General features: G+C 37.5%; 4 protein-coding genes across 7 annotated transcripts; 2 read left to right on the forward strand and 2 right to left on the reverse strand.

Annotated features, from left to right (window-relative positions):
* Positions 1 to 10,776: 10,776 nt before the first annotated feature.
* Positions 10,777 to 11,797, reverse strand: LOC104235149 (uncharacterized). The gene is made up of 3 exons (XM_009788844.2): positions 11,630 to 11,797; positions 11,324 to 11,493; positions 10,777 to 11,242 (listed from the first exon to the last, which is right to left on the reverse strand). The coding sequence occupies exons 2-3, from the start codon at positions 11,326 to 11,328 to the stop codon at positions 10,846 to 10,848; spliced, it is 402 nt and encodes a 133-aa protein (XP_009787146.1). The 5' UTR covers positions 11,329 to 11,493; positions 11,630 to 11,797; the 3' UTR covers positions 10,777 to 10,845.
* A 1,921-nt stretch (positions 11,798 to 13,718) lies between these two features.
* Positions 13,719 to 18,874, forward strand: LOC104235148 (E3 ubiquitin-protein ligase AIRP2-like). The gene is made up of 5 exons (XM_009788843.2): positions 13,719 to 14,018; positions 15,633 to 15,783; positions 15,919 to 15,985; positions 16,093 to 16,327; positions 18,369 to 18,874. The coding sequence occupies exons 1-5, from the start codon at positions 13,927 to 13,929 to the stop codon at positions 18,577 to 18,579; spliced, it is 756 nt and encodes a 251-aa protein (XP_009787145.1). The 5' UTR covers positions 13,719 to 13,926; the 3' UTR covers positions 18,580 to 18,874.
* A 2,635-nt stretch (positions 18,875 to 21,509) lies between these two features.
* Positions 21,510 to 25,178, forward strand: LOC104235146 (sphingolipid delta(4)-desaturase DES1-like). 2 transcript variants are annotated; one of them, XM_070153046.1, is made up of 3 exons: positions 21,527 to 21,795; positions 22,755 to 22,823; positions 24,174 to 25,178. In XM_070153046.1, exons 1-3 carry the CDS (start codon positions 21,628 to 21,630, stop codon positions 25,002 to 25,004), a joined length of 1,068 nt encoding a protein of 355 aa, XP_070009147.1. In that variant the 5' UTR covers positions 21,527 to 21,627; the 3' UTR covers positions 25,005 to 25,178. The 2 variants fall into 2 exon arrangements, with proteins under 2 accessions (XP_009787143.1, XP_070009147.1); XM_009788841.2 differs by lacking the exon at positions 22,755 to 22,823 and having other exon boundaries at positions 21,510 to 21,795.
* Positions 25,179 to 26,816: 1,638 nt separating this feature from the next.
* On the reverse strand, positions 26,817 to 33,815 carry LOC104235145 (uncharacterized). 3 transcript variants are annotated; one of them, XM_009788839.2, is made up of 6 exons: positions 33,497 to 33,797; positions 30,997 to 31,050; positions 29,673 to 29,776; positions 28,497 to 28,601; positions 28,319 to 28,357; positions 26,817 to 27,341 (listed from the first exon to the last, which is right to left on the reverse strand). In XM_009788839.2, exons 1-6 carry the CDS (start codon positions 33,570 to 33,572, stop codon positions 27,189 to 27,191), a joined length of 531 nt encoding a protein of 176 aa, XP_009787141.1. In that variant the 5' UTR covers positions 33,573 to 33,797; the 3' UTR covers positions 26,817 to 27,188. The 3 variants fall into 3 exon arrangements, with proteins under 3 accessions (XP_009787141.1, XP_009787142.1, XP_070009238.1); XM_070153137.1 differs by lacking the exon at positions 26,817 to 27,341 and adding an exon at positions 27,735 to 27,992; XM_009788840.2 differs by lacking the exon at positions 28,497 to 28,601 and having other exon boundaries at positions 33,497 to 33,815.
* Positions 33,816 to 71,588: the final 37,773 nt, after the last annotated feature.

The following is a 71,588-nucleotide window of genomic DNA, read 5'->3' on the forward strand; positions in this document are numbered from 1 at the left end:
GCCCCAGTTTGATATCGGGAACATCTGTGAGTGTTAATCGAATCATAGTACCCAAAAGCTCTAAGAATTTAAAAGTTAAATCCCATTATCCAGGAGGGTCCTGAGAAACTTTTTAAAACTAAATCGCATTATCCAGGAGGGTCCTAATTTCAAGACAACTAAAGATTGATAATTTAAGAAAACTAAAATTGACCCCTTCGTTTTTTCTTTTTTTTTCAAATCCAGACTTCCCTTTTTTTGCAAATTATCCTAGGAGAAAATTCGTCAGACTAGGTTTTCTATCTTAGGAGAAAGATTCATTAGACTAAGACGTTTATCCTAGGAGAAAATTCATCAGACTAGGTCCTTTTTTCTCTTTTTTTTTTTGCTTTTGTTTTTGGTATCTTAGGAGAAAGATTCATCCGACTAAGACGTTTATCCTAGGAGAAAATTCATCAGACTAGGTTTTCTATCTTAGGAGAAAAATTCATCAGACTAGGTCCTTTTTTTGTTATCCTAGGAGAAAAATTCATCAGACTAAGATTTCTATCCTAGGAGAAAGTTCATCAGACTAGGTTTTCTATCTTAGGAGAAAAATTCATCAGAGTAAGATTTCTATCCTAGGAGAAAGTTCATCAGACTAGGTCTTCTATCTTAGGAGAAAAATTCATCAGACTAAGATTTTGATCCTAGGAGAAAGTTCATCAGACCAGGTCTCTTTTTTTTGTATCTTAGGAGAAAGATTCATCAAACTAAGATTTCTATCCTAGGAGAAAATTCATCAGACTAGGTTTTCTATCTTAGGAGAAAGATTCATCAGACTAAGATTTTGTTCTTAGGAGAAAGTTCATCGGACTATGTCTCTTTTCTATCCTAGGAGAAAGATTCATCAGACTAAGATTTCGATCCTAGGAGAAAGTTCATCAGACTAGGATTTGATCTTAGGAGAAAGATTCATCAGACTAAGTTTTCTAATCTTATGAGAAAGATTCATCAGACTAAGATTTTGATCCTAGGAGAAAATTCATCAGACTAGGTTTCTTATCTTAGGAGAAAAATTCATCAGACTAAGATTGTGATCCTAGGAGAAAGTTCATCAAACTAGGTTTTCCATCTTAGGAGAAAAATTCATCAGACTAAGATTTCAATCCTAGGATAAAGTTCATCAGACTAGGACTTTTTATCCTAGGAGGAAAAATGTGAAGATCAAATGACAAAATTTTATGTACATGAGCAAGATAGAAAAAGGCAAAAATTGGAGAAACTTCCCTTTGTCGGCTCTTCTCTTCTTTTCATTTTCATTTTTTTTCTTCTCTTTTTTTTTTTTCTTTTTTTTCTCTTTTCTTTTCCCTTCTTTTTTTTTCTTCTTTTTTTTGAACCACATTCCTTGCACTACTTTGTTTCTGTTTCATACAAAGAAAAATTTGTCAGTTTTGAAAATGGTGGTCTGTTTGTGGCCTTGAGTCTTGAGCAGCTTGGCTTTTGCTCGATCATCTTGAGTCGGTCTCAAGAAACTTTTGTTCTGCACCAACTCTGACTATTTCACACCCGGTACCATTTGTATTTCTGGCTCAATAGCATTATCCCAACTGGAGATCTTTTCTTAGATGACTTTTTCTGAGATCTTGAATGACTTCCTGCTTTGAGCAATTTGTCTGTCAGAGAGAATCACAAGTTATCTTTGTTTGCGCCAAGCAGGCTGACAAGAATCTTTTGGGGAAGCCTTTGTATGAATCCTCAAGGCATGTTGACATTAACAACTGAGTTTGCTGGCCAAATTTACTTTGTACAACTGAAAAGCTGGTAGCAGATTTTGAAATCTTTTCTTGCTCGTTTTGAGAAGGACTGACTCAGGGTGAAGGGCACAAATGATGCAAAGAAATAATATTAACAAGAAATGTCCCTGTCGAGAAGGATAGAAGGAAGGGTTTTTTTTCTCTTTTTTTCTAATAACTAGCCTTAATGAATCATGCCATGCATTTTGGACTTAATGGCCGATCTATCAAATTGACCTAATATTTCCTTTTACCATTCCTATGATCTTCAAAGTCAGGTTTGTTCATGCTAATCCTTTGCATTAGCTTCATGACTCACTTTCGACTAGTGGTGCCCCGAGGGGTTTTCACCAACAAGCCTCTCTCATTTATTTATCTCTGCTTACCGTCACCTTACAGTGCCCGTGAAGGTTTTCAGTTTTCACTAGTAAGACTCTCTTATTTTCTTTTTTTTTTCTTTTTCTTTTGCTCTCTTGTGTGAGCAACCTGACAGTGGTCTATGTCGCGTAACAACTGTTGCTCATTGCATGCATTTCTTGGCATTCTTGAAGATTGATCAGGAGGTCTTTATTTGGAAGGCTTTTGGATATGGGTAGGAAGAAAGGCCGGCATGAAGGCTCAAAACAGACTAAAGATGACGGGGTTGTATACTTACAACTTTTGGAATCGACTCTTTTGAAAATAAAATAAAATCTTTTCCCAGTTTCAGCTATTGGGGATTTTTTGGAAATTCTTTTTTCTTTTCTTTGAATTCTTATTTGGTTAGACCAAACTATGAGGCTGCCTACATATCCTTTAAAGGAATCAGGTCTAACGTAGTTCAAACATCTGACCTAACTATAATTTTCATCATTCTTTCTATTTTTTTTCTCTTTTTTTTTTCTTTTTTTTTTTGTTTTCAAAACAAGTTCTATTTTTTGGGGGCATGGACCTTTGCCAGTTCTTTTCTTCTTCATTTTTTTTTTCACTTGAACTTCCTAAGAATTGCCCCAGTTTGTACTCTTGGGACATAGACTCTCTCTCTTTCTCTCTCTTTTTTTTTCTTTTTTTTGTATATATATTTTTTGACTCTTGACTCTAAACTTGATTCCAAAAGAGGGTAGTCAAAGAAAATAACACATGCTCAAAAGGGGTAGCGAAGGATATAAAGTGTTTGAATAGCAGAAAGAGGGCCTCCCAGCCTCGAGAATGCCAAATATAGTATCTTTCGCGATCACAGCATTGACGAACATGTCTGTCCTCTTGGTGTGTCGTGGTCACAAGACACTTTCCATCCCTTAATTTCAAAATTTCTAACAAACTTCAATTGATTAAATATCCTCAAGCCCGATCTTCACAATGATTTGAAGGTGAATTTTACTCGACCTTAATTCCAAAGTATTTCAACTCTTTATTCATCCTCAAAAATGCCTTTTCCTCAATTGTCCAATTCAAACTTAAATCAATTTTCTAAGATCTGTCCAAAAATTCCGCATGCATGTCATGCCATTAAAACTAGTGGGAAAAGAACTAAGCATGGAATGACACAAAAGGACAAACTGTATTTCATTGAGTAAACAATAATACAAACAACCTAAAATCCGAGTTACAACCCTAAATAACCCGGCTAATGAAAATAGCAACAGAACAGAAAGACAAGACTCACACAAACAGAATGGAGGGATAGAAGGATTTGACTCAATAAAACAAATAAAATCTGGATCACAACCCTGAAATAACCCAGATAATAGGAAAAACATCAAAACAAACTACCAAGATTCCTTCCTAGTGAGGAGGGAATGACTTTTCAATTGCTAAGCTTGACATTTAGCCACAAATTTGCTCATCAAAATCAGCAGAGCCTTCTCCAATTTCAAAATCATTAACTTCAATTAGCAAATTCCCGAGAGGATTCTCATACTCCCTGTCACCATGCATCATCCCCACAAAGTGTGCATCATCATGTGCAGGTAAAGGATTCTGCGCGATATTCTGGGTGTCACTGTCATGGATCACAATCAGGTTTTCCTAGATCATCCTTTCTATTTCTCTTTTCAAATTCTGAAAGCTTTCAACATTGTGCCCCTGGGCATTGGAATGGTATTCACACCTTTTAGAAGGGTCAAAGATTCTTGCACGTGGGTCCACATGATTTGGAGGAATAGGTGCAATCATGCCATAATGCTTTAATTTCTCAAACAAGCTTGCATAGGACTCTCTTATTGGTGTAAAATTATATTTCAACCTTTGTTCCCCTCTATACCTCTGGCTTGGATGTGGGTTATAGGATACATGAAATATTTTAGAGGCTGGTGGAGATTTTGTGATGCTCGTGCTCGCCTTCTGGGGTGTTTTGGTGGCTGGACAACATACTGATGTGGAGCGACAGAGTCTTGTGGGTTCTGAGGTGGATAGCAATGCTCAGGGGAGTCATGGGAAACCTGATGAGGCTGCTCATACCTTCGAGGTGTTCTCCTGGGACCTCTTCTCGACCCTGTTGTCATCATGATTTCTCCATCCTTCTTATTCGTGTCACTGAAATTATCAGATTCAACCTGGACAGCATGAGTTGCGGCTTTAAGAATTGCTTGACTTATAATTTTGCCTGTCTTAAGACCATTCTCTACCATTTCTCCCATTTTGATTGCTTCCGAGAAGGATTTGCCCACTGAGGACATCATATTTTGAAAATAATCTGGCTCTTGAGCCTAAAGAAAGACAATGATTAGCTCGTGGTCATCCATGGGTGGCTTAACTCTAGCTGTCTGCTCTCTCCATTTAATGGCATATTCCCTGAAACTTTCAGATGGTTTCTTCTTCAGGTTTGAAAGGGAATTACAGTATGGGTGATATCGATATTGTATTGAAACTGTTTGACAAAGGCTCGTGCCATGTCATCCCAGACATACCATCGAGATGTGTCTTGATCTATAAACCATTCGGAGGCCACACCCGTAAGGCTTTCCCCAAAATAAGTCATCAGTAATTCTTCCTTTCCTCCTGCACCTCTTAATTGATTGCAATACCTTTTCAGGTGGGCTATGGGGTCTTCATGTCCACTATACTTTTTAAATTTGGGTATCTTGAAACCAAGTGGCAAATGAACATTGGGGAACATACATAGATCCTTGAAGGCAATACTCTTCTGACCTACCAACCCTTGCATGTTTTTCAACTATTGTTCTAAGCTTTTCACTCTTTGGGTCATTTCTTCCTGTGCCATCTTTCGGGCAGGCTTCTCAATGTTTGCAGGAAGATCAAAGAAGTACGAGTGGTACTCAGGAGAGTGGGATTGTTCTTGCTAGGTAGCAAACTGTGACTCATGAGTTTTCCTCTGCACCACTGTCGGCTGTGAGACGGGGAAGATAGGCATAACAGTAGTGGTTATTTGATTGGTTGTCAATAGAACACTTTGGAGGCGCGCAACAGAAGTTCCAACTGTAGCCGCACAATTGGGATAAAGACTGAACCCAGGTGGATGGGATTGTTCAGACAATGAGACCTGAGTGGTAGTAGTCGAGATGGGTGTGGACTCTAGGAAACCATGAGAAGAAAAGGGCGGTCCTTGGCCATTGGCACATGCTTGACACATTTCAGTCATTTGCTCTTTCAGTATTCTATTTTCCTCAACCATAGCATACTCTTGTTGAACCTCTGACCCTGAGTCTCTTTAGCATTTGTAACGGCTTCGATGTCAGTTGTCAATGATATTGTTCCCTTGGATCTTGTGTTGTCAACTTACCACAAACCGACCACCTCAATTTTCTTCACAATTCAAAACAAAAACATGTTAAAATGGATTCAGTCGGTCATTATTATTATCATTCTTCCACTCTCTTTTTTTTCCTTCTTTTCTTTCTTTTTTTTTCAAAATCATTTTATCGAACTTGATGAGGGTTGCCTACGTATCATATGGGAACATGAATCAGATCTTGTGTAGTTCGGGAAGATTGGGAATAAAGTAAATAAACTAACTCATTTTTTTTATTTTTTTTATTTTTTTTAATTTCCGAAAGAAAAACTTATAAAGAAGAAAGAAAATATTTTTGGATTTAGATTTGTTTGTGTTTTTTAAATAAAAAAATTTGAAAAGAAAGACGTCTAGAGAAGAGAAAAAATATTAAAAAAAATGCTGAATTTTAACTTCTTTTTCTTTTTTCTTTTTTCTTTTTTTTGGAAATTTAGAAATAAAAACTTCTAAATAAGAAAGGAAATATTTTGGGATTTTTTTGGACTTTTATTTTGGGATTTATGAAGGAAAGAGTTCTAAAGAGAAAACAAATTATTAAAGAAAAATATTTTTGGATTTTTTTAAAAAATTGGGGTCTAAAATAAAGACTTTTCTAAAGAAGGAAGTAAAGGAAAAAATTGTGGGCCGGAACCGATGAGGTTTGCCTACGTATCTCACATCCGGTGAGTATCAGACCCACATAGTTCGCCCGTCTTGACGGAACAGGGAAACATGACTTTTTGAAAACATTGCCTTATTTGTTTTCTCTTTTTTTCAAAATTTCGACAGAGTTTCAGATTTCAAATATCTATTTCTCACTCTTGTTTTTTTTTTTCATTTTCCTTTTCTCTTTTTTTTCTTTCCCTATTCTAGAAACTGGTCAACATACAAGCCGAAATAAACAGATACGCAAGTAGCATGTAAGATGCATCAGGATGGTCTTTTAATTCGGGTACACTTGTCCTAGACGGACCCAACCCCTGTGTTGAGTCCCCAAAGTCAAATGCATGTGATGCAAACAAACGTTCCTACTAGGGATCCGGTACGAGGCTATGTTATTCTAGGTTTAAAACCTGGGTGTATTGTTCTAGACCTGGCTATCGAGCTGACAGCTCGAGTTGGGGGGGGGGCAGCGTACCGGGAATACAAAAGCTTCACCAGCTTTGCAACTTGTCTGAACCTCGTTCTAAAATTAGGATATGACAGAAAAGAAGTCACACGAAGTGCACACTTCCCAGATAATTTAGAAGACTCATAGAGAAGAAGGGTTTTGTAACAATTTATATACAATCCAAGCAATATCAAAGCGGTAAAAAGCGACATTTAGCACATTAGGCTCAAACAGGTAAAAATCAGATAATAAATAAAGCCAACTATAACAACTATTCTAAGCTCGAATTCTAAACTCTGAACCAGAAGTTCTGGGTTCTTTTCTCCAGCAGAGTCGCCAGAGCTGTCACACCTCCTTTTTACCACCCCGGGAGGGATATAGGGAAGTTTTTTCCAATTAAAGTGACAATCGAAACGGGATTATCTATTTTAAATTTAGAGTCGCCACTTGGGATGATTTATGGTGTCCCAAGTCACCGATTTAAATCCTGAATCGAGGAAAGATTGACTCTGTTTTACAGTCCGCGAAACACAGAAATTCGAGTAAGGAATTCTGTTAACCCGGGAGAAGGTGTTAGTCATTCTTGAGTTCCGTGGTTTTAGCACGGTCGCTCAACTGCTATTATTGGCCTATTATCTGATTTTATTACAAGTTTTGAACCTATGTGCATTTTAACTTTAAGCCGCTTTTAATTCATTTCTAAGAAGATTTCAACGTTATACAAAATACGTATTTGGATCACGCCACATGAAATGCACCCGCAATCTGCGACATATTTTGTTTAACGTTGTTGAGATTTGGATTTGGGTCACATGAAATGCACACCCGAGTTCAGGAAAGTAATTTTTAAAATAGCGCGTTTAAAGCAACTACGCACTTTCAACTTTGCGAGGGCCATAGAAAATTCAACTAAATGGTACACCTCGATTTCTAAAGGATTGAAATTAATTAAGTGAGGGCCATGCGTTTGAGATTTTATTTGGCACGACACGCCTCAAATTAATTCAAAGGGTTTTATTATTCGAAGTTGTTATAATCGGGTTACATGAAGTGCACTCCCGAATTTGGGAATTAGGCATCTTGATTATGTCACCGGAACCGTACCCATAATTACGATGGTTTATTAATCGCGCCTAAAGCAGCTGACGCGAAATTACTTTCAAGAAAAGAATGGATTCCCTTATACATGAAAAGGCGGCGATTTGTTGTTTAGCAAAAATAAACCCACAAATCAATTTTAACTAAGATAAGTTCAAAGTAAATGAAACATTCATGTACAGTGAAAGCAGACATACATAGGCACAAAGGGAACAATTATTGAATTAGAACCAATCAACTTGTCCAAATAATTTTGAACAAAGGCAGCAATATATGTTTGGAAAACGTCAAAGGAATTAATTATATATGCTTCCAGTTATTTAAAACTAACCAAGAGTGAGTCAACAACCACATCATACTTTTACAAGATGAAAACAAATCAGACTTTCGTGTTGAAATGCAGCGAGCTCGATTTAAAATCCAAAATCACTGTGAACCATTATTATTCCAAGCTTGGTTCCAAAGGAAATCATTGTACAATTTACAAATTTCCAGTAATAGCTCAAACACTAGTCTAGAATGCTAAGTCAACCAAACTTAATTACTACGCCAATATCCAACTTCCAAATTTGTGTCAGTACATAAATCTATTTCAATTGTTGTATATCACTGTTACCCGTTTGAGCCATAGAAGGCAAAGCTCTGTTTTCACTTAATCAGTCAATAAATTAACTTTTCAAACAAGACAACCTAAATAAATTAATGGTGTCAGAGCAAATGAGTAAAGCGTGAACACGCCAGAACACTTCACGAAATAACTAGAGCATAAGAAAACGCATGAAAATTTGTTGAATTCTTTAGAGGCACCCAAACAAACCAATGTTCAAGCATGATTTCATATTAGGCCAAATCTAAAAAATACAAGTTCAAAGAAGACATACCTAATGGCGTGAGGATTTAAATATAAGCCAAACAAAGGCAAAGAAAACAACTGGTTGGAGCTGTGCAGCAATGAACAGCAAGACGCAAATTCAACTGCCGAATTTTACACCAAACTCGAACACCCCAGAAATGGCAGAGGTTGAATTTCGAAATTAATTTTTCTTTAACATTCTTTAAGAAATTTCAGCTCTTCTTTTGTTTATCAAACTTTGTGATTTTTCAGATCTTCACTTGGAATTTTCAGCTTTGTTTCAGCCGTTTGCGTTCAAATCGCGAGTGGGCGAGTCTTCGTCTTTGTGTGAGTGTGGTGGTGAGTGTATTCTCCTATGGAAAACGAAGGAGGGAAGTCGCAAAAAGAGAAGATGGAAGATGGAAGATGGAAGGGATGCTTGTTCTGGTTTTTTATTCAAGAGCGTCGCTGCTGGGTTTCTAAAGGGCTCCCTTCTTTTCTGATATTCTCGCTGGTTTTTAGGGTAAGGTCCAAGTGTTAATATCAAGGGGGATCCAATGTTTTATGTGATGGATCTGGGCCGGTTCGGTTTAGTGGGTTTGACCCATTTTCTTGGGCTGGGGCGATGAGCCATTGGGCTGGTCCGAATTGGGCACTGTTTGGGGATGATTTGGGAGATTAAAAAAATGGGTCCAATGTCAGAGAATTAATACTCTTATATTCCTCTTCTTTTATTTTCAATTCTATTTTTTTTCCTTTTCTTTTCTTTTTCCTTAATTAAAAATCCTAGAAATTAAAATCCCAGATTATCTAAAAAGTGTGAAATTAAACTAATTAACTAATTACAAAAATCATAAAAGCTACTAAATCCTAAATTAAAAGAGAAAAATCAATAACCTAAATATAAAAGGCAAAAGTGTAAAAATGAATCATTTTTTGTGGTTTTCAAATTTTTATAAAGCAAATAATTATTGGTTAATTCTAAAAATATAAAAACAAATCCTTAATGCAATGCATGATATTTTTGATATTTTTCATAATTAAAATAAAAATTAAACCTGCACAAAAATACAAACAATTAATAAAATCCTACAAAAATCCTATAAAATGATAGATAATTGGAAAAAATCTATTTTCTTGGATTTTATAGGAGCAATTCATATGGGGCAAAAATCATGTGCTCACAGTCATAAAGCTGCTGGAAGTAATATTGTTGCTACTTCAGCAAGTTCTGTGCCTGCAAGTGTTGGTAGTTCAAAGCCACCAAAGCAACGTACTGGAAGAGGAAGGGGTAGGCCAAAAGGTTCTAAAGAAAAGGTGAAGTTTTTCCCTTCAATGTCTTCTTTCTCTTTTTTAAATAATTACCAGATTTTTACTTTTGATTGTTTGATGTAAGATGTTGGTACTAGCACTTATGTAAGAACACAATATAAGAAACCAAGGATGGTTGGGATGGGAGTTTTACACACTCAAAGTAGCTTCAAAATTCAAAATGTAAGTCTAACACAACCTCTCATATTTAGGTGAATTCATTGTTTGATTTTCTGTTAGGTTTTGGCAGCTTGGAATGTCATCTACAAACTTTAAGAATGTGAGGTCTTCAGCAGAAGCAACTGGAGATCTAAGCCATCAACCAACACGAGGTGTTAAATGGAAAGGTAAAGAAGCTATGGCATCAAGGCAGCTTCAACAATTTAGAGGCAAGAAACTCATTCAAACAAGGTCTAGGGCTGCTAAGTTGAGCCAGGAAAGCACCACTGCAAATCAACCCAATTGATGAAGATATTATTTTGTTGATGACTGTATTGCAATAGACCGCATTTTGATATTATTCTGTATTTTGATAAGGATTTTTAGGTAGCTATAAACTGTATTTCTCATTTTGTTACATTTGGTGTCTGTTTTGCTGCTGCTACAATGACAAAAAACAGCTGTTTTGTTAACTCATTTTGTGACTTTTATGCAACAAATGCATATATGATGTTTTGGTGATCTATGTGTTGTACAGGTCAGAAATGTGATGGGATCACAAGGTTGATAGTATGTGTATTGGCCATGAAATGAAGTACTTTGGTTGGTGACAAGGAAACTTAGTACTGTTGTGTGTCTATTTTTGATTGCCAAGTTCTGAAGTTTATGCAGTTTACTTCACAATGTAAAAGCATCGCTTCTTTAGAAACAACAATTGATAAGCAATAACTACATACATATTGAGATGAGAAAACTACAAAATATTGAGATAACAAAACTACAAAAGGCTTATATTCAAATGAAAGGTCCATTGCAAACATACAAAATAAAACCTACACGCAACAACTACATACATATTGAGATGACAAAACTAGATTCGCAATGGCAACCTCATTGCATCTTCTTTCAATGAGATTCCTGGATACCCACAAGCAACAAGAATAATACACATCCCCAATATAATGAACCAAAGTACATTTTCCCTAGCCTTTGACTTAGCCAATTTACTCTTCCACTTCTTTTCCTTCTCTTTCATCTTCTCCATATCATCTTGCAATTTCACCAATTGAGCCTCAATCTTCTTCATCTTGTCCCCTTCTATGGTTTTTTCAACCTTTAAAGTTGTCCTTGGCTTGGCAAGATTTTCAAAGCCTTCTAATGCATTCTCAAGTTCACCCATTTTGTCAAGCAATTTTGGAATAACAAATTTGGACCTAGGATCAATTTCGGAATCCTTCCAAACCCAAAAATCACAAAGATCGTGGACCCTAAGATGAATAACAAAAGAAAATTAATCAATGATAATTTTTCACAACTTAATTAGTGAAAGAATTTTTACTATCGTTTACCCCATAGTATGGACAAACCCAATATCTTCTTCCTGGGTTTCGAGGGGTCCAAGCTGTTAACAAAGGCAGCACATAGCCATGGTTGCATCGAATGTCTCCACTTGACTCATTTTCTTCCTCTTCCGTGCAAAGCCTTGTCAAATTCAAGCCTTTTGAAGGTATTACAACAACTACAACACAAAAAGACAAAATCAAAGTCAGATAATTTACATTTGCTTTCAAAGATCAGATAATAGGATTTTAGGAGAAAGACATAACAATAATAAAAGAAAAAAATTAGGGTTCTTAAGAAGGAAAAAGATTAACCTTTGCCTTCAAAGATTAAAACTTCAAAGGGCAATTTGATGGAATTTCGGCAGAAATTAAAAGAAGAAGAAATTAGGGTTCTTCAATTGGGTTTGGTAAAATATTGGGGAAGAGGGGATTTTACCGTTGGTTGGGGGTTATATTAATGTTAAAAATTTCTTTCTTTCTTTTTTTGGGTGTTTTCAACGATTAAAAGAGAGAAAGAACGCGCTCAATTCGGTTGTCTAAGACGCGCAGCTGGCCAGGCCTTAGGAGGGAGTAAATAAATACAATTCTTTAAACAATAGTGGTGTGTTAGGATATCCGAAAAGTTTAAATGTGTAAATAATTTTCCAGGACAAATTAAATGGGGTCTTTATGCATTTTATCTAACAGAAAAGAAAGAAAAAAGGAGAATAGAGGGGAGATATTTATGGAAATAAAAAGAAAGCAGAAGACAAAACTATTTGAAGGTGACAGGTAGGCGGTAGCCATCATAGGTGCGTGGAGCTGAAGTACCGAAAGTACTAAGTAGAGAGAAAAGTGGCATACATTAAAAGAAATAAATAAAAAATGAAAAAAAGAAGAAGAAAATAGGCAAACAAAAAGAGAAGCGGAAAATGGAGAGAAACAAAAGAGCGGAAGAAAGACGGAGAGAAAGCGAGACTTAAAATTCAGGACACATTTTTTATTTAATTTAGTATACTAAGTAATAGATATTAGTTCGAGTCAGTTTGTGTACAATTTTATATTGTCTATCAAAATTTTAAAAAGATATACTTACATAAGTATTTTCTAAAATTTAAATTTGAAATTTCTAAATAGTTACTCTTGTACAATAAATAATAGGCCCTTACCTTAGAGATGATCTAACCGACATCAAATTCAGCGTATATTATTTAGTTTTTATTTTAAATGTCAATTATCGTAATAAATAAAAAATTGTATGTCAATTTTAAATAAATTAGAATCAGTTATAAATAACTCAATTTATTCGTTAAATATCCAAAACATTTATAGCAAATAATATTTAAGATTATATTATTTCTTACAAATAATTAGTGCGATTCCTAACAAGTTTCAACTTGCCAAAGCTACTCAAGTCAAAATCTTCTTCTCACAGTAGTTTAAAATTAAACACAACGTACTTTTAAGCTTTTGTGAAGGGAGCCATAAGTGTTAAAGTTGTTGTCATGTAATCAAGAACCCATGAAAATAGTCTCTTATAAAAATATAGGGTAAGACTGCGTATAATAGACCCTTATGCTTCGGCATTTTCCCGATCCCGCATATAACAGGAGTTTAGTACACCGAATTGCCCCGTATTTTTAAGCTTTTAATAGAATAAATTAGGCATGCCAATTTTTTTTTGTTAAACACAAAGTACTCTTAAGCTTTTCATAAAAGAAATTAGACATACCCAATCCCCTTGTTTTTGGCACCATATCTTGTTTACACCTAAAAGTGTGAGCTTTTAAAAAGCATATCACCACAACGTAACTATTAATCAATTTGAACTAGTATTAAATATAAATATTTTTATTATCAATTATGTTTGTAAAGTTCATTCCCATTTTACTCCTGAATTTTCTTATTACTTTCTCCCTTTCAGTTTGTTTGATACAATTTTTTTAATATGTCAAAAAGATACCTTTATATTTTTAAAAATATATATTAAATTTTAACCTTTTATTTTATCCTTATTTAGATGTTAGTATGACATACAAATATTTATGGTTTATTATAAAAATAAATTTTAATTTTTAAATTTTTGTTAATTTTTCTTTGAGTAAAAGGTTGTTTACATGTGATCTATATGTCACGAGTTTGAATCATAGATTATGTCATTAATGCCTGTATCATGTAAATTGCTTACATCATTTTCTTTAGGGGCAGGATCTTTTCCCAAACGCTAGGTGAGTGCAGGATAACTCGTGTGAGCTGCCCTTTTTTTATTTTATTTTAAATCTTCCTACCTAATTAATACTCCTATTGATTATGCTTGTAGTTTATTACCGTTTTACCCATGAAAAACATTGTTATTACATTTCAAGCCACTCGTGTGTGTGTGTCATAAGCTGAATACCACGTGTCCCACTGAAAACAACTCCTCCTCCCATTTTCTCTTTTTCCTCATTAGAGTATACAACAACATAGGACTGTTACAGCAGCAGAGTTTTATCTATCACTCATCAAAATTTGGTAAAATTCTTTCAAGATTTTCTTTAAATGAGAGTGAAAGAGGAAAAGGGTGACTAATGATTGTTTTATTCTGAGGAAAACTGAAGTAAAGAGTGTGTGTGTGTGTGTGAGGGGATATGTATACCGGAGGATTAGGAGGGCCAATGCGAAAATCATTCAAGGATTCTCTTAAAGTTCTTGAAGCTGATATTCAACATGCTAATACTCTGTAAGTCAACTTTTTTTTTTCTTTTTTTCTAATTATTTTTTGTTCTTAGCCAACAAAAAGTGTTTTTTTCCTTCATTTTGGTCTCTATTGATATCTGAAAAAATTATGGTGTTTTCTTAGAATTTTATTATGATTGGCTTTAAAATTTTCTGAAATTCTTAACCCCTTTAGGATGTTTTGTGGTTTCAACCTGTTTGAGTCCCTTTTATTTTATTTTTTTAAATATTTTGGTTCAGAATTTTTTTACTGATATTGGTTTTTGTTATATTTATGTTTTGAAGTTTTAATCTTTTTATTGATTATTCTGAAACCTTTTCACCTCTTTAGGTTGTTTGTGGTTTCAACCCTGTTTGAATCATTTTTTATTTTTCTATTTTTTTTTCCTGTTTTGGTTCAGAAATAATTTTTACTGATATGGGTTTTTGTTTTCTTGAATTTTGAAATTTTAATCTTTTTATTTTATTCTACCTTTTAAAAATTTTACCCTAAGGTGTTTTTCTAACAATAAAGTTAGAATCTTTTTTTTTTTTTCTTGAGGTAGTTAACTTATTGATTTATTTTTTTGGAGACTGTTTTGGCTACCAAAATGGGATTTTTGGAGTTACAGTTGCTAAGTAATTTGTGGCAGCGAGTATATATTTGATTATCAGTGTTAGTTCGAAGTTCACTTCCTAATTTGATTGCTTCAACTAGAGATAAAGGTAACATTTTCAATGCTAATTGATACTTAGCTTCTGAAGAGAGTTCTAATGTTCTTATTATGGAACTTTATATATAAACTATCAAGGCTTACCTTTTTTTTTTAATTTGCTTCTGTCATTGAATATTTGATTGTTGCAATCTGGTGTTAGAGCTGAAAATTTGACTCAAAAAAGTAAAATGTTAGTAGTTATTTAGTAGGTCATTTTTCTCTCCATTAGTGCTCTTCTGTTTTGCCTTTGGTTTTTTCTTTTATCCTTCTTTTTAGTATAGAACTGATGTCTTGAGCCAGCTTGCATGCCCCTCGGCTAATCCACCCGCTTGTCCACCTGTCCCTTGTGGACCCCTCTTTGCTTTCCTTTTCTAAGAGTACTTTTTTCTTTTTTGTTTGGGTTGTGTGGTGTGTGTGTGGGTGGGTGGGGCGGGGGGTGGGTGGATCGACCAGCAACCCAGTGCTGCCATCTGCTTAGTAAGGGACTTGGAGTTGGAGGCAACACTAGAATGAAATTTCATTTAACCGTCGAAACGTGGCATACAATTTAGTATCGAATAAACCAATTACCCACCTTTTGTCGACGGCATATCCATAAAATAGATCATTAAACACTAGGTGATTTCTTTCTATCTGCCTAACCCTTAGTGGGTAGAGTTACCCAGTACCTATGTTGCTGGGAGGTAGCAGGTACCCGGTGGAATAATCGAGGTGCACACAAGTTTGCCCGAACACCACCATCAATAAAAATAGATCATTAAGAAAATGTCCCGTCATCAAGACATAATGAATTGATGATTTGATTTTGGTGACAATCACTTGCTGTTTGTGGTGAATGTGTCTCCAAACCAGGTAATATAGTGTTTACCTCTGCCTTCTTGTTTGGTCCTTTGGCATCTGATGGGCGTAATATGGTTTTGCAGTGCATCTGACTTTTCCGGGGAGTATGATGGAGCTTGCTTACAGATGCGAATGTCCTACAGTCCTGCGGCACACGTCTTCCTTTTCTTAGTGCAATGGACTGATTGCCATCTCGCCGGTGCCCTTGGCTTGTTGAGAATTCTTATTTACAAGGTTTTGAATCGTTTTAATTCACGCATTACCAAAATTCTCTTCTTTTCTTTTCAAGCGCCAAATTCTTCCATTCAAACTTCTTCTCATTTTGCAATATCTAGGGTATTCAATTGAGTACCTTTTACCTTGCTGCAGGTATATGTCGATGGCACCACAACCATGTCAACTCATGAAAGGAAAGCAAGCATTAGGGAGTTCTATGGCGAGTTTCTATATTTTTCTTCTGTTGATCTAATGACAAATACTTCTGATAAATCATGTAAACTTAGATAATTGTCGCTTATAATCATGTTGATCTTCCTTGTCCAGCTGTTATTTATCCCTCTTTACTTCAACTTGAAAGAGGTGTGACGGACTCGGAAGACAAAAAGCAAAAAGCAGTTTGCCTGGAGAGATACAGGAGACGAGATGATGAGGATTACAGACAAGCTTATGATTTGGACATTGAAAGGGAAGATGAATGTGGAATCTGTATGGAAATGAACAACAAATTTGTCCTTCCCAACTGCAATCATGTCATGTGCTTGAAATGCTATCGCGAATGGTATGTTTCATAACTTTTTGATACACAATTGATAAACTTACATCATGAATTAAGTGAAAAGATCCTTACTCCAACCTTACTACCCCAACATAGAGAAAAAATACAAGGGTTTTCCTGGAGAAAAAGGACATGCTTATGCCATTGTTGTTTCTTGCTTCGGTTGTCTTTTTCTGGAAACAGTCAATTTGGAAACATCTGATGCATGTAAAATGCATCTGGCACAAGCGTGCTGCCACATATCTTGGGCATAGATTAAGGTAATGTATGTACAGAGTTCCACAGATATGACCTTTTTCTTCCTTCCATTTTTTTGTTTTTAAGGGAAGTAGCCAAAAGTATTTGTGATAGTCGAGCTCTGTCTTTTGACATGGTGTTTGTAATATGTGCATGATGAAGACGTTGCAGTTGTTAAAAAAAGTTACAGCGTTCTGCGACAAGGAAATTACTTGGGGGAATTTAGTAAATTTGAGAAACTTCTCTAGCAGTGATGAATCACTTCGTATTTCTTCTACGAGGCAGTGAGAGGCTCCCAGGGGATTTTGTCTAGTGGAAAGCACAGTGCATAATGTGTGGTTAGGCTCACGTCACGGGTTCGAACCCTGTTGCAGATATAAACCTGGTATTTAGGGTAGGGGAGGGGGGTGCATCCATTTCACATCGAGTTCCGAACCGTGAGCCACTTGTCATCAGATATTTCTCAGTCACCAATTTTTTTTTATATACACGGAGACAGGGAGTGATCATAAATGATCTTGGCATAAGCTTATGCTGGACTAATATGCGTGCTTAACACCTTTTTTCCTTAATCCTTAATGGTCAATCAGGTTAATGAGTAATAAAATGTTGTTTTTAAGTTGTTCTACATGAAATTATAGTTTTTTCATGCAAATTAAGTGGCATATAAGAAAAAAACTTGTTTCTTTTGTGTGATCCGATACTGCAGCTAGGATGTTTTATATTTTGGTTGCTGAGTAGTAATTATACAGGAGTTTTGTTCTGAAGCACGTCTATACTCTCTTTTTCCGCCCCGTATGTTAGGACTAACTTCTGGTAATTCTTCTTTGAACATGTTGCTCGAGACGGTTTTATTTCGTTGGAGTCCTGACTTGTTATCTATACCAATTTGCTAGTCCATGTAACTTCACTGCTCAGTTTAGGTATTTTCCCATTATGCAAAAATTTGTCTTCAGCCAACTTTTGCAATCACTACATAAATTCCAAGATAATTCATAATTCAAGAATAAGAACATATGAAGGTCAACTTCTCTATATGGAAGTATAAAAAACTATTCAGATGAAGACGTGATTTGCATAAGCAAACATTTTTCATTTTGAGGCTTAATGGCAATCTCTATTAATGATCATAATTGGTAAAAATTACTTATAGAATGTTGTCCTCTTTATGAGACCCCTTAGGAAAAAGGTAAGAAAACCGGTCTCCGTTGGTTCTCTAGATGCACAAGAGAAGGCATAATGTTACTGCCGGGAAATAAGTTGCTCCGCATCTAAACTATATTCTGGGTGTAGTAATTGTGATCTGGAAATGTCTCATTTACTCTCTGAGCTTGAGTAGTCAGCTCGCTCTTTTCTACTAGCTCTCTCCTTTTTGTTGCGTTAAGTGTAACTATGTTTCCTATTTCTTTTCTTTTTGAACACACACGAGAAGGAATCTCTTAGCGCCTCCCTAGTAATATATGATGAACATATCACTATCTATTTAGGGATGCTTTTTCGACTCTGAGGTTAAATAGTTATGTCATTTGCTCGAGGGTTGGGATCTCTCCTCTCTTTTTATTCTTTTTGTGGATTTTGCATTTCTTTTTGGAGAGATTACAAGTTGCTTATTGATGTAGGAAAATTGTAACCACTTGCAGTGAGAGCAATTTGTTAAGCATCAAATAGTATGTGGAAATTTGAGTTACAATCTAAAGGGAAAGATTTTTGGCCACTACTCTTTGTCTTCTCTCTTTGCTGCACGTGTCTGCTTCTTTCAATGTACCTATGATGCAAATTAACAAGGACCTTCGTTGATGTGTTACAGGCGTTCGAGGTCACAGTCATGCCCCTTTTGCCGCGACAGCCTGAAAAGGGTGAGCTCGGGGGATCTGTGGGTATATATGGACAGCAAAGATGCGGTGGACATGACAACAATTACGAGAGAGAATCTGAGAAGGCTGTTCATGTATATAGACAAGTTGCCATTGATGGTGCCGGATAATGTTTTTGACACATATGATACTCATCTAAGGTAGAGGAGCAATGTCCTATTGGTTATCTTGTTGAAATTGGTCAATGCTAGATTGGAAAAGGTTATGGTATTTGGATTTAGATATGAAGGTGGTTTCCTTTTCACTTTGTGATTAGAAGAAACCCAGCCTGTATTATCGAGGCGCGGGGGGTTGAAAAGGTAAGTTAGATTAAGCTAAAATGAGCTTTATAATTCTCTAATCTCCTAATTTGTACATGTCTGTACAGTTGCAAAGTTTGGTTCTTGACATTACTATTTCTTTTTGGTTGTTTGGTTTCTCATTTTCATGTCTGGCACAGAAGCCAACCTCATATATTGACTATTTATATACATTGCCAGTGTAAATAATCACTCTTTTTATTCAAGTAAATAATGTTTACACTATCAAGAATCTAGCTTTCACATCTTACTATTAAGGGGTTGTTTGGTTGGGAAACAAGTTATCCCGGGATTAGTTATCATTCCACCTTCCTATAAGGATAAAAAAAATTCTACCACGATTTTATTCCAACCAATATGGGATAAACTCATCTCAAATTTAATTTTGTGATTAATTATCACTTATACCTTGTACCAAACGAGCCCTTATAAGTTGGACTAAGCACGAGAGAATGGTTGTATTAAACCCAACTATTGAGAATGCACAGTGGAGATGAAGTTAAGGCTACCCATGTAAAGAGGTTATCTTATTTCAGTAGAAATAGCACCAGGTAGCCACTTTTAGATATTTAAACTATAGTTAGTTTTTAAAAGTTATTTAAAATCTAGCCAGATTTGGCAAAATTTTGAGTTCAGACCCTTCTTATTCGTGCTGTTTCTTCTTTTAAAGTTAGGTTTCGTCAATTCGAACTTAGATCCGACGTGCTGAACTTCTGAACTTTGGGCCTGCGATTGAACTGTCAGACTCGCGGTGCGAAGTTTTGATTCCAAAGGCGGTTAAATTTTAAATATTTTATAAATTTTAATTATTTTCTAAAGCGTAATACGGCTGTTTGTGCACTTTGTTTCAGCATAGAAAGAGCTCTTAAAAATAGCACGGTATAGCTAGTTTTAAGACTGGTCATTCAAAAATAGCCAGTATTTACGAAGTCAATGAAAAATAGCCATTATTTTGATGCAACAGAGACCGGTCCAGCATAATATACAGGAGTTCGGTGCACTTGTGTATGAACTCCAGCATATTATGTTGGGCCGGTATACTTTGCTGACTCCAGTATAATATACTGGAGACTGGAGCAACGGTGCTTCAAACTCCAGTATATTATACTGGAAAATTATACTTGCTGGAACTCCATCATATTATGCTGGACTTATCCTGGAACTCCAGTATAATATGCTGGAGTTCAAGCATACTTATGTTGGAACTCCAATATAATATACTGGCGTATTTTCCGGGTTTTGAACAGTGTTTTCGCTCAGATTTATCTTTATATGAAAAGTGGCTAAATTTCGATCACTTTTGAAACTGGGCTATTTTTGAACGACCAGTTGTAAATCTGACTATTTTTGAATTTCTCCCAAAGAGCTCTCTTTCGACAAATTTGGACATGATCAATTGGCTAGATAGAGAACTAGATGGCTACGGTTTACAAAAGTAAAAATAGCACGGGCTAGTTAGTTTTTCGATTAGTAATTGAAAAATAGTCGGCGGCTACAAAGTCATTGAAAAATACCTATTGTTTTGCTGAAACACGGAAAGTTTTAGCATAATATGCTAGATTATGGAGCTCCTGTGTATAAACTTTCAGCGTATTCTGTTGGAACTCCAGCACTTGGAAAGTTGCAGTATAATGTGTGGGATTATGCAGTTTCTACATATAAACTTCCAACATATTGTGATGGAACTCCAGCACATCATAAAATTTTAGCATTTTATGCTGGAAACTCATATATAAAAAACTTTAACTCCGGTATATTATGCTGAAATATTTTCGATTTTTTAAGAATGTTTTTGTTCAAATTTTATCTTTAAATGAAAAAGTTATTAATTGCTATTTTTCAATTATCAGGTACAAATATGGCTATTTCTTATTTTTGGCCACAATCTAATTCAAGTGGCCTATGTAAGAGACTACAATCATAATTCCAAGCTGTAATGCTGGTCTGCAACAGAATCAAAATGGTCCATATGTGATATGTACGTTTCTTTTGTGGGTCCTTTCCTAATTGCCATTATTTAATTCAACTCTTATTATATTATTGTTATTACTCCATCTGTTTCCGCTTACGTGAACCTATTTCATTTTTGGTCTGTTCCAAAAAGAATGACTCTTTTCTAAATTTGGTAACAATTTAGCTTAAACTTATATTTTTACCCTTAATAAGAAGCTTTTAGAACCACACAAATAATCTGAGCCCTTTTTTGATTTGTTTAGGACCACAAATTTCAAAAGTCTTCATTTCTTCTTAAACTTCGTGCTCAGTCAAACAAGTTCACATAAATTGGAACGGAGGGAGTAATATTTAAATGCATCGTTTCATAATATATCGTATCGTACGGTATTGTATTGTACTGTATCGTTTGATAAATATAATGTTTGGATAGATTGTGTCGTTTGCCATCGTTTCATGATATCACGCATCAGCAATTTGAAAAATATATTTGCAATATTATAAAGAAAAATTATGATACAATGTAAAATTACTATATAAAAAAGTAGGGTAAATGATAAAATAAAATAATTTAATAATAATAAAGGATGAGATTGAGAGAAAGAGACAAGGTAACGACGCGACCACACCAAATCGATCGTTACATAAAGTGATATATTTCGTCGTTATATAACAATAAATTTAACGATACGATACAATAAAATTTAAGTAATAATCAAAATAAATATTATATTTAAAATAACAATACAATAGGATACAATGGATAACAACTATCCAAACAAGCTGTAAATCTAAAACAAACCGCTAATTTAGCCACTCAAGCATACTAGAATAGAAATCAAGAAAATATCACCCACACAAAAGGACAGAAGGCCAGAGACAGAAAAACAAAACAAAGAGAGGGAAAAAGGGTGAGAGGTGAAAAAAAAAAGCAGAAAAAATGGGGTTCGAAGGGGAAAAGAGAGAAGAGGAAGAAGGAGTAGTAATGGCTAATGATTTCTTTTGGTCATATACTGATGAACCTCATGCTTCTCGTAGAAGGCAAATCCTCTCTCAGTACCCTCAGATCAAACAGCTTTTTGGCCCTGACCCTTTTGCCTTTCTCAAGGTATATATATTTATGCCCATTTTTATATACATTTATGGATAAAGTTCAAATCTTTATGTATGAATTAGTGTTAATTTGATGCATTATTGGTTTTGCTTCATGGTGTTGTCTTAGATCTGAGATAATTATTGTGTGGGGGGGGGGGGGGGGTTCAAAATTTGAATCTTTATACTCCCTCTCTTCCACTTTGTTTGACACTATTTTATTATTTGTCTTTTGAATGACACATTTCTAAATTGTCTTAATAATTCATTCAATATTAAGTTTGGAGTAACTGAGTTCCAAAAAGGGAAAATCAAAACATACCCATATTTATAGAATATATATGTATAAAGTTGAAATCTTGATGTATAAGTTAGTGTTGGATTTGTGTGAATTTGATGCAGTTTTGGTTTTGCTTAATTGGGTTGTCTTAGATCTGGGATAATGTGGGGTAAAAGATTGAATCTTTATAATATTACTTCATGTGCCGCAGTTTTTGTGGCACACTTTTCTTTTAGTCTATCCTACAAAGAATAACACCTTCTTATATTGATAAATAATTTACTTTAAAATTTAGATTTTTACCCATAATGAGATAATTTATAACCGCAAATATGTTCAAGTGTTTCTTTTTGGGAGAGAGAGGGGGAATAAGGGTGTCCTAGATCTGGGATAATGTGGGGGGATAAAGATTGAATCTTTATAGTTGTATTGGTTGAGTTTTCAGTCGATGGGCTTTTATTTATTTTTGAAATATATTTTGTGTGCTTAACTGTGTTTTCAAGGATATTTGATAAATACAATTGTGGGGTTTGGATTTTTCCTTGGATTAGGCATTATCATAAAGGTTTATGCTGGCAATCTTTTTGAGTTGGAATGCTATGAGCTTTTTCTTTGAATTTGCTTCTCGAATCAGATAAATTGTGAAACATATAACAGCCTTTCAAACTTCAAGATTTTCTGTAATGGTGATTCAGTATCCTTCCTATTCTTCCTCTCGAGCCGAGGGTCTTCCGGAAACAGCTTCTCTGCCCTCCAGGGTAGGGGTAAGATATGCATACACATTACCCTCCCCAGACCCCACTTGTGGGATCCCACTGAGTGGTGGTTGTTGTTGTTGTTGATTCAATATCCTCTTTTTTACCCTTTTCCTGAAAAAGAAAAAGAATGTTGCCTTTGTCAGAATGGACATCTCTTGCTTATGCTCTTTTTTGTACTGCTCATATGTGTAATTCTTTCTACGAGTGGTTGCGATAGTTGTTGAAAGCACTTTGAAGTTTATGTGTTTAGACTGTTGTGAAATGGAGCATGAGACTTGTCATACACTCAGGTGAATTTTATTCCAGGAGATTGGATTTAGAGACTGAAAAGTGAAAATAAATCAAATCATGATATGGTCTTCGATTTATGACTTGCGTCCCTCAGGGGCGCATGTAGCACACCAAAAGCGGTTTCATAGTATTTTCTATGCTAAACATGGTCTTATATGTGAAAATCTACTAAATTTTAACAATACTTGATCTAAACCTATAATCTTAAAAGTAAAATGAGTTCACGAACCCATAATTAGATCTAAACTCATGAAGTTATATGTCAAAATCTACTAAATTTTCAACAAATTTTAGATCTAAATCCATAATTTATAAAGTAAAATGATTCGTTGCTAAGAACTTTACTAGTTGAACCATCAAGTTTAATCCTGGATCCGCCTCTGGTCTCTTACCTACTTTCTCTTTTCCCCTAAAACCAAAGTGGAAAAGATAAATCAAGACTGTATCAACTGGTGAATGTCAGGCGTTCCGATTAGCATCTATCTATGACTTTTCTTACTTACAATTTAGCTCATTGATACACTGGTATAATCACAACTCCTTGTCTACAATGTCAAATATTTTGATAGATAATGTTTTATGTGTTCTGCTCCAGATGTCTTTTCCTAGACGGCTTAAATGATAGTGACAACAGAAAATTCCTGCGACTATGGATTGGTCATGTGACTCATATCATATCCATTTACTCAGTCATGTGCATGCAATTACACCATCCTAACTCCTTGGAGAACAAGAGCAGATGCTATTTCAGAAATTACTAGTTCTAAAATATGAGCAAATCGTCACAGAAACTGATAAGTACTACTAGATTCATATAATTAATAAAAGATGTTTCATTATTTTTGATGGGTTTGAGATAACTATTTTGGCAGCAATATTTTCAAGTGAGCACTCATTGTCATTTATTTATCTATTATGGCAGCAAATTTTTCAAATTAGTGCTCACTGTGTATTCTTATTGAATTTTAACTATGCTTGAATTTGTATATAATCTTGCAGACTATTTAAATTTCTCGGTCTCTTAAATGTTTTGTCCTATTGATCACTAAACTTTGTCCTCTGCAGATATCTGGAGTTGTTTTGCTTCAGCTTTGGACTGCTACCTTCCTTCATGATGCAAGTTGGCTGAAGATATTGATAGTAGCTTACTTTTTCGGCTCTTTTCTAAACCACAATCTCTTCTTGGCTATTCATGAACTAAGTCATAACCTCGCTTTCTCTACTCCAGTCTACAACCGTTGGCTTGGAATTTTTGCCAACCTTCCCGTGGGTGTGCCCATGTCTGTTACCTTCCAAAAGTATCACCTCGAGCACCATCGCTTCCAAGGAGTTGATGGAATCGACATGGACATCCCGAGTCTTGCTGAAGCCCATGTCGTAAAAAATGTACTTGCAAAATCTATATGGGTCATTCTTCAACTTTTCTTTTATGCTTTCCGGCCACTTTTTCTTAAACCTAAACCACCTGGCATATGGGAGTTCATTAATTTGATTATCCAGCTATCCCTCGATGGAGCTATGGTTTACTTCTGGGGCTGGAAATCACTCGCTTATCTAATCCTGTCCACCTTTGTTGGGGGCGGGATGCATCCAATGGCTGGTCACTTCATCTCCGAGCATTATGTCTTCAATCCTGAGCAGGAGACATACTCCTATTACGGTCCCCTTAACCTTATGACTTGGAGCGTAGGATACCACAACGAGCACCACGACTTTCCCAGAATTCCCGGAAGCAAACTCTACAAGGTGAAGGAGATCGCACCAGAATATTATGAAAACTTAGATTCTTACAAATCTTGGAGCCAGGTCATCTACATGTACATAATGGATCGAACAGTTGGACCTTTCAGCAGAATGAAGAGAAAGCTGTCAACGAAGGCAAACAAGTCCGAATAGTTGCAGTGGTAGTCGTTGATTCCTTGCTAATACTTTCAGTCTTACTATGTGATATTTCTTGTCTGTTTTGATTCTTGTAACAATATGATATAGTTTCGGCATCATGTGCAATAGAGTTGATGTAGCAGTGACTAAGTTCATCTTTAATCATGTATAATATCCTTAGTTATGGGATTTCCATGTTATTTATTTTACTGCATATAGCCTCTTTAATGGGAGATTGTTTTTAGACAAGAGGGGTAAGCAACCTCCTCTTCCAATCAAGAGGTTGTGAGTTCGAGTCTCCCCAAGAGCAAGGTGGGAAGTTCTTGGAGGGAAGGATGCGGGTCTATTTGGAAACAGCCTCTCTACCCAGGGTAGGGGTAAGGTCTACGTACACACTACCTTCCCCAGACCCCACTAAGTGGGATTATGCTGGGTTGTTGTTGTTGTTGTTGTTGTTGTAGCCTCTTTAATGGGAACTAAAGGGGAAAAGAAATGACACATCTGAAGCCTTGGATATGCCTAGAGTCTCCTCTTGGAATATATGAACATAAAACTAACAGTGTGTTGCCCTTGCTTTCCTGATATGAGAGTCTATTGGAAACAGTCTCTCTATCTTTACGAGGTACGGATAAGGTCTGCGTACGCACTACCCTCCCTAGACCCCAGTATGTGGGATTATACTGTGTATGTTATTGTTGTTGTTGCTAACAATGAGTTGCCAGCTTATACTCCCTTGTTATATTTTATATGCCGGTGGTTGGCTGGGTACAGAGTTTCTGGAAGAAAGTAAGATTATTAGAAGTTGTAATCTTAAACGTGTTATGACACTTTTGTATCTAAACTTGAAATGTTTCCAATTATAGGAAAGATGTCATGCCTTTTTTAATGGACGAATAAGGAGAGGGTGTTGCGTAAAGTGGAACACCACTTCAATTTGTGCCTCCTTTGCTAGTTTTAAATATGTTTGAGTATTTAAACTAATAGAGTATTATGAGGGTGTTTGGCTAAGCTTATAAGCTGGTCAAACTGGCTTATAAGCACTTTTTGGCTTATCTACGCGTTTGGTAAAATTAAAAATGCTTATAAGTTAAGTGCTTATAAGCCAAAAATAAGTCAAAAGCCATAAGTTGGTCTCCCCAACTTATCAAATTTCAGCTTATAAGCACTTTAAGTTTGACCAAAATATTTACTATTCTATCCCTAAAATACTTCTTTTTAAAACAAAACTCTTCGTATACCCAGTTCTTCAGCTGCATATTATTAATTTCAGCACTTTTATCCAAACACATAACTGCTTATTTAAATCAGTTTCAGCACTTAAAAGTACTTTTCAGCACCTAATACTTATCAGCTAAGACAAACGGGCTCTATGTCTATGGCTCGCACATGTCACTAACATGAATATCAATTCTACTGATGGGTATATAAGAACAAGGCCAAAAATAGTAGTAGTATTTTTTTTTTCTAAACTCAGAAAATATTATTTTATTTGTTAAAAAAATTATTAAACTGAACATTAGTAAGTTATAGAAAAATTCAAGTGGTACATGCAAAACTTTATACTTTTACATTAAGAATTGTTAAATTGTCTAATTTAATTATCAAATCTTCAATAAAATTAGTGAACGTCATTTAGGTATAAGCATTAGCTTCTCCATTGTCTAGTCCGCCGTTGAGTGAAATCAGAGCCTCGTTTTTCCTTGGTCTAGTGACCAAAAACAACGAAATTAACATTGTTTTGTAATCAAAGAATTGAAATAAATTGCTCAATAAAAGATGTGTGGTTTATGAATAATTTGCTAGGATCTTAAACAAATTAACTAGCAATTCGGGATAATAATTGGCTGGTCCTATCGAAATTTGCAAATGAGACAACAATTTTAGCTATGTAATACAAAATGTTCTTCTCATGATAACATGAAACACTTGTCTATGACTGTTTGTAAGATTTCAAGTTTCTTGCCAATTTTCCAAAAGAACCAAAACTACTACTGCATCTAATATGTTGTGACAAAACATAACGAGTTATGCCAGTAATCCTAGTAGAATAAAATAAATGCATTCCTTCTGAATACATCTATTGTTAGATTCCCAGTTATCTTAACTGTTCGATCCACCGCTGCTATGTGGAAGTCCCAGGTACATCATCAAAATCTATTGTTAGATTCCCAGTTATCGCAACTGTTAGATCCACTGCTGCTACGCGGAAGTCCCAGGTACATCATCAATGAGTTGGCTGGATTCAAGGGGTGGTATTCTTTTAACAGCAGGCATGGCCGGCTTCTCTTTGGGAGGAGGCTTGAGAGGCTTGCTCGGATGGATTTGATCGACTTTTTGGGAAGGAACATCAAACTGCACAACCAACAACAAAGCCATTGAATAAGAAACTGGAAATGTATAATGCAATAACATGCAATGCAGCACAAAATGCTAAGACGGTTGCAGATGAAACGAACAAGCATCCGGTCAATAATTGGATCAAATCGCTTGTGAATTAGTCTACACGGATTCTTCGTTCACCTAAATGTAATGTATCCATAACAATGGTATAAATATTTGATATGCATTCTTCAACAACAATAACAACAAACCCAGTGTAATCCCACAAGTGGGGTCTAGGGAGGATAGCGTGTACACAGACCTTTAAGAAGGCAGAGAGGTTGTTTCTGGTAGACCCTCGGTTCAGGAAAGATAAAAAGGAAGGAGCAACAACACCAGCCAACCAATCAGAAAACAGAAGCAAAAGAAACAACAAGTAATTGGTATAAATTCTTCAAAGACTGAAAATACAAGTACTCAAATCATATCCACATAAAGTTGCTTTAAGAATTTATCCTTTTTTTTCTTGGTACTACTTATTTCTTCCTAGTCCTCACAAACAGGGGCAGCACAGAGTAAGCCTGAGGCGCTACTTTCACTTAGATCCTTTTTCGATAACGACACTTACTCCACCATATCCATGCTTCTAAATACCTTGAATTTCACTCATTATCTGCAAGCATACTTTTGAGAAGAAAAGAAGGATCAGTACTCAATAACTTTTCAAGTAGCAAGCTTCCGAAAACATGTCCAACAAACCCTATGATAGGGAAAAGAGCAGCAAAATGCTATCTTTTCAGTATCTTGATTTGAGAAATTACAGTTATTTTCTCCACTGACATAAGGGTCTCATGATCACTGGTCACGAAACAAGTTACAACAAGGTATTGTATCAGTGCATATTATTATCTCGACCCAGTTTAATTTCTTTACAATTACTTAGATAATTCAGTTAGTGCAACTACTTAGGAAATAAGCTCCCAAAGCTTATGCCAATAGCGCAAACAGACCTTGTATCCGCAGCCAGCTACACAAGCATGAAAGCATTCCTGCATGCAATTAAGAAGATTAAATGTCACTTATGTGCCAAAAAAGAAGTTTATGCAATTCACATTTTTTGTTTGAAAATTATACTCCGGAAACAAACAGATATACGATATTCCAATAATAAAACAACAACTACTACACCTCAGTCCCAAACGGTATTCCAATAATGATGGAACAATTCCTTTCCTCTTTGGATAAGAATTCAGTCATTTTTCTCCAGAGACCTCTTTGTGCACGTTCGAATAACTGCTAGCAATCATTTTCAACAACTCATCACTTATATTTTGTCTGCACAAAGTGAGCTTAAGAAGCTAACTCAATAGATGATAATGGAAACTAAAGAGTAGAACTCAACCCCTTAGCCTTTTTTCCTTTTCTTTTTTTTCTCTCTCGATAAGTTCCTGTTTATGAGTCTAAACAATAAGCGCATTATATTTGGTTGGTGCATCACTCACTCTTTCCTATAATGCAGATTCGGAAGCTAAAAGACAAAAAGAAGAGAAACCGTAGAGAAACAACCAACTTCAATGCAGAAATCAACCTTCGAGCGAATCCAAAGAGTATTGAAATTCTAACTATTACAATACCTAAGGAAATCAAATTAACAAACTAAATAACAAGAGGTATTAAATCATCAATTGCTTAGCAAGTCCCTCCTCAACAAGTCAATTCAGCTGAAAAAACCAATGTTGCTCGGACTCTCCAAAATCGTCGGGTACGTGTCGGATCCTCCAAAAATACTATTTTATTTTTGAAGGATCCGACACGGGTGTGGCAGCATTTTGGAGAGTCCGCACAACATAGGATAGAACCGATGACTGGATCATACTAGATATAGGTAATTAACTTTCATGACATGAAAACGTAACTTTTAAGTTGGCTTATGAAATAGCATTTACTGCCAAATTAAGAGGGATCTAAGCCTTCCTTTCTTAACCTCATAACCAGATAGTCAAGATACTGATCCAGGGATCCACGAACGCTATATTATTTTGATGAAGTCATGAACACTTATATTAACATATGAAGCAAAGGCATCCACAACTGCTCTAGAAGCTCCCTTGATTTTTTTAGAAGCTCAAAAAATACAATCTTGTTTTGTCTGTCTTTTGCTACATACAATTTCACAATTTGGCAAGATTATGAAGAATACTATTAAGAGTGTTGGCGTTCAATCCAGACCTTGTACAGATGGAAAATTGAATTTGAACTACGATTGACAAAATTCTTCGTGATACAAATGACATTGTTAGAAACATCACATTTTGAGAACTGTGAAAGAACAACCAATGAAGATAATAAGAAGGGTGGGGAGACCTCAGAGCAGCTGGCAGCACCAGGGGATCGATCAATGTAAGCACTCCACTGTTGATCCTTCAGAACTGGATTTTTATAGCATATTTCCTCACATTCTGACAAACCTGCATTTAGCTATTCATTCTTCTAGTGTAGCTTGGACCAATAGATAAGCCTCATTAAGGTCTCAAGTTTAAAAAATAAGACATTTCCTAAGCATTAGTAATAGATACATGCAACATCTCGAGATTAAATAATTTAATTTGAACTCCAAAGGGGAGCCACATTATGGCCATTCCCCGAACTTGAGGAACCATGAATATCAACTTACGCTGTTTGTCTCGAGGTTAAATAACTTAATCTAGCCATATAAGATAACAATTACATGGGCGTTCTACAAAGTTGAGGCATGGTTTTCCATGTTCATAAACTAGATAGTATTGGACTAGATAGTATTGGGCTGCAATGGCGTATGCAGAATTTTCCTAAGCGTTGTCGACATTCAAAGAAGTGAACGAATGAACAAATTACTGTAACGACATCATATATAAAAAAAGAACACAATTCGAATCCTATTAAGAAAACAGAATTCAAGTACATCGCTACAACTCTCCTCGGCGTGTTTTCATTTGAAATGTATCTATTATAGTCTCATTAGAAATAATATTAAATTCTTCATTTTTCTATATAAGACACCAAACAATCACTCAAAAACTCATCATATATTTGATTCCACAAATCGGCCTTAATCTACTTCATCACCGAGAAATAAGATGAAAGAAAAAAGAAATAGTAAAACAACTTCCAGTGGAAACAACGGCACCTTAGAAGGGAATTTATTTTTCTTTGGAATGTGTGATATTGACTCTTGACCTACTGTTTTAGTATGAACTTACCATCTAAGAGGTCAATAGTTCAAGCCCCACTTATATGCACAGAAATTTTAAAACACAACGATGCATCTGCCGATGTTCGAACCCATGGCCTCTCTTATTAAACTAAGGCACTTGACCAGCAGAGCCAAGGAGCTCTACCTAGTGATGTCATTTTATCTTATTTAGCCTATGTTTTATTTTTGCATATTATTATATACATATATCGTGAAAATTTCCAACAAAGTGGTGTCCTGCTGGGATGTAACCCATATTTACATATTATCTTGCGCAATATAACAAAATTGCTATTCATCAAAGCAGGCTCACTGCCATGTGCAAGTGCCTTTACAGGCAACATAGTTCCTCATCACAATGGTTAGATAGCAAGATAAAGAGAGCAGGCAACTTAACTATTCACCAGGGTTATTCAGAAACCAACAACATCCATAGCATGGAAGCTTGTAACTTACATTCATCCCATGACTCGCCATCAGCATCACATCCTTTTTTGCAGAAGACTCTCCCTTCAAAAATTCAGACATAGCAAAATTGTGATATATCCGAGCTTATTCATGCCAAGAAACAAATTACTACAAGAATAAGTCGACACTAAAATATTCGAAATAAATTAAAGTGGTATTATATTTTGTCAAAGAAAATATATCTTAGAGAATTGTTTTGTAACGAAATTACAAATAGATGGACATAAAGATCGCAAGCTAAAAAAGGCCGGAGTGATTATTGTTAAAGTATTGGGTTTTACTAGCTACCCTCCTTTTCCATCTACTTCCATAGACAACATACTTATTACAGTTGAATTATCATGCTTTCAATTTCTTGATGTCTATGACATGCAATACTTCGAAAGAAGAGCAAATTCCAAGTAGGTTCATATTTGTCCAACTAGCATTGAGCCAGAACTTGCAACCAGTGTTGTAAAGGTCATTTTTTACAAGGATCCAAAATCTGAGAGCCTCCACTCAAGGAAATAAAAAAAGAGAAAATTCAGATACTTGAATAAGGACCTGCTAATGCATCTTATCCATTCACAACTAGATATTCTTAAGCTACCCATGGTGACCTTTAATTGCAGTGACACCTTAAACAAAGAGAGCAGACCAATCACAAATAGATGATCGTTGGGAAAATAAAAAGACCTTCTAATTTTCCATAGTTAGAGGAACTTGACATTTTTAAAGACCTTATTGACTGTTCCTGTTGGCAGTTATCTTAAAATTCTTTAAAGAGTTGTTACTTTACCAACTTGTCCTTCTCAAAAGAAGAGAGGTAGCTGATTAAAATTCTCAATGTAAAGGATTTTCTTTCTCTTTTCTGCTTAACTAACACATTTTTGAATGCTCAACCAACACACTCTTTCTATTATATTAGTCCAATCACACACCTTAGGGCGTCCTCTAAATTAACATGGCAACATCACCAACTTTAACACTGAATGGTTAGATCCATATACTGATTATCCATATCTAAGAGAAAACTACAATTTTAGAAACTATAGGAAGTTACCCCTCAAAAAAAAAAAAAAAAACAATGGGAAGTTTCTACAATTTTAACAAACTACAAAGTGAAGAAATGTAGATCTACCATGAATTATTGCTGATTATTCAGAGTAGCTAGATTGGCTCAAAATCTTATCACTTGAAAATTCAGTAAGCTAACCATAAATTGCACAAAAGGGAATGTGTGCAATTCATTTCATTGTAAGTAATGAGTTATACCAAACACGCTTATGGTAAAACCAGCGCAGTCAGCAGTAGTCTGAGTTCCCCGGACTACGAAGGTAGAATAGGCTTGGTAAGAGTTGGAAGGATTCGAATTAAACAGCATGCCTTAGAAATCCAACCAAATGCACATGCCTAGAGGAATGCTTCGAATTTGCTTCATCGTAAGTAATGAGTTACGCCAAACAAGCCACCGGATTATGATGGTAAACCGGGCCCGGTCAGCAGTAGTCTGAGTTTACCAGTCTATAAGGTAGATCGGGTTTGCTAAGAGCCGAAAGGAATACAAATGAGAAAGAAACGGCATGCCACAGAAATCCAACCAAACACAGGGTCCAACCAAAACCTGTTTGTTAGGTATACTTAGGATAGAAGAGAAATAGCACCCTAATGACGGCAAGTTGAAAATTTTCCTCCAAGCACTAATACTTTCTACCTCTTCCTTCAATAGCCAGACACAGTTGAAAACAGCCTAACGCAATGCTGCTGAGCTATAATGCTATATCATGCATAAAATGTCGGATGGATGCATATATTCAACAATCACTCAAATTCATACTAACCTGAAAACCAATTCATGAAACCAATTCATCGCAATCTATAGGGCTTAGATGCATTTTGATTAAAAAAACCCTCTTAATTTGGTACCAACCACTAATAAACAACAACAACAACAACAACAACAACGATCCAGTAAAATCCCACAAGTGGAGTCTGGGGAGGTTAGTGACTACGCATACCTAACCTCTATCCCGAGGGGGTAGAGAGGTTGTTACCGCTAATAAACAATGTAATCAATTTGAAAGACCACCATAAGCTCTAAAGATACCGGCTTTGTCTGTTGTTGTTGTTGCAATGAAAGTTTTTACACCATCAGTGCATTTTAACATATTATATTAGGTTACTTATCAATCAATACTCATTAAATAGAGTGAGTGACCTACATATAGCTTTTAAGTGACCATCTGCGCATAAAACTTCACTCTTTTTAATTATTCTTGAACAATTAGTCATACCCACTTGGAAAATTAACATAAGAATTCTGCCTTTACATAAAATTCCCAAAATCCTATAGCAAATGGCCACTATTTTCCTCCCATCAAACAAAAATAAAATGGAGATTATTCTTGTTTTGATAGCACACATTAACATAGTATAAAATTCAGACACAGAGTAAATGCATTTAGAATTTAAAGAAAAATATCTACAAGAGTGAGAAGAGAATAATTACAAGGGATTTGCATGAGAGCAGCGTATTTATGGGTGCACTGATTGTTACACGGCGGTGCCCATTGCTGCGGAATCATTTCTTTTCACAACTAAAAATTATAACCCTTGCCTTTCCTGTTCTTTTTTTTTTATTGGGTCAAGAAGGAGATGGAGTTATGGAAAAAGAAGGAGAGGAAAAATGGAGGAGGAAGGAAGAGATGGTCGAAAATAGAAATGGGGTTACAAGTGCACAACAACGGTTACTTCGAAATATATGCTGTCTATACTCTTTTGTATCGCTGCTTGCCCCTTGGGTTTTTGTTTTCTCTTCTATCCCATGTAATCAATTAATCTGGATTCACATCCAATTTTATATAGTCAAACATTTTTATAACAACATCATTTATTTCAATATTTTTTAGCTTTTACACTAAGGAGTTGTTTGGTTTGAATATAGCTTATGCCGGGATAAGATATGCTTGGATTAGTTATGCTAGTATTGTTATATTATTAAATATTTGGTATGTTAGTATTAAAAATAACAATTGCATAATCTTTAAGAAGAAGGTATAACTTATCACGCATTAATTACCCCACCCTCTACAAGGTATAAGTATTTCGGTACTAATTTTAATACCGATATAACTTATACCAAGTTTGCTAAATAAATAAAATATTAAGGTGGTATTGAATTTTTATACCAGCACTATACCTTCTTATACCTCATACCAAACGGCCTCTAAGTGATTGGTATACACCTATAACAATACTAAAAATTTTAAAAAAATTAACTATTATAGACAAAAATTATCTAACAATCAAAAAAAATTTCTTTCTAATGTTACATATAAATGATAAGAAAACTATTCAAATTTAAAATCTCAAAAGATATGTAGATTTCACTAATTATATATTAAATAAAACTAATGCATTATTAATAAATCCATAACTAAACGTAGAAAGTTTTTTTGGGTTAAACTGAAAATTTTCTTTAACCAAGTGTAAATATGTACAACCGCCCGCTCATTGAACTCTAGAGGCGGGTCTCACAAAAATAACCTATCCTTCGTATCACTTAAGTTCCACAGCTGGAACTCAGACTATATGCTAATATGGATATCTATTTATCCTATCTAGTATTGCCCTCCATTTACAATGTCTTTCTCCCTTAATGTGCAATTGCAAGACAATTTCTCTAACTCTATCATATTCTCTTTTCTTGTATTTTGAAATCTTCTAAGGATCCTTTCCATCCATATATGGTATACTGTTGCTGCGAAAGCACTCCCCAATATCTTCCATTGTATGTTCTTGCTCTTTGTTTTCGTAGACAGCCAGTCATCTTCTTCCTGCCACTTGCTTATTTGTCTATACGTGCCAAACAAACTTAGCATGTTCTGCCATATAAACTTCGAATATGGGCATTCGAAGAACAAATGATCATGTGTTTCCTCTTCATCAGTTGTACAGAGGATACAATCTTTGGGTACTAGTATCCCCCATCTGGTTAATGTATCCACTGTTGCTAATCTCTGATGAATTAAATCCCACAAGGTGAATTGATGTCGAGGTAGAATACCTTGTGTCATGAATAATGTGTTCCATGTAACTTTTGGGAACTGTGGTAGGATTGGAGTATATGCTTTGTTGATAGTGTACTTCCCCTGAACAACATACAACTTCGGTTCTTGGATTCCAACAACTAACCTTTTTCTAGCGTCGAAGATCTTCCTCACTAACCAGAGCTAGCCTGTTTAGGTGTATCCATGTTCTCTAAGTCCTTCTTATTTATATAGTGATTGTGAATCCACCTGACCCATAGTTTGTCTTTTTTTCTATGTGAGTGCCCATAGAAGTTTGCTTATTGTTGCTCTATTCCATATAATAAAATTGATGATGTTTAGTCATCCGACTGCTTTTGGTCTACGGATGGTGTCCCATGCAATAGGAGCTTTCTTACCTTCAATACCTCCATGCCAAAGAAAGTTCCTACATATTCCTATGACCATATCATGTACTTTTTTGGGGAGCAGGAATACCTGTGCCCAATAAGTTTGCATGTCAAACAACACTCTTTTAATTAGTTGGACTCTCCCTGCATATGATAAGAATCTAGCAGTCCAACATCTCACCCTTTCTGCAATTCCGTCCACCAATGGCATACACTGACTGACAGTGAGCTTCTTTGAGGACAATGGTACACCTAAGTATTTGAATGGCAAGGCTCTAGTGATGAAATGCAATTCCTCCAGTATTTCATCCTTATATTGAGACGATACACCTGCTACATACAGTGAGCTTTTCTCCATATTTGCTTGCAAAATTGAGGCAGCAGAGAATTGTTTAAACGGTTTCATCATGAGATTAATAGACACCTTGTCTGCTCGACAACACATCAACAAAACAAATATGTACCACTCCCAACTTTACACATTTAGAATAGTAGTTAAAGTCTGGATTTGATTTCAGTTGTTTCAATGATCTGTTCAAATATTCCATCACCAAAACAAAGAGGTAAGGTGACATGTGGTCTTATTGCCTGAACCCTTTTTCTTGCCTGAAACCTAGGTGTTAATCCTCCACTAATTAGAAGAGCATAAGTAACTGTTCTTACACATTCCATAATGAGATTAACCATTTTATATGGGATCCCAAGCTCCAGCATAAGATCTCTCAAGAAGCTTCATTCAACTGAATCATAGGCCTTTCTAATGTCCACTTTAATTGTGCATCTTGGTGATACTACTTTCTATGTGTATCCTTTGATCATTTCATGAGCTAGTATTACATTATCCAAAATGTTTCTCCCTTCTATGAATGCAGACTAGGAAGGCCCCACCAGGTAATCCACAACTATTTTCAGCCTAGCAGTAAGTATCTTAGCTATAATTTTGTACATTGTAGAGCAGCAAGCAATAGGTCTGAACTCTTTTACATAATTTGGATTTGTCACCTTAGGTATGAGTGTGATAGTGGTACAATCGACGTCTCTTAGTAGTTTCCCTGTTTCAAAGAATTGCATTACTGCCTTTATAACATCTTCACCAATCACTTGCCAATTCTCTTTGAAAAATTCAGTTAGATAACCATCCATTCCCGGAGCTTTGTCTATTGGTAAATCTTGCACAACCTTTGTGATGTTTACATCAATACCACACAAGAGGGGGGTGATTTGTGTGGTGACCAATTTTTCGCTTAAACTGTTTATGGAAGGACCTGGTTCTTCTATGTGTTCCAACTACTACTGTTGCGAAATAATAAATATAAAAAGTAAAGAGCACACGTATTTTTATGTGGAAAACACCCGGCTCAAAAGGTGAAAAAACCACGACCTACTACTCAGTAGGATTTTCCCCAACACTTCACTAAATCACTAAGCCAAAATAGCATTTACTAAACTCTTTGTAAACCTAAGAATTACCTCTAATCCTGTTATAGCAACCAGCCTCTAACTGTTGCGATAACTTCAAGTTAACTCTAACTTGAATACTCAAAGTACCTATTACAATTGTTTCTAGATAAAGCTGAAAAGTACAATATGAAAACACCTACTACAATTGAACTAGAAATAAAGAAAGACACATAAAACTCTTTATGGAGATGGTTATTCAATCTGGTTCATGTAGCTTCAGGTTTGCACACTTGAATTACACACGAACTGCTTGCAAAAAGCCTTGCTATTTTGCTCCCAATTTACGTTTAACTTCTGCGTTTTTGTGCAACACTTGTAATGTGAGAACATCCTGCAATTTATAGAGTTAGTAGATGAAGAAATAACTAGAGTTCTGATGCAACTCTTCCTCGGTGGAAGAGTTCTAGTTGATTTCAACTTCTAACTCCTTCCCTATCTTGGATAGTGTTCTCTTTGACTAAGGAGTCCTTCTCCTTATCAATTATGCAACCTTTTCGATCAAGAGATATTAAATACACCAAGTTAAGCTTATCTCCTTCACGTGCAACCCACATGCTCGAATCTGCCCGTTTTTGTGCACCTGAGGAATGGACCTGGTTCATCCTGAGTTCCTTTGTCAGTCTTCAAAACTAACCTTTACTTGGGCCAACAAATTCCCCCTTTTTTATGATGACAAACTCTGTGCTTTTTATAAGCTTAGGCCCTGTTTCAACTCAGCTCAACATCAACACAATGTTAGAAATATTTTTCCTTTTTATCACTTATCATCAAGGACCAGGTATATTAGGTTATAAACATCACTTGTTTAAAGCACAACCTTTTTCCCCCTTTTGGCATCATCGAAAAGTTGCATAAAAAATGTGAGATAACCAGATTTTAAAGCTTACTCATGGCCACTGAGGCTACTTCAAATGCAATCATGGATTAATCATCATAGATCAAGCTAATAATTTTAACCATCAAAGACATATAAACAAACAGTTAGAGCAAAAGACAGTGAATTTCATTGATGATTGATAAGATTCTACCACAAAGCATAAGAAGAAATAAAAATACTGAAAACATGAGCAAAATAAACAAAAATCCCGAACTGGGTCACTGGTTAATCTACAATATGCTAGGAGGCTTAAGGCTGGGAAGAACTAGGTGATTGGTTTTTAACTTGGAGGAGTTTCAGCACACCTTGAAGAATGCCATCATTCTTCTCTTTTTCTCTTGCCAGCTCAGTTCTGAGAGCATCTCTCTTAGTCTCCATCTCAACCAACCTCTTCTTCAGTCTTTCAATCTCAACATCATTAGCCCCACTTTCTTCCATCAAGGCTCTGACCTTGCTATTTACTGGTACCTTTTTGGATGAACTAGGTTCTTTAGGAGTGACATTGACTTCATATCGTAAGTAAGCAGAGTATTAACCCAAAAATGATCCATGCTTGTACTAACCTCCCACCTTTTCATAGGTACATTGAAATGTGCAAGCACAGTTGTGAGAATGAAGTCATAGGGAATGGTATGAGTTTTGGTGTCATTAATAACTTTATCAAGAAGTTGGATTATAGCTTTCAGTCACTTTCTTCTGCAGGTCTTGCAAGGGTTTCCTCTACAGATGAACCAGATTCATCTCCCCAAACAACCATTGCACATGCGTCCTTATTTAAAATCACAGGAGTGGGTGAAAAATCAGCCACTCTTGTCCCCTTTCCCCTCACAGTACTCTTAGCACCCTTGCTCTCTTTTTTTTCTTTTTTATTTTTACCACCAACTTCTCCAGATTCTGTAGTCTCAACACCTGCTATAAATCCTACAAATCTAGTTTCCAAATTTGCAGCAATATTAGAAATTGTCTCAGGAGAAACTTTAGAATCAGAAGATACTTGTTGAGTTTCGGAAGAGCCACTTTCTTCCCCCTGAGTAGCAGATTTAAAAGAATCTAGGTAGTTTAATACGGTCATGAGTCTTGAACATAACTGGTTCACTTGTAGCGGATAAGTTCACAAGAACTTTGGTATTTGGTAGGACTCTGCTCATGATCCAAATATAGTTGTTTCAAATTACGCAGAGTGTAGAAAACATACCATGTTATCTTGATGAACCAGGTTCTTCATTGATAATTCTCTTGTGTAAGTCTAAATTTGCCAAAATAGAGAAAATATCATTAGAGATTAATGAGTCATTTTAACACATGGCACAAGAGTATACTATAGAAAGTATGAGACTGAGCAAGATTTAATCTAACTATACACAATTTATAGACTTTCTAAACAAATATATTTTTTTTTAGTTTTTTTTCCAGTTTTTTCGTTTAACCTTAAACTGGTTCTTTTAGGTGATCTTAATCATCCCTAATTCCAACTTGTTCCTCTCAAAATGATCTATACTTAAGGCTTTTGTGAAGATGTCAGCAATTTGCTTCTTAGAAGCACAAAACTCAATAGTGATCAAGCCTTTCTCATAGTTGTCCCTCAAAAAATTGTGTCTAACATCTATGTGCTTAGTTCTCTTATGATGAACCGATTTCTTTGTCATACTAATAGCACTAGTGTTATCACAAAAAATAGGGATGCAACTAACTTCAATACCAAAATCCATCAACTGTGGCTTGATCCACAACAATTGAGCACAATCATGAAGCAGCAGCAACATACTCAGCTTCAGCAGTAGATAAGGCCACTGAATTTTGCTTTTTAGTAGTCCATGACACAAGACATGAACCAAGGAAGTGTGCCATACCTGAGGTGCTCTTCATATCCACTAGGAAACCTGCATAATCAGCATCAGCCTATCCCACTAGGTTAAAATTACTATCTTTTGGATACCAAAGGCAAAGATCAGTGGTGCCTTTCAAGTATCTCAATATTCTCTTTACATTAGTCAAGTGGGACTCCTTTGGATTTTCCTGAAATCGAGCATAATGACCTACACTGCACACAATGTCAGGTCTGCTAGTAGTGAGATATAAAAAAGAACCAATCATTCCCCTATACAACTTTTGATCAATAGGTGAACCAGATTCATCTATATCCAATTTCGTGGATGTTGCAATAGGAGTGTCAATTTCTTTGGATGTTCCTTCATGATTTGAGGAATAGGTTCACATAAGGTTTGAGGATCAGTTTCTCTCTAGTCAGTTCCCCCTGTCATGTTGCCCTGGGTGGAAGGACCTGTTCCATCACATGTTCCTTCTTGTGATTCATATTTAGGATGGACTGTGGTTTCACCATTTGAATTTCTTATCATCCCAATCTCTTCATTATCTTGTTCTTGCCTCTTAGAAAGAATGTTAGTTTTTCCATAAAATAACATATACACTTTTTCTACACACATAGTTCTTTTACTGCATATCTTATAAGCTTTACTATGTGAAAAGTATCTCAAGAATACTCCTTCATCACTTTTGGGATCACACTTACCTAGGGAGTCTTTGCCATTATTGTGCACAAAGCACTTGCATCTAAATGCCCTAAGATAGGATATATTTAGCTTTCTCCCTTTAAGTGACTCATAGGGAATCTTCTTAACAAGAGGTGTAGTCATGCAACTATTTATGATGTAGCATGTAAAAATTCAGCAAACTTAGCATTTTCAAATTCAGTTCCATGATCAGACCTAATTGATGCAAGTTGATTACCTAGTTGTTTCTGAGTTTTTCTAACAAAAGAAGTAAACATATCAAATGCTTCATCTTTAGATGTTAAAAATAATGTTCAAGTAAACCTAGAGTAATCATCAACAAGCACCATCACATATCTTTTACCACCTTTACTTAATGTTCTCATTGGACCACAGTGATCCATATGGATCAGTTCTATCGTTCTGGTGGTGCTTACCATTTTCTTGCTTTTAAAAGAGGATCTTACCTGTTTCCCCCTTGCACAAGCCTCACAAACTTTGTCTTCCTTGAACTTGATGTTAGGCAACCCTATCACCAGATCCTTGGAGACTAATTTGTTGTGTTGACTCAGACTTACATGTCCAAGTCTCTTGTGCCAAAGGAGGGGACATTGTCCAATACACTTAAGCAAGTGAGTTCATTTTCTGAAAGTGTGGACAAATCTACAATGTATGTATTGTTTACTCTTTTTCCCTGCAAAACAATCTTGTTAGTGGTAAGATTAATCACAAAATATTTAGTAGAGGTGAATGCTACAAAGTTACCTCTATCACACAATAGTGATTGTCTTATTGGGCTGTATTTTAGGCCATCTATCAAGTAGACATTCTCAATAGAGTGAGAATCAGTCTTACATACCTTTCCAACCCCAATGATCTCACCTTTCTTCCCATTTCCAAAGGAAACATTACCTCCTTTGAGGTCCTCAAGTGAAAGGAACTGGTTCTTGCTTCCTGTCATATGCTTTGAGCAGCCACTATCCATGTACCATATTTGGCTGCTCCCCTTCACTTAGACCCGCAAAAGGAAATCAAGGATTAGTCTTAGAAACCCAAACTAGTTTGGGTCCCTTTCTATAGGCAAAAGGGTGAATCATATTCCTTTTAGCCCAACCTGGCAACCTATTTTTCCCTTGAACAAATTCTTTATTCTTTTGACTAGCCTTTTCTTTTGCAATACATTCAGATTTATAATGACTAGTTTTACCACAGTGTGTGCAAATTATGTTCTTAGGAAGTGTGAGGTACTTGCTTTTGGGATCCCACTTAGGTGTAGGGGTCCCGTAGCCAAGTCCTCTCTTATTGCTACTATGGTGTTCATGTAGCCATGAAAGTGCATCGGAGGACCTATTCCATTTACAGGTTCTGTCTAGCTCATGCTTAACCTTGTTTTGATCCTTCTTAAGGACTCTTATCTGCTCATCTCTTTTGTACAACTCATCTTTCATATTTTCTACATTTTCTTCTAAAGTGAGTTGTGTGTGATCAGCTTTCTTTTTACTAGTTCCTAATTTCAATTTCCCATTGAGGGCAGTTTTTGATATGGTGATCAGTCTTCCCACACTTGTAACACCTCTCATTGTTTTGTTTTTCAGGAACCCTTGGTTTGTTGTAGCTTCCACTTCTGGAAGGACCCTTTCCTCTCATTAGGTACTTCTTGAAGTCCTTTGTGATCATGGTCATTTCATCCTCCTCTAGATCAGCACCTTTAGTGATTCTTAATGTCATGCTCCTTTCCTTCTTGGGTGCATCCATCTTCATGGTTTGCCTTCTAAGTTCATAGGCAGTGAGATTTCCAATTAGCTCATCCAACTTAAGAGTGGCAATGTTCTTTGATTCCTGAATGACAGTGATTTTGCTTTCCCAAGTGATTAGCAGAACCCTTGTCAAAATTTTCTCAACTTTATCCTCTTCAAGAATCATTCTTCCAAGAGACTTAAGTTCATTTGTCAGTGTGGTGAACCTTGTATACGTCTCCTAGATGGTTTCCCCTTCCTCCATGGTGAAATTCTCATATTGAGAATATGGCAGTGTTCCTCTAGACCTCTTCACTTGAGGTGTTCCTTCATAAGTCACTTGCAAAGTATCCCAAATTTTCTTAGCAGTGGTACAACTTTGAATTCTACTATACTCGTCTAGACCAAGTCCACCCAAGCTATTTCTTTGCTTTAGCATTCTTTTCCCATTTCCTCAAGTCCTCAGCGTTGCAGTCAGCTCTTGTTTTTGGCACATCTACTCCTTCAACATTCTTCTTCATGGTAGCCAGGGGACCATCAGTGATAATGTCCCATAACTGATAGTCTTCTCCGATGATGTGATCTTTCATCCTATTTTTCCACCAAGAGTAGTAGTGGCCATTAAAGAGTGAAGGCCTATCAGTGGATTGCCCTTCCCAGTTTTCAGGTGGTGCGCTCATCTTGATCTGTTCCTATGGTATTAGTCTCTTCAAGGATAACCCGCTCTGATACCAATTGATGTTTTATACGTCAATACCACACAAGAGGGGGGGGGGAGTGATTTGTGTGGTGATCAATTTTTCGCTTAAACTATTTATGGAAGGAAGTGGTTCTTCTATGTGTTCCAACTACTACTGTTGCGGAATAATAAATATAGAAAGTAAAGAACACAAGTATTTTTACGTGGAAAACACCCGGCTCAAAAGGTAAAAAAACCATGACCTACTACTCAGTAGGATTTTCCCCAACACTTCACTAAATCACTAAGCCAAAACAGCATTTACAAAACTCTTTGTAAACCTAAGGATTACCTTTAATTCCGTTATAGCAACCAGCCTCTAACTGTTACGACAACTTCAAGTTAACTCTAACTTGAATACTCAAAGTACCTATTACAATTGCTTCTAGATAAAGCTAAAAAGTACAATATGAAAACACCTACTACAATTGAACTAGAAATAAAAAAAGACACATAAAACTCTTTATGGAGCTGGTTCTTCAATCTGGTTCATGTAGCTTCAGGTTTGCACACTTGAATTACACACGAACTGCTTGCAAAAAGCCTTGCTATTTTTCTCCCAATTCACGTTTAACTTCTGTGTTTTTGTGCAACACTTGTAATGTGAGAATATCCTACAATTTATAGAGTTAGTAGATGAAGAAATAACTAGAGTTCTGATGCAACTCTTCCTTGGTGGAAGAGTTCTAGTTGATTTCAACTTCTAACTCCTTTCCTATCTTGGATAAAGTTCTCTTTGACTAAGGAGTCATTCTCCTCATCAATTATGCAACATTTTCGATCAGGAGATGTCACACCTCTTTTTTCTACCTACACTCGTAGAAGGGGCGTAAAGGAGTTTTTTCACTTAAAGGACAATCGAAACGGGATTTATTGTTAAAATTTAGAGTCGCCACTTGGGAGATTATGGTGTCCCAAGTCACCGGTCGAATCCGAACCGAGGAAAATTATGACTCTGTTAAAAGTCCGCAAACCAGAAATCCGAGTAAGGAATTTTGTTAACCCGAGAGAAGGTGTTAGGCATTCCCGGGTTCCGTGGTTCTAGCACGGTCGCTCAACTGTCGCATTTAGCTTATTTATCTGATTTTTATTACATGAAGAACCTAGATGCCAACTGTGAGCACGTGATTTTTGCCCTAAATATGATTATTCCCAAAATCCCAAACAAAATAATTTTCCTTTATTTTTTACAATTTTCGTGCATTTTGGTGTCATTTTCTGATAATTGTTGCATTCTATTTGCGCATGTTAATTCTATAAAGTACAAAAATATGCAGTTTTGCGTTTAGGTTGTAGTATCAATTAAGGGTTAATTGTTTTAAAAAAAAACATGAAAAAAATAATAATTAATTATTAGTTCACTTTTGCATTTTAATAATTTTTATTGTGAATTTGTCATGAAATAGCTTTTGAACAATTTTAGTAATTAATTAGTCTTTGTTTTCAAATAACTAGGATTTCATGTTAGTTTTTACATTTCCATAAAAATTAGAAAAAAACTATAAAAATTGTAAAAGTGAGAAAAGAAAACAAAAAGGAAATAAGAATAGAAATTGGGTCTTATTAAAAGACCCAAATTTGGGCCAAATCAGAAGAATTTTTCAGGCCCAAACGCCTTAAACCATTGCAAATCAGCCCCAGCCCAAGTCCCCAACCCGGTCCGTTCCTTCTTCTAATCGAAACGACGTCGTTTCGTGGGCTCCGAATCAGGACCGCTGGATCTCATCAATCTAACGGTCCGGAACTAACGAGGTTCTTCATTTAAAAAGGTCTGAAAGCAACCACCCCAGACCCTCGTCTTCCTCACCCCACCCCTCCTCTCAAATCCTAATCTGCGCCGCCCCTAAATCCCTCGCCGGCGGTGAACGTTGCCTACGCCGTTCACCCCCAGATTAACACCACAGATCCTCCTCACTCTCCTCTTTCCATTGCACCCACTGGTTCTCCTCGAATAAGGCCGGAGCTCGTCGAATCTTCGATTGAAGTTTCCGGTCAAATCGAAGGTTCATCCAAATCAGCCCAAAATCACACCACACAACCCACGGCCCTCCCTCAACACCAATTCATGTTTATTTTCCTTCAAATCACTGTGAAACGGTTCGAATCTTAGATTTGAGAATTTCTGGCCAAAACCCTAAAACCAAATCTTTGTGATTTCGAACCGTAGTATCCTTAACCATGTGTTCTCTTGTAAGAACACATGGTTAGGGATGTTACGCGTCAAAAATCTGAAATGATTCAGACGTTTCTGACTGGCCGGAGTTCCTTGTGCCTCTATGAGTTTTTACTGTTTCCTTTTACTCGCATGTTTGAAGTTTTATTTACAGTTTTTGTTTCGTTAATTTTTCTGTTAATTTTATGATTTATTTGTATTAGTTTAAGTTCTGCCAATGGTTGATTAGTTCTGAGTTGATATTTGTTTGAATGATTATGAGTTTATGGGTTAGGAATTAGTGTTAGTTCATTTAATGTTGATCATGTTGGTTTAAGCTTTGGTTTGATCGAGTATAGTTTCTAGGTTCCCTTAGCTTGACTGAGTTGGTATAATTGAACAATTGGGTTGGTTAGTTTAATTAGTTGATTGCTGAGTACTAATTAACCAATTTCTGTTAGTTTTAGATTAAATTAGGGGATTGGTTATAGCTGTTAAGGATGAGGTTAGGATCAGTAAATTAGAGAAGCTTTCAATGGTAGTCTGGGTATGGAAAAGGGTAGTTCTGATAGGAATAGTAATTTCAAAGCATGTGGAAGGGCAGTATAGGTATTGTATGGGTAGAGGAATACCCTAGGGCCTTCTAGAATGGGGTACAAGTGTAGATTTTAATAATTGTAATGCATTTACTTGTTTAGAAAGTTAAGAATAGAGGGACCAAACTGAAAATAGGGAGGGGACTGATTAGAAAATCAAAATCTGATCTATTTTCTTTGGGGGTTGCCTATAAAAGGGCATGAAATGCCTTGGAAAAGGGGTTCTTCTTTGGTTTCTGCCTTCAGCTCTGAGTTTCAATTTCAGTTCTCTTCCCTGCTTTCAAATTCAGCTGGCATTTTAATTCCAAGTTATTCAGAAAACAAAACATCAGAAAAGGAGAAATCCAAAACAATTTTACAGTTTCATTACTAGTTTTGGATTTCAGATTGGTGTGGGTCTAGCAGAATTGCAGGAATATTTAGATTCAATTGTGAGGGCTAGGAGTGTATCTCAAGTGTGGGTTGAGTTGGTCTGTGGCGTCTGTTGGTATTTCTGGTTTTCAAAAGCAGTGCCTGGCAGATTCTGTGGTGTATATTGTTGAGTTTGTTGCTTGTTGCTGGTCAAAGTAGTTGACTCCTTTCTTTTTCTTTATTTACATTCCAATTTCCAGGTACTTGTTCTGTAGCTCTCAAGTCTATGGAAGTGAAGTAAATATGCTGTTTAAAGTTGATCTCTGAACTCCTCATGTTTGTGCTTGATTTAATGTATAAAACAACTAGCTTACTCAATATTTCATGACATTTGTGTACTAGACTACTCCTGGATTATATAAATTGGACTGATAAACTGTTAAGCATGAGTTTGTTCATTTTAATTATTAAGTGGGTACTTGGGTATTTAGATTCATGTATGTAGTCAAAACTGTGGACTGTTTAGACTGTGCATTTCATGCTTATGTAATCGTAGTTTTCAGTTGTGTTTAAATTTCACATGTCTGTTGAATTTAAATTTGCAAAGTTGTAATTGATTTGGAGTTCAATACCCGTGACTGCTTTTAATTTTGGTTTAATATGAATTGTACATTCAATAGCTTCGTATTGGGCCAGTTTTGGGCCTGGCATATTAATAGGTAGCCCAGATTTTTGGTTAAGTGATAAATTGGATTGGGGCATAGGTGCATTAAGGCTTAAGAATTTAATTAAATCAAAAGGTTCCCCAAGGATTCGATCCCTGGGCTATACAACTGCTGTCAACGAGTTACAAGTTTGGCCTGCGTTAGGCCCAATGCGTAGAGCTCTAGGAGTCTGCGCATGCATCATGTGCAATGGCATGATTTGGACCTTATGGGCTTAGAGCCCATTTTTCTCAGCGTTTCTTCCTGGATGTTCAAATTCAAATTCAACAAAATATTGGCCTTAACCAATTAGAATCCTTAAGTGATTAATAGCATAATTATTTCACTGTTTAGATTTGGAAAGGTTGTTTAGTGAATTTCACCACCCTCCTCAAAATAACAATACGTTAGAATCTTTAGGCGCGATTTTAATTAAAGTACCTTCTTAAAACTCGGGTGCGCATTGATGCGACCCAAATCCAAATCTCGACGAAGTCAAAACGTGTTGACAACCACGGGCGCATTGATTGTGACGTGGATCAAAACGCGTTTTCACAGCGTCGCAGTTCTGCTAAAATAAATAATAATATAAGCGATTCAAAATTAAATAAAAGGCACATGAGCTAGCATGTATTAAAATCAGATAAAATCAAATACAACGGTTAAGCGACCGTGCTAAAACCACGGAACCCGAGAATGCCTAACACCTTCTCCCGGGTTAACAGAATTCCTTACTCGGATTTCTGGTTCGCGGACTGTTAACAGAGTCATATTTTTCCTCGGTTCGGGATGCAACCGGTGACTTGGGACACCATTAATCTCCCAAGTGGCGACTCTGAATAATTAATAATCAAATCCCGTTCCGATTGTCCTTTAATTGGAAAAACTTCTTTACGCCCCTCTTCCGGGGGTGTAGGTAGTGAAAAGGAGGTGTGACAGCTCTGGCGACTCTGCTGGGGAACCGAACCCAGAATCTCTGATTCAGGGTTCAGAATTCGAGCTTAGATAAATTGTTGTATTTCATTGTATCTGATTTTCCTACATGTCTTGTGTTAAATGTGCTAAATGTTACCGCTTTGATATTAACTGAACTGTATATAAACTGTGCCGACACCCTTCTCTCTTCACCTCCGGGGATGTGCTTACTGGTTGAGACTCCCTATTCTGTTAGTGTCATACCTTGAAATAAGAAAGAGGCCGGACAAGTTACAAAGCCGGATGGCCTTTTGGTTCCCGATAAGTTGCCCCCTCCTCGACTCGAGTTGTCCGCTCGGGTACACAGTCTAGAACACCGACCCAGGCTTTGAACATAGAATAACGTGACTTCATGCCTGATCCCTAGTAGGAACGCTTATTTGCATCACGTTGCATTTGACTTAGGGGACTCAACACAGGGGTTGGGTCCGTCTAGGACTAGCAACCTGAAATGAAAAGACCATCCCGATGCATTCTCTTGTGCTGTGCATTTATTTTTTCCGAACCTGCATGTTGACCGGTTTCTGAATCTCGGGTGTTGGGAAAAAAAAAGAGAAAAGAGTGAAATAAAATATCAGTTAGGGAGTTAATTGATTATTTTAGAAATAAGAAATCAATGACCAATTACTGGCGAAACTCTGCCAAAATTTTTGGGTAAATGAAGAAAAAAAAAGAGGAAATGTTTATAGAAAAAGAGTCTTTGTTTTGAAAAACATAAGTTGTTTCATTATTTCGTTGAAAAAAATGAAAAAAGAGTCTGTTTTTTTTTAGCTTGGAAAAATAGGCTGGTTTAGTTGTTGAAATAAAAAAGAAAAAGAGTTTTGTTTTTAGTAGCTATTATTCGCTTATGCTAAAAACAAAAATGGAAAAGAGTCATCGTTTTAAAATAGTTCGGTTAATTTGCCCGAACTACGCAGGTTTGATTCTCACAGGGCGTGAGATACATAGGCAACCCTCATCGGGTCCAACCTCCCCTTTGCAAAAATAGTCAAAAAAAATGTGTCAAAAATTTTACTTTTGTCATAAATAAACCAGGTAATGCCGTTTTGTCAAAAATAGCCAAATGTTCCCAAACGGAACGCCGGAAGGCTGACCTCGCATAGATAGCCACCTTTGGTCATGTGTTTTCATTTTTTATTTTATTTATTTTTATCCTAAAATAAAAGAAGCTAAGTAGAGCTATCTTGTCATAAATAGCTTTAAAATCTTTTTCCCGAGCACTGAAAGGCCATGCTTGAAATGTCAAGTTCTTCGCTTGAAAATATATAGGTAAATTTGGTTCGCGAATACAGACAGTTTTCTTTGTTGAGTCAAACAAGAGCTTTCTTTTGCTTAAACGCTTTAATAAATGTGCAGGATGAGCACGATGGTGAATGAGCCCTTTTCAATAATGACCAAAATCCCTTTTGAGCTGCAGTTATGGTGGAATGATTTAGGCAAAGAAGGGCAAGACGAAGTAAGAAAATATTTGAAAGACCTTCCGGACTTATTAAACATTCAGCCTCGGGGGATATTATCAGGGCATTGGTCGCCCATTGGGATTCGGCACATAATGTATTTCATTTCTCAGACTTTGAGCTCACCCCGACATTGGAAGAAATAATGGGGTATATTGGAAGTGATCAAGCTCCGCTGAGGTTCAAATACTTGATTGCTCCTAGGGCCATTACCATACACCGATTCTTGGATTCCTTGAAAATAACCCGAATAGTTCATCACCCAAATTTTGCAAAGGGCTTCTGCAGTTTCCGCTTCATATATGATAGATATGGCCACATGGGCGGGTTCAATAATCCAGACTTTAAGCTATGCAGTAGAAGTAACCGACAAAAATGGGAGTAACACAGACGAGTGGCATTTATGATAGCCTTTTTGGGCCTCATAATATTCCCAAGGAAAGATGGTAATATTGATTTGAAAGTAGCGGGGGTCGTCAGTACCTTGCAAACCATGGGGAAAAGCACTTTAGCACCTATGATCGTGGCTGATATCTTCTGAGCTCTCACTGCGTGCAAAGCTGGGGGCAAATTTTTTGAGGGATGTAACCTGCTGTTACAAATGTGGATGACTGAGCATTTGTGCCCTCGCTCTCAGTTATTAAGTTATGGTTCGGTTAAGAAAACTTGTATAGGTGAATTTTACACAAGAATCAAAGGGGCTAGTCTACCGGAAGGAGTCACGGCCTGGGCATTATTATTTCGGAACCTCAATGCCAGCCAGATACAGTGGGTGCTTGGATGGTTGCCTATCGAAGAAATCATATATATGCCAGCAGCCCGGCCGCATTTTTTGCTTATGGGACTCAAAAGCATCCAGCCCTATGCACCAAATCGGGTTCTGCGGCAACTCGGGAGGTATCAAGTAGTGCCGATAGATGAAGATTTGAGTACCTAGGTGGTCGAAATTAGTCCTAACGGTCGGTTCCCCGAGGAAGAGGTTCGCCAAATCTGGAGTGAGTGTCAACATCTGATGGCAAACACTTGTGTGTCAGATAGGGTTAAAGGGGAAGTTGCCCCAGGGTATCATGATTGGTTCAGAGGTGACGTGGAATGTGGGAGACCGGCTAAAAGACCTCTTCTCGAAGATTTCTCCAAGTCGTCCCAAGAGCAGTGGGATTGGTTAGCAAAGGAAGAAGGCTATCGAGTTGAGATCGGTAAACTAAAGCAGCAAGTTGAGAGCCTGAAATTCGAGAACAGTGTACAGGTTGCCGCGGATCAAGGTGAAAAGAATAGATTGGCTCGAGAAAATGAAGCACTTAAGACCCAAATCCGACAGTTAAAGATAACCATCGATAAGCAACCGAGGAGCCGGTCCGATGAGCAATTGGTAAAAAGATTGGAAAACGAAGTCAGGGAATGGTGGGATGAATTAGAAAAATCTAAGAATGTCATGGCAGAACTGAAAGCACAGTGGGCTACAAGAACAGAGGAGCGTCGCCAATACCTGAATCAGTTGAAAAGGGACCATGAGAAAATTGTTGTTAGTTTAAAGAGAAAAGTGGTTGCCCTTGAGGGTAAAGCGGTTAGGCAGGCTAGAGATTTTGAAACTGAAAGTGGACATTGTTACAACTTGTTGGCTCAAATGGAGGTAGAAGTACAGCGACTGCAAGACCAACACCTGCAGGACTCTTGAGCTTTAAAGACATGCAGCAATCAGATAAGACGCTTGCTCATAGAAAAGAAGCAAACAAAAGATAGGATTAGAGCCATTGCTCATGCCATTTTCAGGAGATGCCGGGTTTGTGAAGACATGACCCATACTACTTTTGTCTCAGCAGTGATGATCTATGTGAAGAAAACCATGAATGAGTTAGAGCAGCTTGAAAGGGATTTGGATCCTAGGCCCGCGGCAAGGCCGAACGACGCCCCGCGGACACCTAAGTTTGAAGCACTAGAATATGTATAGTCTGTGTTTGTAATTTTCTACCATTTTGAGTCAGTCTTTCGTATGTCTGTTATCTGTCCAGGTCAAGTATGTCTGCAGTTTTAGAGTCTGTATTTGCTTTTAAATTGCGTCTGTTAGCTTCGTTCCGAAAATGTTGGGTTTGTAATAGTTTGTTTAGTGATGAAAATTGAAAATTTCGAAAATTCTTACTTCCACCCTTTATTTTTGCATTTATTTTCACGAACTACGCTTGGTCTGATTCGTGCGGGGTCACGATACGTAGGCAATTTCCATAGGATTCGACCATAATCGTAAGAAAAATAGAAAGAAGGAAAAGAAGAAAATAGAAGGAAAATTGAGAAATTGAGAAAGAAAGAAAAGAGCAGAAAAACAGAAAGAGAAAGAAAAAGCACAAGAGAAGGATGAGATGAAGAAATTTGAAAAAGGGAAAAAGAAATAAGGAACGAAGTGCCGGGATGACGCATGCAATCGAGCAAACGCATAATAGAAACAATTAACTGTATAAGTGCATTCATGCCAACGTGCGGTTGTTAAATCTGTTAAGACTTAATCGCTAACAAAGTGGTTGTCTAAATGTGTGAGTCCAGGAAGGTGGTTAGTTGATTGGCAATTCTGGCAACTCACCCGTACAACACCCGGTCGAAAGATCAAGTAAAAATGACTGGGCAGGATTCGGAAATCAGCATCGTAGACCCTTCAAACGAGGTTGAGGTAACAGATGTGGGTTCTATGAAAGAAGAGATGAGGAAATTAAAAGCACAAATGGCTGAAATGCATCGGGCATGGTCTCAGGGACATCCGACACCACTATATCCTGCTAACCCATCTTACATCCCACCTCTGGCTCAAGCTCAGGAGCCTACCACTCCCCACGCATCTTCAGCTTTCCCTTATCATGCCCAGGGTTATGGTACCACTTCATACGCTCCCCCAACTCCACCCCCCAAACAGAACCCTCCACCACCCATGGTTCCAGTCTTTATGGCACCTCCCCCAGCCCTACTACATAGATCGTCCAGTGAGCCGCTATTCCAAGATCACGACACCCAATATTACCCTCCCGAACCCACTTTCAAAGCGCCTGAGCCATATACCTATTCTCCCCATTTTGAAATCCCGGGAGAGGTTGAGAAACCGGTTAAGAATACAGAACAGGAGGAAGTGATTCGTAAAGTCAAAAGCCTGGAGCAGTCCTTCAGGAACATGCATGGTTTAGGTAACCAAGTCAGTGTCGCATACAAAGATTTGTGCCCTTTTCCTGATGTTCAGTTGCCTGCGGGGTTTAAAATGCCGAAGTTTGACTTGTATGAGGGGCACGGTGACCCAGTAGCCCATCTGCGTGGCTTTTGTAGCAAAATGAGAGGTGCTGGGGGAAAGGATGAATTGTTGATAGCATATTTTGGTCAAAGATTGAGCGGGTCAGCGCTAGAATGGTACACGAGACAGGACCCCGGCCGATGGTATACATGGGATGATTTGGCACAAGCATTCATTGGTCATTTTTAATATAACCTTGAGATAGTCCCCGATCGTCTTTCATTGTTGAAGCTGGAAAAGAAGCCTGGGGAAAGTTTTAGAGAGTTTGGTTTCCGCTGGAGGGAACAAGCTGCAAGGGTTGATCCTCCCATTAGGGAGAGCGAGATGGTAGATTACTTCTTGCAAACATTGGAACCTACCTATTTTGGTCATCTAGTGACATCTATCAGAAAGTCGTTTAATGAAGTGGTAAAGATGGGAGCCATGATTGAAGAAGGATTGAAATCTAACAAGATCTTGAGCTACTCGGCCTTGAAAGCAACCACCCAGGCCATCCAGAGCGGTACTGGTGATGTGCTTGGAAAGAAGAAGAAAGAGGAAGTTGCTACAGTTGAAGCTAATACTTGGTCCAGGACAAATAACCCTCCATTCTATTACAACCAACCCAGACCCCACCACCCAAGCTACCAATATACCCTATATGGCCCACCGCAACACTACTATCCACCACCGGAACCACACTTTTCTATCCACCACGCACAAACTTACACTCAGCCCCCGGTGCACTCGCAATGGCGTGCCCCGAATTCCCAAAACACACATCCACCCCCACAAAACACCTATCCCCCTCCCAGGGCAAACAGACCAGGAACCAACTTTCACCCAAACCAAGCTTTCAGAAGTGAGAAGGCCCCAAACAGAAAAACATTTACTCCGTTGGGAGAATCTTACACTGCTCTTTTCCATAGATTGAAACAGTTGGGAATGTTGACCCCGATTGAATCCAAAGCACCAAACCCCCTTCCCAGAAACCTGGACCATTCTGTCAGCTGCGAGTATTGCTCAGAGATGCCGGGGCATGATACTGAAAAATGTTGGAAGTTGAAAAATGCGATACAAGAGCTCATTGATAATCGTCGTATTGAAGTACAGGCCCCAGAGGCCCCAAACATCTATTAAAATCCTTTACCAGCGCATTATGAGGCCAACATGGTCGAACTGATACATAAGGGGGAAGAGCCTAAAAAACCTTCGCAGGTGGTTATGGTGATTCGTTCTACGGAAGCCAAAGAAAAGATAGTGAGTGCAAGGCCAGTGGTTCAGTTAAAAGCAATAAAAGACAAGCCAGTGTTGGTAATGGGAAAGAGACCATCCGTGGCTGCAAAAAAGCCGGAGCTAGTCAAGTTAGTGGCACCAGGGTCATCATCTGCACCTATGGTGGTTGTGAAAGGAGCCTAGTTACCGGTTGTCATAAAACCGGTAGTCCAATTACCCGTGGTTGATAGAAAAGTCGTACCGTGGAGATATGACAAGGTGGTGGTGACATACAAAGGAAAGGAAATTGAGGAGGAGAGTTGTGAAGCACAAGGACTAACCCGGTCGGGACGTTGTTTCGCTCCCGAAGAGTTGAGAAAGGCTAAAGGCGCTAAAGACAATCCAGTGCCAGTCAAAAAAGCTGTGACGGAAGAAGAGACAGAAGAGTTTCTGAAAAGGATGAAAGTACAAGATTATTGCATTATTGAACAACTGAGAAAAAAACCAGCCCAAATTTCGTTGTTGTCGTTATTGATTCATTCTGACGAGCATTGCCGAGCTTTGATGAAGATATTGAATGAGGCTCATGTGCCCGACAAAATTTCAGTGAACCATGTGGAGACAATTGCCAACAAGATCTTTGAAGTGAACAAGGTAGCATTTTCTGATGATGAATTGCCTGTGGAAGGCACAGAACACAACAAAGCTCTCTATTTGACGGTCAAGTGCGAGGGTTCAATGGTTACTCGGGCACTGATCTATAACGGGTCGAGTGCTAATATTTGTACGTTGTCCACATTGAACAAGCTGAAGATCGATGAGGATAGAATCTGGAAAAATAGCATTTCTGTTCGAGGGTTCGACGGAGGGGGAACAAACACAGTAGGGGATATTGTACTCGAATTGACTATTGGCCCAGTCGAGTTCACTATGGAATTTCAGGTGTTGGATGCTGCAGTGTCCTACAATCTTTTGTTGGGTCGACCATGGATTCACGCGGCCAAAGCCGTGCCTTCTACGCTGCACCAAATGGTCAAATTCGAGTGGGACAGACAAGAAATTGTGCTACATGGGGAAGATCCCACATGCGCCATGAATGATGCCATTATGCCCTTTTATAGAAACTGAAGGCGATAAGGGACCATGGGTTTATCAGGTCTTTGATACGGTCCCGGTGAGTAGAGTGCACGAAGGTAAAAGCATGCCATGTCCCAGGGTAGCAGCCGCGACCGTCATGGTAGTATCAGAAATGCTGAATAACGGGTTCGTGCTAGGGAAAGGTCTGGGGGCTGAACTCCAGGGCATTATTCAACCTGTGTCCCTTCCCAAAAATCTGGACACCTTCGAATTAGGGTTTAAACCAACAGCAGCAGATGTTAGAAGGGCTCGTAAATTGAAAAAGAAAGCTTGGGTTCTTCCCAAACCAATTCTACGTTTGTCCAGGTCCTTCGTTAGACCGGGTAGCAAGAAGCAGTCATTGGCAAAGGTGTCAGGTTCATTGATTGGGGCAGAGGGGAATTTGGATAAGGTGTTCGAGAGAGTATTTGCTGAAGTAAACATGGTTGAGGCCGGGGAAGGGTCAAGCGGAGCAGATATACAGTACATCGGACCACATGCTAACATCAACAATTGGGAAGCTACTCCTCTTCCAATTCGGAGGGAGTCATGGTAGTGGGTTTTGTTTTCCTTTTGTCACCTGGATTATTACAGGGTTTGTATTCTAGTTGCTATGTTCCGTCCGTTTGGATGAATTAAAACCTTGTTATCTTTACATTTAATGAAATGCAATTTTCTTCGTCCCTAATTCTTTTTCCATTTTCTTTTCTTTTCTTTTGTACAGTTCTTTTTATGCTGATATCAATGATATGACATGCATGAGGAATCTTCGGCCCAGTTTTAAAAGCCAATCTAGCTCGGAAGTAATAATACAAGAAATCGAGTGTGATGATGGGGTGGATGGTAACAATGATGAAGCTTATGAGGAAATTAGTAAAGAATTAAGTCATTTTGAAGAAAAACCCAAACCTAACCTAAACAACACAGAAACAGTTAATCTAGGGGACCAAGATAATGTGTGGGAAACTAAAATAAGTGTTCATCTGGAGCCACAACTCAAGGAGGAGATAATTAAAGTATTGCATGAGTACAAAGATGTATTTGCATGGTCATATGATGATATGCCGGGTCTAAGAACCGATTTGGTGGTTCATAAATTGCCCACTGATCCGACACTTTCCCCTGTCAAGCAGAAGTTGAGAAAGTTCAAAACGGACATAAGTGTGAAGATCAAAGAAGAGATTACCAAGCAGTTTGAGGCAAAGGTCATTCAGGTTACACGGTACCCTACTTGGTTAGCTAATGTCGTGCCTGTGACGAAGAAAGATGGCAAGACTAGGGTGTGCGTCGATTATCGAGACCTTAACAAGGCAAGTCCAAAAGATAATTTCCCATTGCCCAACATCCATATACTGATCGACAATTGTTCCAAACATGATATTGGCTCTTTTGTGGATTGTTACGCGGGCTATCATCAGATTCTAATGGACGAGGGAGATGCAGAAAAGACGGCATTCATCACGCCATGGGGAACATATTGTTATCGGGTCATGCCGTTTGGTTTGAAAAATGCTGGGGCAACTTATATGAGGGCTATGACAACCATTTTCCATTATATGATACACAAGGAAATCAAGGTATATGTGGATGATGTGATCGTGAAGTCTAGACAACAATCCGACCATGTCAGAGATTTGAGAAAGTTCTTTCAAAGGCTTCGCAGGTATAATCTTAAGCTCAATCCTGCAAAATGTGCTTTCGGGGTGCCATCTGGGAAGTTGTTGGGGTTTATAGTCAGCCGGCGGGGTATTGAATTAGACCCGTCAAAGATCAAAGCCATTCAGGAGTTGCCACCTCCAAGAAACAAAACCGAGGTGATGAGTTTGTTGGGAAGATTGAACTATATCAGCAGGTTCATTGCTCAGCTCACGGCAACTTGTGAACCAATTTTCAAGTTGTTGAAGAAAGATGTCGCGGTCAAATGGACTGACGAATGTCAGGAGGCTTTTGATAAGATAAAGGGGTATTTGTCAAACCCACCCGTGTTGGTCCCGCCAGAACCAGGAGGCCTTTGATTCTATATCTGACAGTTGTGGACAGTTCATTCGGCTGTGTACTGGGGCAGCACGATGTTACGGGCAGAAAGGAGCAGGCTATCTACTATCTCAGCAAGAAGTTCACATCTTACGAGGTTAAGTATACTCATCTGGAAAGGACATGTTGCGCCCTAACTTGGGTGGCACAGAAGTTGAAACATTATTTGTCATCTTACACTACTTACCTTATATCTCGCTTGGACCCGTTGAAGTATATTTTTCAGAAACCCATGCCCACAGGAAGGCTTGCAAAGTGGCAGATCTTGCTTACCGAGTTGACATTATCTATGTGACATGGACCGCCATGAAAGCACAGGCATTAGCCGATCATTTGGCTGAGAACCCCGTCGATGAAGATTATGAGCCTTTGAAAACCTATTTCCCTGATGAAGAGGTGATGCACATTGATGAATTGGAACAAGCTGAGAAGTCGGGATGGAAACTTTTCTTTGATGGGGCTACAAATATGAAAGGCGTGGGAATAGGAGCGGTACTTATTTCGGAAACCGGTCAACATTACCCTGTTATGGCTCGGCTTCATTTCTACTGTACAAACAACATGGCAGAATATGAGGCATGTATATTGGGATTGAGATTAGCTGTGGATATGGGTGTACGGGAAGTCTTGGTCATGAGTGACTCGGACTTACTAGTACACCAGATTCAAGGAGAATGGGAAACACGAGATTTGAAGCTTATACCATATCGGCAGTGTCTGCATGAGCTTTGCCAGCGTTTTCAGGCCATAGAATTCAGGCACATTCCAAGGATTCATAATGAGGTTGCTGACGTTTTGGCTACTTTGGCGTCAATATTGCACCATCCAGATAAAGCTTATGTTGATCCATTGCAGATTCAGGTCCGTGATCAGCATGCTTACTGTAATGTGATAGAAGAGGAAATTGATGGAGAGCCGTGGTTCCATGATATCAAAGAGTACATTAGAACGGGAGTATATCTGATACAGGCCACCGGTGATCAGAAAAGAACTATTCGGCGATTGGCAAGCGAGTTTTTCCTTAGTGGAGGAGTGATGTACAAAAGAACTCCAGATCTCGGGTTGTTGAGATGTATAGATGCAAGGCAGGCCACAACTATCATGACTGAGGTACATTCCGGAGTTTGTGGACCGCATATGAGTGGGTATGTGCTAGCAAAAAAGATTCTCCGAGCGGGTTATTATTGGCTCACAATAGAGCGGGATTGTATCAGTTTTGTGCGTAAGTGTCATCAATGCCAAGTACATGGAGATTTGATTTATTCTCCACCATCAGAATTACATACGATATCCGCACCATGGCCTTTTGTTGCGTGGGGCATGGATGTTATTGGGCCAATTGATCCAGCAGCATCAAATGGGCACAGGTTTATTTTGGTAGCTATATATTATTTTACCAAATGGGTGGAAGCTAAGACGTTCAAGTCTGTGACTAAAAAAGTTGTAGTCGACTTCGTGCACTCAAATATCATCTGTCGGTTTGGGATTCCAAAGGTAATCATCACAGATAATGGGGCTAATCTTAATAGTCATTTGATGAAGGAGACGTGTGAGCAGTTTAAGATTACACATCGGCATTCTACTCCATACCGTCCCAAGGCAAATGGTGCGGTTGAAGCAGCCAATAAGAATATAAAGAAAATACTCCGGAAGATGGTTGAAGGATCTAGACAGTTGCACGAGAAATTGCCTTTTGCATTGTTAGGATATCGTACCACCGTTCATACCTCGGTGGGGGCGACACCTTACTCATTGGTATATGGTACCGAGGTAGTAATACCTGCAGAAGTGGAAATCGCATCTCTGTGAATCATTGCAGAGGCTGAGATCGATGATGATGAATGGGTGAAAAGCCGTCTTGAGCAGTTGAGTTTGATTGACGAGAAGAGATTGGCATCGGTGTGTCATGGCCAACTGTACCAACGAAGAATGGCAAGATCATACAACAAGAAAGTACGTCCAAGGAAATTCGAAGTCGGGCAATTAGTACTGAGGCGGATTTTGCCTCATTGGGCTGAGGCAAAAGGAAAGTTTGCCCCAAACTGGCAGGGACCATTTGTAATAACCAGAGTGTTGTCTAACGGAGCATTGTATTTGACAGATGTGGAAGGAAAATGTATAGAAATGGCCATCAATTCTGATGCGGTCAAGAGATATTATGTATGATTTCTTTATTTTCTGAATGTATTTGTTTGTATTTGGCATATCTTAAAGATAAAATGATGAAGGCGTTTTGTCCTACTATCCAAACACTATTATTCCTTGTTATCCTCTTTGAGCCTTACTTATTTTTCATACCCCTCTTTCGGAATCAACGGCACTATCAGGGAAAACAGGTGCCGAACATAAAAGAAAGAAGAGAAAAACAAAAACAAAAACAAAGGAAAAGAAAAACAAAGGAAAGGAAAAGAAAGAAAAGAAAAGAAAAGAAGAAAAGGAAAGAAAGAAAAGCAAAAGAAGGAAAGAAGAGAAAAACAAAGGAAAAGGAAAAGAAAGAAAAGGAAAAGGAAAAAGAAAGAGAAATAAAAGAAAAGAAAATAAAAAAAGGAAAGAAAGAAAAGCAAAAGAAGGAAAGAAGAGAAAAACAAAGGAAAAGGAAAAGAAAGAAAAGGAAAAGGAAAAAGAAAGAGAAAGAAAAGGAAAAGGAAAAAGAAAGAGAAAGAAAAGGAAAGAAAGAAAAACACAACAACAAAAGTTAAATACAGTGAATTACGTTTGACTTGATCCCGAAAGGGTACGTAGACAGCCTTACTCCGAGGTTCAGTCATACCAAAATAGAAATCCAAAAATCCCTAAGCAAGAAACTGGGGCAAAAGTTGTGATTTTTGTGAAAATTGGATTCCGAAAGTTGTAATTTAAACCCATTTGAATTGTTTTGAGCCTTTTATACCTTTCTTTCTAACCCAATCCAAAAGCCTACATTACGGTCCAAAGAAAGACCTTTTGATCAATTTCTAAGAAATGCCAGGTCGAGCAGGTAGCGGTAATTCGTATTAGTGGCAACACTCTGGTTCGAGCAACAAAGAACGAAAGTAAAAATGAGAGAGTCTTATTGGTGAAAACCCTCGCGGGCACCTTGAAGCGAAAGTGTGTCGGAAAATGTTTGAATGGCAAAGGGTATGGCGATTGAAAGCCGGTTATTTGGACAGATTGGGCCAATCAATTCAAAGTGCATGTCATAACCATTGGTACCAGCTGTCTCGCTCAGATAAGTTTCTTTTCCTTCTCTTTTTGAAATAACCATCTGGTTTTGGATTCTTCTTATCCTTGACTCAAAAATCATCGCATTTCATTTTCTTTTGAGGGTTTTATCTAGTTGAGATGTTTCAGTGCTAGTCTTGGTCAATGCAAGCAGAAAAGATTTCAAATCTCACTACCGGTTTCTAGAATTGTAAAGCACAACGTGGTCAGAGCATGTCAAAAACAACTTGATGTCAAGTGGAACACAGGGAATTAACGGAAGTTTCATCGGTGAAATGATTGGGGAATATCGTGGGAAAGGCAAAAACTTAAACAAAAGGTCAGAAAATGAAATAACAGCATGGGTGTAAAACATTTAGGTCGCCGGATGTGGGGAAATTTAAAAGTTGGTCAGAAAGCCAGGCGGTTCAGGGACAGTGCGTGGAAGGCAGTCAACACAAAGCAAGGCAGTGGAAGGATTTTTCAGCAAGAAGGCCATCAACTAACCACCATTTTAAACTGACGAAATTTTCTTTGATTGTAACAGGGACAGAAAGTTAGCCGTTGAAAAGGAATTCTCCAAGAAGGAAAACAAGCAGTAATCAGGTTTGATCGCAAAGTGCGGTTTGATTAAATACGAGATAATCTTGAAGTGCATAAGGGGAATGGAATTTGATTGCAAAGTTGGCATGATTAGAATAAGTGCAAGTTGTCAGGACCTTCCTGGATAATAGGACATAGTTCATATACCCGGAAGTCAGGAGTCCGCCTGGAATATAGAGACATACCATTCAGATTTTTAAAGCAATCAGGAGCCCGCCTGAAGAACGGAGGAGCTCGCCTGGATAATAGAGGAGTAGTTTCAATTCTAAGTTCAACAGTCAGGAGCCCGCCTGGAAAATGGAGGTGTTAAATATGTTTAGCAGTCGAAATCAAGAGCCCGCCTAGAGAACAGAGGTGATATAATTCAATTTTAGTTTTCAATCAATCTCTTTGTTTATTTTGAAGACAGGAGCCCGCCTGGATAATAGAGGAGTAGTTTCAATTCTAAGTTCAACAGTCAGGAGCCCGTCTGGAAAATGGAGGTGTTAAATATGTTTAGCAGTCGAAATCAGGAGCCCGCCTGGAGAACAGAGGTGATATAATTCAATTTTAGTTTTCAATCAATCTCTTTGTTTATTTTGAAGACAGGAGCCCGCCTGAAGAATAGAGGCATGCAATTCAAGTTTCGGAGGTCAGGAATCCGCCTGGAGAATAGAGTTTTCGTTGTTGTGTTTGTGTTGTGAAGTCAGGAGCCCGCCTGGATAACAGAGGAATACATACGGTTCAAGTTTCAGAAGTTGGGAGTCCGCTTAAGGGAATATCAACATGAATTTTATCGAGAAAGAACAAGACAACAAGGCAACAAGGAAATAAAAGAGCAAGTTTGAAGAATTTAGATAGGATTTTTATAATTCATAGAGCATAGTTGGTTTAGCTTCTTTTATCTTTGACATGGTGTAATAAGGGAGGTCAGCAAGCAGTAACAACAGCAAGCGTAGTACAGTCACAGTTCCTGGTAGTCCCAGCTACCAGACATTCCCGAACTACACTGACCTGATTCCTATTTAGCCCAGGATATGTAGACAACCTCCGAAGCAGGATGCGGTCAAACTTTTCAAAAATGCTTCACACGGAATTTTCAAACGGGCAAAAATCGCTCGTATTTGCTCACTTATCTTTGCCCGAAAATCCTTCATGTTTCCGAGCAAAGAGGGGCAGCTGTGAGCACGTGATTTTTGCCCTAAATATGATTATTCCCAAAATCCCAAACAAAATAATTTTCCTTTATTTTTTACAATTTTCGTGCATTTTGGTGTCATTTTCTGATAATTGTTGCATTCTATTTGCGCATGTTAATTCTATAAAGTACAAAAATATGCAGTTTTGCGTTTAGGTTGTAGTATCAATTAAGGGTTAATTGTTTTAAAAAAAAACATGAAAAAAAATTTAATTAATTATTAGTTCACTTTTGCATTTTAATGATTTTTATTGTGAATTTGTCATGAAATAGCTTTTGAACAATTTTAGTAATTAATTAGTCTTTGTTTTCAAATAACTAGGATTTCATGTTAGTTTTTACATTTCCATAAAAATTAGAAAAAAACTATAAAAATTGTAAAAGTGAGAAAAGAAAACAAAAAGGAAATAAGAATAGAAATTGGGTCTTATTAAAAGACCCAAATTTGGGCCAAATCAGAAGAATTTTTCAGGCCCAAACGCCTTAAACCATTGCAAATCAGCCCCAGCCCAAGTCCCCAACCCGGTCCGTTCCTTCTTCTAATCGAAACGACGTCGTTTCGTGGGCTCCGAATCAGGACCGCTGGATCTCATCAATCTAACGGTCCGGAACTAACGAGGTTCTTCATTTAAAAAGGTCTGAAAGCAACCACCCCAGACCCTCGTCTTCCTCACCCCACCCCTCCTCTCAAACCCTAATCTGCGCCGCCCCTAAACCCCTCGCCGGCGGTGAACGTTGCCTACGTCGTTCACCCCCAGATTAACACCACAGATCCTCCTCACTCTCCTCTTTCCATTGCACCCACTGGTTCTCCTCGAATAAGGCCGGAGCTCGTCGAATCTTCGATTGAAGTTTCCGGTCAAATCAAAGGTTCATCCAAATCAGCCCAAAATCACACCACACAACCCACGTCCCTCCCTCAACACCAATCCATGTTTATTTTCCTTCAAATCATTGTGAAACGGTTCGAATCTTAGATCTGAGAATTTCTGGCCAAAACCCTAAAACCAAATCTTTGTGATTTCGAACCGTAGTATCCTTAACCATGTGTTCTCTTGTAAGAACACATGGTTAGGGATGTTACGCGTCAAAAATCTGAAAGGATTCAGACGTTTCTGATTGGCCGGAGTTCCTTGTGCCTCTGTGAGTTTTTACTGTTTCCTTTTACTCGCATGTTTGAAGTTGTATTTACAGTTTTTGTTTTGTTAATTTTTCTGTTAATTTTATGATTTATTTGTATTAGTTTAAGTTCTGCCAATGGTTGATTAGTTCTGAGTTGATATTTGTTTGAATGATTATGAGTTTATGGGTTAGGAATTAATGTCAGTTCATTTAATGTTGATCATGTTGGTTTAAGCTTTGCTTTGATCGAGTATAGTTTCTGGGCTCCCTTAGCTTGACTGAGTTGGTATAATTGAACAATTGGGTTGGTTAGTTTAATTAGTTGATTGTTGAGTACTAATTAACCAATTTCAGTTAGTTTTAGATTAAATTAGGGGATTAGTTATAGCTGTTAAGGATGAGGTTAGGATCAGTAAATTAGAGAAGCTTTCAGGGGTAGTCTGGGTATGGAAAAGGGTAGTTCTGATAGGAATAGTAATTTCAAAGCATGTGGAAGGGCAGTATAGGTATTGTATGGGTAGAGGAATACCCTAGGGCCTTCTAGAGTGGGGTACAAGTGTAGATTTTAATAATTGTAATGCATTTACTTGTTTAGCAAGTTAAGAATAGAGGGACCAAATTGAAAATAGAGAGGGGACTGATTAGAAAATCAAAATCTGATCTATTCTCTTTGGGGGTTGCCTATAAAAGGGCATGAAATGCCTTGGAAAAGGGGTTCTTCTTCGGTTTCTGCCTTCAACTCTGAGTTTCAATTTCAGTTCTCTTCCCTGCTTTCAAATTCAGCTGGCATTTTAATTCCAAGTTATTCAGAAAACAAAACATCAGAAATGGAGAAATCCAAAACAATTTTACAGTTTCATTACTAGTTTTGGATTTCAGCTGGGTTTGGGTCTAGCAGAATTGCAGGAATATTTAGATTCAGCTGTGAAGGCTAGGAGTGTATCTCAAGTGTGGGTTGAGTTGGTCTGTGGAGTCTGTTGGTATTTCTGGTTTTCAAAAGCAGTTCCTGGCAGATTCTGTGGTGTATATTGTTGAGTTTGTTGCTTGTTGTTGTTCAAAGTAGCTGACTCCTTTCTTTTTCTCTATTTACATTCCAATTTCCAGGTACTTGTTCTGTAGCTCTCAAGTATATGGAAGTGAAGTAAATATGTTGTTTAAAGTTGATCTCTAAACTCCTCATGTTTGTGCTTGATTTAATGTATAAAACAGCTAGCTTACTCAATATTTCATGACATTTGTGTACTAGACTACTCCTGGATTGTATAAATTGGATTGATGAACTGTTAAGCATGAGTTTGTTCATTTTAATTATTAAGTGGGTACTTGGGTATTTAGATTCATGTATGTAGTCAAAACTGTGGACTGTTTAGACTGTGCATTTCATGCTTATGTAATCGTAGTTTTCAGTTGTGTTTAAATTTCACATGTTTGTTGAATTTAAATTTGCAAAGTTGTAATTGATTTGGAGTTCAATACCCGTGACTGCTTTTAATTTTGGTTTAATATGAATTGTACATTCAATAGCTTCGTATTGGGCCAGTTTTGGGCCTGGCATATTAATAGGTAGCCCAGATTTTTGGTTAAGTGATAAATTGGATTGGGGCATAGGTGCATTAAGGCTTAAGAATTTAATTAAATCAAAAGGTTCCCCAAGGATTCGATCCCTGGGCTATACAACTGCTGTCAACTAGTTACAAGTTTGGCCTGCGTTAGGCCCAATGCGTAGAGCTCTAGGAGTCTGCGCCTGCAGCATGTGCAATGGCATGATTTGGACCTTATGGGCTTAGAGCCCATTTTTCTCAGCGTTTCTTCCTGGATGTTCAAATTCAAATTCAACAAAATATTGGCCTTAACCAATTAGAATCCTTAAGTGATTAATAGCATAATTATTTCACTGTTTAGATTTGGAAAGGTTGTTTAGTGAATTTCACCACCCTCCTCAAACTAACAATACGTTAGAATCTTTAGGCGCGATTTTAATTAAAGTAACTTCTTAAAACTCGGGTGCGCATTGATGCGACCCAAATCCAAATCTCGACGAAGTCAAAACGTGTTGACAACCACGGGCGCATTGATTGTGACGTGGATCAAAATGCGTTTTCACAGCGTCACAATTCTGCTAAAATAAATAATAATATAAGCGATTCAAAATTAAATAAAAGGCACATGAGCTAGCATGTATTAAAATCAGATAAAATCAAATACAACGGTTAAGAGGCCGTGCTAAAACCACGGAACCCGGGAATGCCTAACACCTTCTCCCGGGTTAACAGAATTCCTTACTCGGATTTCTGGTTTGCGGACTGTTAACAGAGTCATATTTTTCCTCGGTTCGGGATGCAACCGGTGACTTGGGACACCATTAATCTCCCAAGTGGCGACTCTGAATAATTAATAATCAAATCCCGTTCTGATTGTCCTTTAATTGGAAAAACTCCTTTACGCCCCTCTTCCGGGGGTGTAGGTAGTGAAAAGGAGGTGTGACACCAACTTTTACTTTTAACCGCTTATTATTTAAATTTTAAAAGAAAGTTGAACGTCGTTTGAACTGTGTTTTTGGATCACGTCACATGAAATGCACCCGCAATCCTAGACACACTTTATTCAACGTTTTGGGATTTGATTTGGGTCACATGAAATGCACACCCGAGTTTAGGAAATTAATTTTATTAAAATCGCATCTAAAGTGGCTAACGCATTATTATCTTTTGGGAGGGCCGTAAAATTCGTTAAACGGCCCATCCCGAATTTCTAAATATTTTTGGTAAGCATCGAATGAGGGCCCCGCAATTTGTACATTTTATTCGGCGAGGCTCGTCTCAACATTTTTATTTAAAGGTCCACCTTAAAGTAAACTATGATTTTCTATATTATTTGTCTCTAAAATAAAGAAAATTCTAATCAATTAATATTATAAAACTCAGATTTCTAGTTCAAGTCCGGGTCCAAACAAAAGGAAGAACCTTTTAGTTTGATCCCGCTACCTAACTCAAAGCCAAAATTTAAATTGCGTTCTAACTAAGAGGTATAACCTTCAATTCAAGTCCAGCTTAATGGGCCAACTCAAATGGCGTACAGACCTTACCGCCTATTCCTTGTAAGGAGATTAACTGGACCCAGACGTGAACCATAGACAAGCCCAAACGGTGGTGGTGTCCGAATAATATTGAACCCAAGTCGTGACAAAGGGATGCCAAATTTGATTCAGAAAGAACGAATATGCACTGAAGTGTCTTCAAATTACTCCAGGTGTTATTAATGAAACATTGATCACTTAAAATCCAGTGTGATACCAGATTATCTTACCAAATTCACTAGGTGACAAACGAATTGCAAATACTGATTTTACGGCACAAAATGGACTAATTAATTTTTGAATTTACTTTCTACATTACCAAATCAGCGTTCAATTGCAGGCCCAATTCAAAACGATTCATTGTTCAAATCACTACTACTAGGCTAGTACTCAAGCAATTTAGTATTTCAAACTAGTTGGATTGTGTAATTGAATCAAATGAGACACATACCTCTTTGAGCTTATTTTTTTTCGATCACTGGAAACTAATCAATGCTTAAAAGCTTTCATTACAACTAAAATTAACCACTAACAATTGAGAACTAATCATTATTCACTAACACATTGCAATATGCTATTCAACCTGACGTTATAAATTCACAAATTGAATCAAAAGGGAGTGACAATAGTAACAACTAGCTAAGCAGCATTTTTAGAACTTTTAATTCCTTAAAGTTATCTAAGGCTTGAAAACATAAACACAACACTAGTAATTCGAACGAACAAATGATCCTGAAGCTCGTTAACTGACCATCATGTGTGTATCATTCAGGTAGGTGAAATTCAAACTACACTTCAATTATTATGTACACATATATGCACAGTCCAGTCAACCTAATTAATAAGCCTATTATTACACATTCCAGTTCAGTTCAATCACGCAGCCTAAATGTGGCTGCAATGTCCAGCTATAAATCACAAATGGATCTATTTAATCATAGTGAAAATAACATATCCAAAGTAGAGAATAGATTTCCGGTATATTTCATGATGTCAACAGTAGGAGGATACATCAAAGCCAGCTCAAATGTGTACCTGAGTTCGAAAATGCAAGGAGAAATAGGAAGGTCAGCAACAATAGACACAACAACAGCAAATAGCAGTCCAGAGATCTTTAAAAACCCAAGCCAATGCGATAAATCTAACCACAATAAACTTCAAACAACCAGCAATAATCCAGCAACACAACACATTCAATGATTAACACCAAAACCAACTCGAGTAAACCAAAACAGGACACGACTGATTCCAAATGTTCCTTGACTTCAAATATCGAGCAGAAATTAAGAGAATTCCAGCTACTTTCTGGTCTTAAGTGGACCAAACAGTTGAATTAAACTGAAAGTAATCTAGCTAAGCAATGAAACAGTAGATTTTTTTGGATTTTTGAGTCTTGTTGTTTTTTTTTTTTGGTTTTTTTGCAATTTGAATTTGTACTTCAGATCTGAAAATCAAAGAGAGGGAGTTTTGGGAGGAATTTTTAGCTCCCCAAAAAAAGGACCCCTCACACAAGGCATTGGGCTTCCTTTTATAGGCACAATCAAGGGGGTCTCAAATTTGTATTTGCGAAGCAGCCCCCATTTTATTTCTGTTTAAACCCTTATTTCTACTGAAATGCCCCTTTACACCCACACCTAGAAGATTCTAGGGAATTCTTAGCTAGATTCCATACCCTGAATTACCCCACCTACCCTCAACTTATCCCCAAAATTGCTAAAGTAGAACAGCTATATCCAAACAAATCCTAGGGTCTGAACTTTCCATTAGGAAAATGGAATCCTAATTACCATTATCCAATTATCGACTAAACAACATTAAAAAACCAAAATAAGTACCAAGCTACACTAATTCAACTAATAACAAAATGAAAAATCTAGGGAGAAATCTACAGTGGCATCAATTAACTAAAATGAACCATTAATCCTAAAATATTGAATTAACTAAACAAGCTTAAAATCCAATCAAGCAACTTAAATCGACTGACTCATGTTTTGGTCGACAGATGAAGCAAAAGAATTAAAAGAAGAAAGGATGAAAATAAAAACAAAAGAATCAATTAAACCAGATAGGCATGCAAACTTAACAAACAAGAACAAAAAATAAAAATAAAAATAAATATAAAGATAAAGAAAAGAAGAAACTCACTGACAATTCATGGATTTAACTCGGCCAATTTCTAGTGGTATTTGAACCTTGTTGGCTATGAATTCTTCATGAGAGAGGCTTAATGACCATGTAATATTAGCTTGGTAGCTTTTCCGAGAGATTAGGGTTTCCGGCCAACTTTGAATTAAGATTCGAGCCATTTAACTGATATTTGAGGACAACTGGTTGTGGATTTGGGTTAAGGGAGTTGAAGAGATTCGACGGTGTGAATTTGGTCAGATTTGGACCACTTTGTGACTTGGCCGGAAAAACTTTAAACGGATATTCGAAAGGTTTGGCGTCGATTCGAGGGAAATCAATGGCATGGTTGGAAAGAGGGGAACGAGGAGATTTATGGGTGTATTTCTGGTGGCCGTTGGCGTAGGTGGCGTTCGCCGGTGGCGGTGACTCCGGCGGTGTTACAGAAGAGATACGAGGAAGACATACTTGGTTTTTTTAGGGTTAAGACCAGATTTAGGACAATTATATTAAAATGGGGAAGAGGGTTCCTGGCCGTCGGATCAAAAGAATTTAATGGCCAGGATTTACTGTCTCCCAAACGACGTTGTTTTGAGGATTAATGAATTGGACCGGGTGGGAAGGGCTTGGACTGGGTCGAATTATATTGGGCATTTGAGCCTAAATTAATTCAAATGTAACAACCCACTTTCATTTCCTTATTATGTATTTTTATTTTATTTTTCTTTCCAATTGTTTTCTTTTTCTCTTTTCTTGTTTTGTATTTATTTTCTTTTCATTGTTGTATTTTTATACTTTTCTTTTCTGATTTTGCAAGAAATTAAAAGAAAGTCCTAATATGTTTCAAAGTCAAACTAATTAACTCCTAAAATTATTTAAAAACTATTTCGTGACGAATTCCCAATTAAAACAATTAAAAAGTGAACTATTTTTGTTATTTTCCTCATATTTTATTCTAAAATAAATTAACCCCTAATTAATACTAAAATATGAAATTAAGTCCTAGATGCAAATACATATTTTTTTTTGTATTTTTCGCACGAATTAAAATGCAACAATTACCAAAAAATGCCACAAAATTCACAAAAATTGTAAAATAACAAAGAAATTGTTTTGTTTGAATTTTGGGAATAACTCATGTATAGGGCAAAAATCACGTACTCACAGCTGCCCCTCTTTGCTCGTAAACACGAAGAGTTTTCGTGCAAAGATATGTGAGCGAAAACGAGCGATTTTTGCCCGTTTGAATATTCCGTGTGAAACATTTTTGAAAGAGTTGACCGCACCCTGCTTCAGAGGTTGCCTACATATCCCGGGCTAAACAGGAATCAGGTCAATGTAGTTCAGAAGTGTCTGGTAGCTGAGACTACCAGGAGCTGTGATTTCACTGCGATTGCTGCTGCCACTGCCTGCTGACCTCCCTTATTACACCATGTCAAAACAAAAGAAGCTAAACTTAAGCTATCATCTAAGAATTACAAGAAATCCTATCTAAGCTCTTCAAACTTGTTCTTGTACTTCCTTGTTGCCTTGTTGTCTTGTGTTTTCTTGGTAAAATCCCTTGTTGCCATTGCAAACTACAAACTGAGGTGTTGTTCCTTTCTTCATATTGCTGAACTTGAATGTATTCCCTTGTTGTACGGGTGGGCTCCCGACTTCAAAGCTCGAAATGGATTCTCCTATTCTCCAGGCGGACTCCTGACTCAGTTCTCCAGGCGGGCTGATAATTGCGATTTCTGCATGTTTTTTATACCCATTCTTACCTGAGCTTTGTGCATTTATTGCCATATAATAGTCCCAAAATGCTTACAAATTACACTTGATTGCAGGTTTGAGCGACAAGATGACAAATACTAAATATCGGCTCAAAAAGGAGTGAAATTTGCCAAGTGTCAAGAGACAACTGAAAGGGGGGATCAAAAGGCCCTGCACGGTCCGCACTGTTTTGTCACGCGGCCGCGCAGGAGAGTTCAGAAGCTGGGCATATCCAAGTTCAACCTGCGCGGACCGCACTATTTTGCCACGTGGCCGCGCAGGAAAGTTTAGAGGCCATGATGTTTTTAAGATAAGCTACGCGGTCTGCACCCAGTTCTAACTCGGTCCGCGCCCAGTTCCAACGCGGTCCGCATCCCTTTTTTGTGCGGTCCGCGTGGATGAAGTTCATGTGGCCGCACGTCACTTTTGTGCGGTCCGCGCCCCCTAGTACCAGATGCAAGTAATGAAGACCCAGAGCCCTACGCGGCCGCGAGTCATTTGTGGGTGGTCCGCGCCAGACCCTCAGGGGTATTTTTGTCCGGTTTTTCCTGTGAAGTATAAATAGAACATTTTACTTTTTAGCAGAAAGGGAGGGAAGACGGTTCGAGAGCAGAGAGCAGCTGAACTCGTGTTACCCTATTATCAGCCTATTTTGAGCCATTTCTTCTAGTTTTAAAGTGGAATCAAGTAGATTAACATTGTAGTTAACCATTATGTCAATTTCATCTATTATTTCTTTGATTTTTGTTACTACTATGTCTAGCTAAACCCATTAGCTAAGGTTGTGGCTCAACCCTAGTATGGGAAATTGATGGGTGTGATTGTTTAGTGCATGAATGACGTTGGGTGTTTGCTATTTGGATTAATCTTAAGTTTTCACTAAGATTTGGTGGTTGAAAACACTAAGTCTAGATTAGTGGGTCTTGACTCTTCTTGAGAAAGAGAGTCTATGACCTCAAGATTAACTCCAACACGGAATCGGGATGGACCCATGAGAATGGTAGTCCCAATTAACGGGTTAAACCTCGAGAGAGTAATTACCCAACTTGAACCATAAGTTGCTTGGGCAAATTAGCCTACCCATTTGGTCTCGAGAGAGTCAATTGGACAAAATCACTCTCTCTACCGAGAGGTGTGAGAGTGGGTGTAAAAGGTGCAACGGTTATAGCATAAGCCCCATATTCGTCATTCTTGCATTAGGAATTTCTACCCGTTAGTGGACCACCTAGGTAAATGCTGCATCCCTAGTGCTTTTATCTATCTTGCATACAATTTAGAATCATAATTTTAGCATAACCTAGTTTTACAACTGTAGTTGATAAATTGTAGCTCTTAAACAAAAGAAAACCAAAAATGTTAGAAGATCAATTATGAGCTAAAACACTATCCTAGACCATACAAATACTCGACTCCAATTTGAAGTTCCCTGTGGAAAATCGACCCCGATATCGCTATTGGGTAAAAGTATTAGCGCCCACTCATCCTTAGGTTGAGTCTGCTGCGATCACTTTTTGGCGCCGTTGCTGGGGAACTTTACGGTGTTGACTATCTGTGTAGCTAGTATTGTGTTTTGCTTCTCTTTCCTTCTTATTTACTAATTTTGTGTGTTGATCAATCAGGTACCATGGCTCTTAATGCAAATGACCCTCTCGGCAATGTGATAGCGGGGAGGAGGTAGAAGATCTAGAACAAGATGAGGTCTTACCTCAACTTCCACGGTGAGGCCGGAATGTCAATATAAATGCAAATAAGAACAACAACATTCCAGACCCTCCTCCACAACTGCCGAGAGTGGCTCCCAGAGTTCTACCAAATCAAGGATACGCCAGTGCTATTGTTCCTCCCCGAATCCGGTCGGGGAACTTTCAAATCACAAATGTTATGCTGACCTTACTCGAGCAACGAGGTTATTTCACGGGTGCCTCCGATCAAAATGCCTACAAGCACTTGAAGGGGTTC

Source organism: Nicotiana sylvestris, chromosome 8, assembly GCF_000393655.2.
Source record: "Nicotiana sylvestris chromosome 8, ASM39365v2, whole genome shotgun sequence".
NCBI classification, from domain to species: domain Eukaryota; kingdom Viridiplantae; phylum Streptophyta; class Magnoliopsida; order Solanales; family Solanaceae; genus Nicotiana; species Nicotiana sylvestris.

Bases quoted from the DNA above. Each gene is read 5' to 3' on its own strand.
- LOC104235148 (XM_009788843.2), top strand. From the start codon at position 13,927: ATGTATACCGGAGGATTAGGAGGGCCAATGCGAAAATCATTCAAGGAT. The intron at 14,019-15,632 runs GTAAGTCAACTT...ATGGTTTTGCAG, and splicing joins ATTCAACATGCTAATACTCT to TGCATCTGACTTTTCCGGGG. The intron at 16,328-18,368 runs GTATGTTTCATA...GATGTGTTACAG, and splicing joins TTGAAATGCTATCGCGAATG to GCGTTCGAGGTCACAGTCAT.
- LOC104235146 (XM_070153046.1), top strand. From the start codon at position 21,628: ATGGGGTTCGAAGGGGAAAAGAGAGAAGAGGAAGAAGGAGTAGTAATG. The intron at 21,796-22,754 runs GTATATATATTT...ATGGTGATTCAG, and splicing joins ACCCTTTTGCCTTTCTCAAG to TATCCTTCCTATTCTTCCTC. The intron at 22,824-24,173 runs GTAAGATATGCA...TGTCCTCTGCAG, and splicing joins CTCTGCCCTCCAGGGTAGGG to ATATCTGGAGTTGTTTTGCT.
- LOC104235145 (XM_009788839.2), bottom strand. From the start codon at position 33,572: ATGATTCCGCAGCAATGGGCACCGCCGTGTAACAATCAGTGCACCCAT. The intron at 28,602-29,672 runs GTCTCCCCACCC...GATTGCTAGCAG, and splicing joins GTGCTGCCAGCTGCTCTGAG to TTATTCGAACGTGCACAAAG. The intron at 27,342-28,318 runs GTCTGTTTGCGC...TTGGTTGTGCAG, and splicing joins TAGCTGGCTGCGGATACAAG to TTTGATGTTCCTTCCCAAAA.